General features: G+C 45.0%; 1 long non-coding RNA gene and 2 other non-coding genes across 3 annotated transcripts; 2 read left to right on the forward strand and 1 right to left on the reverse strand.

Moving 5' to 3' along the window:
- Positions 1–19,474: 19,474 nt before the first annotated feature.
- Positions 19,475–19,581, reverse strand: LOC120668188. The gene has a single exon (XR_005672287.1). It is a non-coding gene; the product is annotated as a small nucleolar RNA R71 (small nucleolar RNA).
- An 18,106-nt stretch (positions 19,582–37,687) lies between these two features.
- LOC120668319 lies at positions 37,688–37,794 on the forward strand. The gene has a single exon (XR_005672411.1). It is a non-coding gene; the product is annotated as a small nucleolar RNA R71 (small nucleolar RNA).
- Positions 37,795–40,209: 2,415 nt separating this feature from the next.
- Positions 40,210–42,647, forward strand: LOC120665940. Its single transcript, XR_005671458.1, has 2 exons — positions 40,210–41,084; positions 41,634–42,647. It is a non-coding gene; the product is annotated as an uncharacterized LOC120665940 (long non-coding RNA).
- Positions 42,648–72,089: the final 29,442 nt, after the last annotated feature.

Raw genomic sequence — 72,089 nt, forward strand, 5'->3', positions numbered from 1 at the left:
GCCAAATATCTTTGGCCTTACGTGGTTAGTTTCGGTGGCACAGATACGTCTCTCACTAGTCGATGGATCCTATCCGTTCTTAACCTATCGAACTATGGTTAGAATACCTGCAAAAGCACATAACATTTATAGCCACCTTATAAAACCCATAAAACCATCACCCTAGGGCTTTACGATCTAAGTACAATCCTTCACGAATCCAACACAGTTTTGTAAACACTTTGTCGAGCACATCTTTTACTCAAAATCTTTCTAAGATTTGTTTTACCATGCAGTGTATACTTGCCTTCTCTGATACCAGCTGTGGTAGAACCAATCTGAATTACACCAGATCAAGTGCCCTAATTATCTAAGCGCAACTTAATCGGTATAATCATTGGTCTGTCGGGTAATCCGGTAAAATCACTGAATATCCGATCGTAACACAAGTATACTTCCTGCACAAAGGCGAGTCAAAGATACAACAATTTCGCAATATTTTACATCACATAGATAAGAGGTGTAATTTACAACATAGTTTTGAAGCTAGCACATTAAAGTTCTAGCTTTTACAACTTATTCAAAAGAAAAGAGATGAAAGTAAGCGATGCTTACTTTAGTAGTTCTACAGCGGAAAAGAAACAAAACTATGTATAAACATCTAAGAGTAGATGCCATGATAAGCCCGATCATGACATCATTCTTCTGAGTCCTTGCTGGTCGAAGATGGTTCCCAATCCATAGACCAGCTAGAAGGAAGAATACTATGCCAAGTCAGACTAGCATTCGGGTCTTCCAAAGTCATTGCTGAAAACAAAGTCACCACAAGCCTAAGTATACTAATACTCAGCAAGACTGATCTGATTGAGGGTATACAGTAGCCCTTTATCTAGACATGCTAGCTTAGAAAGGCTCTGGGTTCACTTTTGCTGAAAAGCCACAAAGCTTAGGTCCTTAATTTCAAATTTTAGCTTTCAAATTCTAGTTCTATTAACCATTCTAAGTATGCATCTATCTATACAAACATGGTAGAGAAATAACTTCATCCAACTATATTTAGAATCAATCTTGTTCCTCTTCTTACTCTATGTAGCAAAGGGATTAAGCAGTCCCAATCATCGTGAGAAGCGGACGATTCCGAATCGAATTCAAACCTTGCAAGGATAAACCTAGCACATACGCTTGGAGTACTGTCAAGTCACTCCCAAGCAACCTTTGGCTTTTCATTCCAGTTCATGGATCAGTACCACTCTCTCCGACTACAGTGAACCACCACATCTTTGTAGTTGCGGTGTTGCAACATAATTTAATATATAATCCTATCTCTAAAATAGTAAGGTACTATACTTGAGTATAGTTTTCCTTCACAAAAGAGTTGTGAATTCACTCACTCAAGCAATCAATATGATCCATATCATGTGCCCTAACTACCCAAGATATCATGGAAAAGGGTTTTAAAAAGGACCACAGAAAAGATCTAATAAATATTTAAAGATACTAATATCATAGAGAGGAGAATTTTGAAAAGAACAAACTAGAATCCATTAATGGATCTAGAATTATTACTCAGAGTTAAACATATTTTATAAAGTACATGTGTCAAAGCTCATAAGAAAAGAAAATTTAGAACATGGTATTAAGCTAAAAGGAACTATTTCCTAACCCTATTTCTAAAACCATCTACACAAAGTTTCAAATTAAATTCATAGCATCATCAGATAGAGCTAAACACAAGGAAAATAACAAAACTAGTTTTGCATTTTTCTGATTTTTCTACCATTTTCTATGAATTTTCAAATTCAACTCAAAAAGGAAATATACTTTTGCAGAAAGGTCCTTAGAAAAGTTTGAATCCTAAGAAAAAGGCCCTTGGCCGGGGTTAAAGAAGACAGGGGAAGGGGAATGGCCAGATTTCGGCGAGGGGAGTCACCGGCGACGAGGGCTGAGGGGCCAAAGAGCAAGAGTAAATCATGGCGCACCTGCTAGATGGTTTGGATGGGGCGCGGGATGGCCAGAGGGTGCTCGTCGGCGATGGCGCAGAGCACGGTGGCGGTGGTAAACGGCGACGAGGGTGGTCCGGCAGAGGAATGGCAATGAGAGGTGGTGGATTAGCTTCGCGAGCTCAAGGCTAAGTTAACCAGGGGGTTGAGAAGGTCGGGGAAGGACTATGGCGGCTGGTCGACGGCGGTCAGGGGTTACCGAAATTGGAAGAGAGGGCGGCAGTGGTGGATGGCCGACACTGGGAACCGGTCAGGGCTATTTATAGCCTGGAAATGAGCAAGATTAGCTTGAGAAGGAGTAGATGAGCTCGCCAGGAGCTATGGGCGAAGTCCGGCGGCGGCAAAGGTTGTTCCAGCGGCGGCCGGCGAGATGGCGCAAAGGGAATTGCCCTGGGTGGCGTGGCGCAACGCTTGGAGGCCAGCAGAGGCGGTTTGCAAGAGGGAGAAGGGCGCCCACAAGTAGAGAAGTGGGACCAGGGAGAGCCAGAGAAGCTCATCGGCATGCTATCCGGCGGCATGGGCAACTGGTGGGCCGGACAACTAGCGCAGGGGCGGCGCCGCCAGTACTCCAAGAGAGCTGGAGGTAGGGGAAGACTGGTGGACTAATTTGCAATTTGTGGAAACTTCAGGGGCTTAACTATTAACTAAAAATTCCCACTGATCTAGGGCTCAAATGAAAAAGTGCCCAACATGAAAGTTGTTCAATTTTTCAAGATCTACAGCTTTCATGTTATGCAAATGTTCACTAGATCAAAGGATTTGAAGATATTTTCAAAAATGCAAAAGAACTTTATTCCATTAAGGAAAAATACTTTTCATTGTAAAATTATAATATTTTTTGGGCTTAAATACATTATAGTTGCCAAAATAATGATTACCAGCATATTTGCACTAAAGCCCAAAACAAAGTTGAAATTACTTCCTGGGTCAGAACTTTTGCACAGAAGGATTTATAATTTTTCAAAATTACCAAAATACCCCTACTTTGCACTGCAAAGTTTTATCTATCAAACAAAAATTCACACATTATTCACACATTACACTATAATTTAATAGGTAGACACCTGAAGTGTCACAGTAACTTCAACACAAATCCAGAAAGAATTGGGAGAATCGTGAGACGCCCGCGTCGTCTCACCACAGAAGAGACTCACTTAGCCTCAAGGTTCCTCGTCCCCTTCAGCCTCCTCATCCATGGATCAGAAGACTCTTCGTCAGTTCTCTGCCCCGTCCAGTAGCCACATTCCTACAGGATTGAACCAAAACCAAGCCGGTGATGACAGTTTTGAGCTGAAGACTGGATTAGTGAACATGGTTGTTGACATTTTTAAGCGGAATAACTAGGAACGGGGTTGTTAAGCTCGTCCCCGACAACGGCGCCAGAAATGCTTGTTGGCATTTCTTAGCATGACCACTAGGAGGGGTTAGTTCCTAGCAACGCAGCCAAGGGAATGCCGTGTTGGTATGTCTTAACGTTTACAAAAAAATCCGCCAGTGCATGGATATATCGTTGTAGCATTTCACCCGGAAGTATTCAGGGTATCATTATTTATATTTTCTCAAGGGATGGCTAGGTTGTGTAAAGATATTTACTAGTTCCATAACCATGACACTTATGAAGTAAGGTGCAGACTACTGACTACACTGGGGTAAGTGATAAATAATGGATAATCAGGGGTAATGTGACACACAGAACAACCAACTCTCATGAATAAAGAATAAACAAGCAATCCTAAGGTTACTGGGAGCATAGGCACATATTCCTAGTATACTATTTATGTCAGCAGATAAGTTATGTTAGCTACATGCTTAGAGCTGCAGGTGCCAGAAAATTAGGGACATTGGGGAGAATGACCCGCACTGGAGAACATCCAGTCCCGTTTCATCTTTGCATGAATTCCTACACGATACCCGAACATCAGGGAGTACGCTAACCGAGAAGCAGCTTCCCGGTGGATCGACAGGGCTGTCATCACCTGCGGTCTACCCCAGTCACATCGTGGAACACTGTCATATCTGAAGGATCTCGCATACCCGGGCACCATGCCCGCATATGAGGTCACTACCCTAGCAACCCCGGATCCCCCACCCTTCGGATGGACCGGTAAGATGCTAAGGTAAGCCCGATCAAGCACTGGTCTAAGCAAGCAACTAATATAACTTGATGAAGCACTGATCAAGGCTAAGCAAGCAACGAACATAGCAAGATAACCAAGAATGAACTCAGTATGAATAGCATAACGAAAGTCGGAATACAAAGCCATACCAGATGCCGAGGATTACTCGCTGACCCCGAGGACGACTGGATTCACTAAGGAGATGAAGTACTAGCCTAGCTCCACTACCCTAAGGAGTAAAAGTCACAAGAGAGTGTGAGAGAGAGGCCTTCAAGTGGTGTGTGTGTGGTGAGAGTGGTGGGAGGCCCCTTTTATAGCTTGAGAGGTCGGTTCCCGCCATCTCCTAGTATGGAAACATGCCAAACCGCCTTTAGGAGGATAAGATCAGCCTTCCCGCCAAAATTCACCGTGTTTGCCTTCCAGGTGGTGTCGTCCGACCCCCTGTGCCGCCTCTGGCCACCGCCTTTCTCTGGTACACTGCCTGGTGGATCCTGATATCAGATGGTCCTCCTTTGCATGTGTTACACAGGATGCTATTGTTTGGGACTTTGTCTGTGTATTCATCATGTTTTCTTCTTATTCCGGACTTGTGCTCCTGAAATCATAGATCTTTGAAAACAACTGTAGAGCTAGGATAGTGATGCAAATATGTGAGTAAGAGGTATAATTTTTCTTCTTTTATGAGTATAGTTGATGGTCATATTTCGCACTTAACAACCGTCAACAACACCCCCAAGCTAGCCTTTTGCTCGTCCCGAGCAAAACAAGGTGCTCGTTGTTGATCAGGAGTTGCTACAATGTTGAATTTCCAACTCATACTTAGGCACAACCAAATGCTTCTTACCTTGATTTCGAATAAGTTGGCCTTTGCTCTTACCTCTTACCTTACTCCTGTGGAGCTTATAGCTTCACCTCATCTTTGGCGGTTGAGAGTCAGAACGGTATCATACAGTGCTCATATTTCTTTCTCTTTTAGTTCAACCGTCCATCCGGAGGTTTTGTAAAGTTTTTCAAAAGAAATTTATAAAGTTCCTCGAATAATGTCTCGGATCGCTCAATATGTATAATTCATCACCAAGGCTTTTTATTATGCCTTTCTTCCTCGACCTATCTCTAATGGCTATTTTTGTGGAGCTGTAGGTATGGAGGATTTGAAGGCATACCTGCTTCTCATATTTTGCTAAGTCAAAGACCGGATCCAAAGGAGAAACAAGTCATAAACCTTGATCAAGATGTGCAAGTGTGTGGATATTTTTGGTGGATGGTGTATGAACTCCTTTGTATGCACCATCTCCCTCTTTTTCTTTCTTTTTGGATAAGGGGCTATCTTTTCTTTTCTCTTTCTCTTTTTTTTTTGACATGCCTAAGCATGTGGCATACCTTCTTTGGATATGCATCTTTTATTTTTTTTGATATGTGTTGGCGCTCCTTAAGTATCCATTTTATCCCCTGTTTAACTTTGATAATGGCATGAATTTAATATCAAAATCACTAACCATCCTAACCTCGGCCCAATTATTGGTCATTTTCGCATTTGCACATATATTTTGGAGGTACTTCATTTTTGCAGGTTTTTGACCAATTTTGGAGCATGAAATGACGAGGCCCATGATCACGCAATAACACGAAGAAAGACGAAGGCCAAAGCCCAAACAAAGGACCAAAGGCCATGACGACTAGAAGCCCGTTCATGCACATCCACCCTCCAATGAAGCCCAAAGGACAAAGCCCACAAGATGAGATCGAGTTACTTCGGGGCTAAGCAAAGCAAATAGAGATTTAAGGAAGGATTCTCCGTCGTATCCTTTCCCTCGAAGAAATCTAGAAGATAACGACGTCCAACGGGGTGCAATCGTGAAAAGGTATAAACTCCAGAAGACTTGGGGAGAAAGAAGGACGCGAGGCGGCGAGAAAATGGGCCAGGCCGGCCGGCCAGGGCCCATTGAGCCAGCCGGCCCAGGGCCTTTTCAGGGAGTCTCGGCCTCCCCTTCGACCTAGGGTTTCCTGAGGCTATTTAAAGACCCCTCCCCCAGGCTCACGCAGAAGATCATTCGGGAGACGACACCAAGGAGCAGAGAAGATAGAGGGACATCTCTCGGATAGCCGAGGGTCGTGCTAGTTGTCTAAGGGCTTCCCTAGCTGACGTGGTAACCTTGCAAGGAAGACCACATCAGAGTTCTGGAGCTTGGATCATCAAGATCAAGGTAGGGCCCCGGTTGTAATGTTGTGATGTACAATCATTCATGGTGAAGTTACTTGTGATTCCAAATTTTTAGCGACCATGTTCTCTCTTTCGATTTCGTTCTTTTCTTTGGGTTTGCTTCATCCTAAATCTATTACCAAGATAGATCGCTTAGCATGATCTTGTAGTCATGGTGGCTAGAGGTTCATGGCGGAAATACCAAAGGGGGTTCGACTTGCTTCAGGGTGCTTTCGTCCAAAGGGGGGCGTTGTGACAGGGTGTTGCTTTAGTAGATGGGGTATCGAAGGATCGGATTGGAGATTTTGGGTTTAAAGATGCTTTTCATTGAGATTCACATCTGTTTTGCTTCACTACATCTAGCTTGAACTACAACATATGCATGATCTAGGTGATCTAGATTGGTTATCTCTAACTTTCTCTTGCTACCTTCGGTGTTTGCTGTTTTTAGTAGATTATATTTGTTTTACACCACCTCAACACAAAGGATTCTCTATGTTAGTAGATTATTTCTTGTATCTTTGGTTCCGTGGATTGATAAACCTTGGGGGAATACTCTAAGGGAAAAGCTACACGATCCCGTGCGCTTGCGGTATATAAATTGGGGCGCTAAGGAGCGTCAACAGCATGCCGAAGCATGTGGCATACCTTCTTTGGGTATGCATCTTTTATTTTCTTTTTGCATAGCCCCATATCCTTGGTATATTTTTGAGAGAGAGGTGTCATACATGGACATGGAGTTTTTATTTTGTGGATGGATGGATGTTTGCTTTCTTCTAGTGTAGAAGCATAGCATGTAGTGGAAACGTGTACGTGATCTTGATCATGAGAGTATGAAATGAATCTCACTAAGGGTCACAACAATTTGACAAAGCTCAATGAGATAGCAAGTTGCATATGTGGAAGGTTTTGTAATGAAAACAACATATGGCTTTGGATAGGAATTTCATATCATCGAGAAACTATATTATATTTTTGTATTTTCAAAATTAAATATTCCGGATATCAAGCATCACATAAGAGAAGATCATAGCCACTCTACTTAACCATATCATAGCTCGCAACAACTTAGATTTGGATCATGCTTTTCGCTACCCACAAGTTTCAAGTTTAAGGTTTGAACTTTTTAAGCCAACGAACCCAAAACTAGGTAGAGCATAAAGTTGTAACTAAGCATATGAAGGGAATTAACAGAGCAACTATTCATCATCTCAACCAAGAAAACTTACACCATGCTTACTACACATATTAAAAGAAATATTTTTGGTGTTTTCTAAGTTTTGCAAATTTTTATTTGTTTTTAGTTATGCAAATTTTTATGGATTTTCTGATTTTGCAAATTTTTATGGGTTTCATGTAAGGTTATGAAAGTAGTAAAGATAAGTGATACAAGTTACCTCTCGTGGGGGTCCTCCCCCAAGCTAGCTTCGGGCTCACTATGGCTGGTTGGGGTTGAAACCCGTCCAGCGGCAGTATGCCCGCCACTCCTCCTATCGCTGTAACTGCAACTGCTCCATGTCGTGGATTCTCTCGCCAGTGTGATGCTGCCATGCTTGGGTAGTATCGATGTGTTGGTTCAGCGTCTCTTGTATGTTGTCGTCCTGCACCCACAGCTCACCTAGCTGCTGGGTGATGGCACCAAAACCTCGGGACGAGGACGTCCGTCTGATGAGGTTCGGGGCTCCACTGGAGCTGGAACTAGTAGACCGGCTGTCGGTGTTTATCGCCAAGCCTGCTCAGGGATACCCTTAGCAGTAAGGTTTGTAGGTGGGGATCGACTGCTCTAGAACTCGATGGTGCAAGAAACACAAAAATTTAGATAGGTTCGGGCCGCGAGTTGCGTAATACCCGATGTCCTGTGTGGTTGTTTGTATTGCCTTAGGTAGTTACAAGAGAAGTAAGGTACATCCATGAGCTATCCCTTACTCTAGAACATTCTATGCCTATAAGCAGTCCCGCTGCCCCGGGTCTGACAAGCCCCCGAGCTCTTCGTAGCCGAGTCTTGCGGGCGTCGAGTACTTAGCTGGGCGTCTTCGAGTACTTCAAGTAGTCAAAGCATCCTTCTAGTTGCTTCTGGACCTTCCTTCAGATACATCGAGCAGTCCTTCAAGTGCTTCCGGTTGCTTCGAGGCTGTGAGGTGCTCAAGCCCCGAAATCTTGATCATATATGGTGCGCAAAGTACTCGTGCTTCATATGGAGTAGCCCCCGAGCCTTAGGTTGAATCGCAGAATCAGGTTGAGGGTCACTTCAGTCTTTTGCCTTTATTATTTTCCAAAAAATTGAAAAATAAATCTCTGTTGCACATATCCCGCAGCCCCCGAGCCTTAAATCAAAATCCCTTATTCTGCGGGTAGCCCCCGAGCAAAGATTTGGAATTAAGGATCTAAGACGTGGCATTAGATTTTATTCGTCAGGATATCTGTAGGTTTAATCAGTCCCGGTATCCGAAAAGACCCCTTTTCCAGGTAAAAAATCCCTGAAAAATGATTCGATTGGATACGCCACACTGATTGCACCCGGAATATCCTTAGAAATAAAACCTGGGATGTATATCTTTTTACTGTGTGCTCACATGGGACTGTACTGCATGGAGAATCTTCATTACTACACTCGTGAATGCTGCCACTGTAGCATCATGGGTTGTCCTCCAGTAAGGTCCCTTGTGGCTATAAAAGGTGAGTGAGAGGCATTTGGCAAAAGCACCAGCATTCAGAAGCTATGGCTTGCATTTGGTGTTCTAGCTCTCGCCCTCCTAAAATTTGTGTAGTCCTTTCTAGCAAAAGATGCTAGAAGAGAACTTGCGAGTGACAAGAGAAGTCCCTGCTACCTCATCCTGCAACCCCAATGCTCTCATCGGATCCATTTTGGACATCATGTCCTTGCATTTTCCAATGAGGCAGGTTCGCTGTTGATGGGTTGAGTCTTGTTGTGTCACATCCTTGGGGTTGCCTATTTTTGGGTGCCCAAGAACTGACATCTCTGGTAAGGAGACTTAATCTTGTCACAATGTATTCAGGGAGAAGGAGAAATTTCTCCGCAAGATGCTACAAGAGATCTTGCGAGGCGATTACTGTAATCTGCCTCCAAACTCTTGAAACTTTTCTCCCAGAATACGAGTATCATTATTCCCTTGATGGGAATAACAAGTTTATACTTTGTCATGGCCTCGGGCCGATCTAGCTGCAGCAGACTTCGACTAGAAGCTCCAGGAGATCCAGGTAGTGTGCATGCAGGTCCAAGTCATTCTAAAGCTAGTTAGGAAGAAGTACTCGAGTTGTAATATCGAGTAGTTGTACTGTGTCGAGTACTTTTCCTTTATTCTAGAATGTAATCCTAGTAAAAGAAAGTAAAGTCGAGTAGTTGGCAAGAGATGTGAGTTTTTTCTTTTACCAGAATGTAATCTTAGAAAAAAAATGTCTCAGAAAATCCCATTTTTTCCAAAATTGGTAACTGACCGTTGGCCTTTTGGGTGTTTTACCGTATTGCCACCGCCATTATAAAATAGAACGGTAACTAGGTTTTACCCCACCGGCCGCCATTCTCCTTTACTATTTAGATCTGTTCTTGCTCTCAAGCCCCGAGATCCAAAATTCCTTGCTTCCTCTTGCTTCCCAATCCTCTTAGGATTTAGCCAGTGTATGCGCGTGAAGCGCTCTGTTGATTTTCGGATGGCCCCCAAGAAGTCAAGCAAGGGCAAGAGTGCGGCTGCTGAACCATCCCCCGATGAAGGATGGATCGCAAGTAAGTGCTCTGAATCTTACCTAGAAACCCTAGTTTCTGCTGGTCTTTTGCCGGAGAAATCCGTCATCCAGTGGCATCCTGCCTTGGGTGAGGATCGTTCGTATGAGAATACGGGCGAAATTGTCACTTTCGTACCTTATTTGGAACGGGGATTGGGGCTTCCTTGTTCTTTTTTCTTTTCTGGACTCCTGCGCTACTACAGGATCCAGCTTCATCACTTAACCCCCAATTCCTTTGTTCAAATTTCTATCTTCGTGCATTTGTGTGAAGCTTTTCTGGGCATCGAGCCCCATTTTGAACTCTTTCGATTCCTTTTCCATCTTAAACCACAGCCAGATTCCTACGTTTTAGATGTAGTAGGAGGTGCGTGTCAGACCCAGGGCAGCAGGACTGCTTATAGGCATAGAATATTCTAAAGTAAGGGATAGATGATGTATGTACCTTATCTCTTTTGTAACTACCCGAATAGGCGTAGAACTAGCTGCAGTACAAAGGAAACTACCCGATCTTATTGTAGTAGGACTCCAACTGTACTCGGCTAGGACTTTCCATGTAACCCTGTCCCTCCGCATATATAAGGGTGGGCAGGGACCCCCTCCAAATGATCAACACCTAAGGCAATACAAACAACCACACAGGACGTAGGGTATTACGCAACTCGCGGCCCGAACCTGTCTAAATCTTTGTGTTCCTTGTACCATCGAGTTCCAGAGCAGTCGATCCCTACCTACAAACCTTACTGCTAAGGGTATCCCTGAGCAGGCTTGGCGGTAAACACCGACAGCTGGTGCGCCAGGTAGGGGATTCGGCGAGTTCATCGGCGAATTCGATGGCTGGATCAAGCGACGGCAACAACGTGCTTGAGGGCACAACTCTCGTTTTCGGTTCCTGGGCATGCACGGCTGACGGATCAGGCAGCTTCTCCAGCCACCTCGTCACCACCCAACTCGCCGACATCTGCAAGACAGTGGATCTCGACAAAAAAAAGAGTTCTACTCGAACTCGGTTCGGATAATGCAGAAAACGTGTCGACTCCAACTCGAGCCCTCGAGTTAGCCGAGTCCGATACAAATTCTGATACCGAAAAAACTCACTTTTCTGAAACCTTCGGAAAATACTTGACCTATCTCAAGTCGATCAAATGCCCCAAGATCATCAACAACTCAGAACAACTCGAAGGAGTAGACCGAGTTTCACGATCCGTAGAGGGCAGCATCAAACTTGCAGAATCTGCCATGGGCTCATCCACATCACAGAAGAACCCGGAAGTATGTGACCCACCAAAGGAACGGTCAGGTAACATACATCAGGGATCGATCGAGTGGATCTCAAGCTCGCCCACTGCATTAAGATAGCCGAAGGCACACCGCAAAACATGAAGCAGAAATCGGGAGGAGGAATCTGCGGGGGATCTGGTGAGATAAACCCCCGGCTTATTCGGATGGGACCGTCTATTTCTAGGATACCTCAGAGCCCTTCACCGAAACCTGCTCACATTCGGACTCCTGAACTAGCCGAGTCCTAGCTTAATCAGGACTTTAATCAATTCATGAACAGTCTCGACAACTTTGAACCATTCGATAATCTCGAAGACTGGTCCGACAATGTCGACTTGTTCATGGACACTATGGCCAATCCGGCCGAACATGCTGACGCTCTTTGGGAACTGGCCAAGCATAAAAAGGGAAAGGCCAAAGCTCCGGAACAATCCAGTAAGTCGATCTTCGATAAACCCTGGATTAAAGAGCCTGAGGGACTGACTCCCACTCATTCATGGCTACATTGGATGAACGAGAATGCCCTCCGCGTGGAGATGGGCATCCCGCTTCTCGCTCACCCAAAACACACATATTCTAAAATCGGTGGACTAACCGACTTCGAATCCGAGTACTCTTCCAACTCGGAGCACGAACTGGATAATCTAATCCAGTAAAAAAATAAGTCGAGTGCAACCCGACTAAGAACTCCAAGTCCGACCAGGACTCCCTCCCTAACTTGGTCATATATGCAACGCCGCAAGGACAGACTGTGCACCTAAAAAAGACACAAGATCCCAACACTTCTGGATCGCAGCCAACGGATCTGCCCGTCCAGCAGAGCACTCCTCTAGATCCGTCCTCAAGCAAACAAGACCAAGAAATTCAAGATCTTTGCCATGAAATCCTTATGGTTCGCATCTTCGAAGTCTAGGAACCTGAGGGTGATCCCACGGAGCGTCTCAACCTCGGCGACTACAACTCTGATGATTTTGACGAGTACCTTTTCAACAACATGGAAACTACTCCTCCCACAATCACAGAAGCCCAAGCTACTATCAAGCAAGATCTGCCTACACCTCCTCCAGCAGTGACAGTCACTGTGCAATTGGAAGAGCAGCACCCAGCAGAAGATCTTTATGTGCGTCGTCGTTTGCTAAACCAGAAGAGGGCATTCAGGCGCCAGTGCCTCGCCAACAGCTAGCAGGAACAACAAGGCAACAACTACGACTACTCCAATTGCAACCTCCGCAACGTGATCAATGTTGGCCGTGACACACACAACATCATCATCTCAAGGAGAAAGGAGCATGAGGAAATTGAGGCTTACAGCCTTTCTTCCAACTATCGCATCCCAGCACAGGCTTCTTCCTTCAAGAAGTACAAGCCGGCAAGTACCCGTCCTCAGAGTAAACCGCACACCCAATATCAAGGAGAATCATCTCACGATGGAAATAGGATCAACAAGACCCTACTACGCAAGTGCTTCATTCACCCGAAGAGCTCTCACACTATCTTCGAGGGCGATTCACTCCGCAAAGCCCTTGGGGCATCACCCTGAAGGAAACTTTACCAAAAATCTAGTCGACCACTGTATCGACTAGTTTTTACCTTCGAATAATTTTATTCAGTCATGTAAGCCATTGCTCACGTCTAACGAGCAAGGGGTAGGTCTAAAGAGTCAGAGTCTGTCATTTTACAATTATTGTAATTTTGACAAATCCAAAATAAAAAGTTGATTTCCTCCATAAATTGACTACTTGGCTCTCGCTCGCATGGCAAGTACCCCACCATAAACAGTACCCTGGAAAGTTGCATTGGAGCAACAATCGAGTAGTCTTCACGGTTTACTTCGAGTGATCTTACGACATTTTTGTCTTGGGTAACCCGACGGGGTTCATCCTAACAGACCTGTCCTAAGAATCACTCGTCCTCGGTTGAGGGCACCTTACTTGCCTCGCTCGAGTAAGTTTTGGATATCCTTTTGACATTTTCGTCTTGGATAACCTGACAGGGTTCATACCTAACAGACTTGTCTTAAGGATTACTCCAATCCTGTGTTAAAGGACACCCTACTCGCTGGCTCGGGTAGGTATTGGATACTCTTTTGGCATTTTCGTCTTGAATAACCCGACGGGGTTCATACCTAACAGACTTTCCCTAAGAGTTACTCCAGTCCTGTGTTAAAGGACACCCCACTCGCTGGCTCGGGTAGGTATTGGATACTCTTTTGGCATTTTCGTCTTGGATAACCCGACGGGGTTCATACCTAACAGACTTGCCCTAAGAGTTACTCCAGTCCTCGTTTGAGGACACCTTACTCGTCTCGCTCGAGTAAGTTTTGGATATCCTTTTGGCATTTTCGTCTTGGATAACCCGACGGGGTTCATACCTAACAGACTTGCCTTACGGATTACTCCAGTCCTGTGTTAAAGGACACCATACTCACTGGCTCGGGTAGGTTGTGGATACTCTTTCGCCATTTTCATCTTGGATAACCCGACGGGGTTCATACCTAACAGACTTGCCCTAAGAGTTACTCCAGTCCTTGGTTAGGACACCCTACTCGCTCGCTCGAGTAGGTTTTGGATATCCTTTCGACATTTTCATCTTGGATAACTCGATGGGGTTCATACCTAACAGACTTGTCTTAAGGATTACTCCAGTCCTTGGTTAAGGACACCCTCCTCGCTAGCTCAAGTAGGTTTTGGATACTCTTTCGACATTTTCGTCTTGGATAACTCGATGGCGTTCATACCTAACAGACTTGTCTTAAGAGTTACTCCAGTCCTCAGGTAGGACACCTTACTCGCCTTGCTCGAGTAAGTTTTAGATATTTCTAAAATATTTACGTCTTGGCTAACTCGACGGAGTTCACCCTAACAGTTCTATTTTAGAAACCAATCCAGTCCTGGTATAGGACATGCTACTCATCGGATCGAGTAGTCTGGGACATTTTCATAAAAAGTTGAATGCTACCTGGATGACCAAGCGGGGTCTATCCTAACTGGTCAACTGTGAAAATCCCTCAAGGAGCACGAATAAGTTCTTGATACTCTAAAATAAGTGGACACGAGTCTCCTGCTTGCTTAGATTACCAAGGAAATTTTCAACTACGGAACCCCTTTTGCCTCGAGTACTTGACAGATGTTACTCGCTTGCTTGGGATACAAAAAGAGTTCTGTTTTCCTTAGTACTCTGAGTAGTTGTCGAGAGTCTCATGTTCACCTATCTATCAAAGAACATCTTAAGCTCCTAAACTTTACGAATACTCGATAAGAGTCCCCCCTCATCGGACAATCAAGACCATATGAGCTCTGCTCTAACAAAGCATTTCCTTTGAAAAGGAAATCTGCTTTAAGCTATGGCTTTTGACACACTTTTAGTGCTTTTCCCACTTGGTTAATCCTGCGGGATTCCATCCTAACCGGTCAGTACTAGAGTTTTGATTAGAACCTCATAACTCGATCCTATTCGACAATACCTTGCCTCTTAAGGCACCTACGGATACAATTCTTCGTATCTACTATCACGATTGAGTAGGCGCGATGCTGCCAAAACTCATAGCATTCGAGTACAATTACTCGACACATCAAAAGGATTCTACAATCCTACAATAGAACAAGTACTTAAACATTACACAAACATTCAACATTTGTTCAAAAGTATTTGCGGCCCACACGGCAAACAAATATTACAGACAAAAGTTCAAGGGGACTCAGGCTTACTTAGAGACTCCACTATCTGGTCTGCGACCACGGAGGTCTCTCGCAAGTATTGACTGAACTGATCATCAGTACAATCAGACTTTGCGCCTTTCCTGAGTGCATCAAGTGGAGTAGTTGGCCAGTAAGATTTCACCAACCCGAGTACATGACTCACGTACTGACAGGTGGTTGGGGAGACGTACCTTTCAAAGGCCTCGGGTACTTTACGAAGTTTTCCTGCCAACGAGAGCGGTTCGCCTTCATTCCCCTTGGGATATCCATAATCTCTGCAATTTCTTGGGCAGCATCCCTCACACTCCTCAGCTCTACAAGTTCCTGCTGCATCTTATCCCAAGATGCTGACAGGTCCTTGAGTTGCTGAAGAACTGTCACCGCCTCCCAGTCAAAGTCCTCCTTGATCATCTTAAGCTTCTCTATTTCATCTGCATTTCGGTACATAAGTATCTTTAGATCCAGTACCAAGGTTTTCAGAATCTTTAAAGATTTTGTACAAGCTGTGTACTCGATTGAAAGAAAATCTTATAAACACCAGGCAGAATAACTAGTCGAACGCATAGTATATGCTAAAGACTAACTGTTGACGGCCATTATTTCCTATTTTGACCATCAACTTCTCAGGAATAACATGAGATTTACACCATGTTCCATACATATTTTGCTTATTTCTAACAAGTGCAACAAGTTTTGGATTAGTTGTGGTCGCAGGAACTAGTGTACCAAAAATCAAGAAAATTGGACAAAATACGAGGCCGACCGGCCTACCCTAGGCCGGCCGGCCTGGCACCTCAACATACCATACCACGAAACTTTGCCAGAGTGATCATGAGCACAAATCCAAGCCAATCCAATTTGGTTCCGTCCAAAATTCACAAACAAAGACCGAAAGGCTGGAGCAATGGAAGGTTGGGTCCACTTTCAGTGTCCAAACGCAGTTTCAAGACCTAAACCGCCTTGAGCAAGAATGTGCAACCGTTGATTGATGCATCGGTGGAACGAAGGGCCGAGAGGAACCAAACCCAGGCCGGCCGGTCTAAGGGAGGCCGGCCGGCCTAACGATCACGTGCTTTGGACCCAATCCTCTTCCACCGACTTCCAAGAGACAATCCAAGCCGTCCACAAAAAGTCGGTGGCCAGATGGTGGGATCCCCAGGCCGGCCGGCCTAGGGGAGGCCGGCCGGCCCCACTTTGTAGTGTATCAAGCTTAGATTTGGCGTGGAAGTTAAGCAAAACTGCCACAACTTCGTGCAACTGACGCTAGCCCAAATACCGACCTTGGAGCACTATAAATAGAGAGCAACACCCTCACTCTCAACACACACCAAAAGGAGCTTTCTTCTCTCATTGTTAGTTTCTAGAGTAGGTTAGGTAGTATGGGAGTTAGAGTCGAGTCGAGCTTGTCTCGGGATTCCGGAGTTGTCATTGGAAGTCGGGTATAAGCTCTTGTATCTTTTCCTTTGATATTTATCAATATTAGTTATCTTCTTTATCTTTTCGAGTCATCTTTACTTTCCGCATTTATTTATCTTTCCAAGTTATCTTACTTGTGTGCGGAAATAATTCTCTAGCTTAGGCTTTGTACCTATCTTGTTTACCGGGATCTTACCTTACGGGTTTTCTCGCCCGGACTAGAGTATCTCAAGTTAGTGCTCAAGGTTGAGGGGGATTTCTCTTGTTCGCGACAAGAGAAATCCTAACACTGAGTACGGACGTGGTGTCTGGGCTTAGTGTTAGCTAGAAAGTGTGTTCCACCCCACGGAACTGTTGTGGTAGTCGGTAGGTAGTGACAGCCCTATCCGTCCTTTGTAGTCCACCACGTTCGGGTGTTTTCATAGCAGTAGTTGCATGTTGCCATTGGACTCCCATCTCATCCCTTTCTGAAGTCCTTCCTCTTCCAGCTGCCGAAGTAAGCTCTAGGTTCCTGATAACTAGTTAGAAGCAAGGTTTAGTCTAGAGAGGCTAGCTCGATAGTTTAGAAGTGTTTTAGGAGTCTTTCTTGCTCATTGTCCTCCCGTCTGCTTACCTCTCTAAGGATTAGAGTCTCCTGTATCAAACGGTCATCGTTGGCCATTATCTTATCCTATCATATCAGGCTTACCCCCTACTAAGTTAGTCGGTTGATATCTCTAGTAAAGTTTGTCATTCGACTCTTTAACCATAGTGCTTCCCTGAGGAAATATACGATACCCTGGAATACTCCAAGGTGAAGTGCTACAACGGTGATTCTGTGCGCTTGCGGAATCCATATTCTATTGAGCGTAAGAAATGCCAACAAGCATTTCTGGCTGTTGGCGCCTACCAACGTCACCTGGCGATGACGCCTGCAGATGCCAAGTTTGGAGTGGCAGTATTTCATGAACTACGAATAAATCCGCAAGCGCACGGAATACCGCTGTAGTATTTTACCCGGGAGTATACCGGGGTGTCATTTATATTTCCGCAGGGAACGCGATGAGTGGGAGAGTATATAGATTAGTTCGTGAGCTCTATCTAGATTGGATATTCTCATGCATAAACAGGGGTAAGATAATAACATGGTAGGAGGTAGTGTGACACACACACAAACTACCCTCTTGGATAAATAAAAGATAAAGATTGCTTTAGGCCGGGAGCAAGGTAAAAGTCAGAGCTCGAGTCAGCTGTGCTAGGCTAGCTATATCTACACTTTCTCATTAGTTAGCTTGTCAGAGATTAAACTACACAACAGGGAGATCGCTATCGAAGTAACAGGAGGAGCCCGTACACCCCGGTGACTTTATGTACCTCCTACCCCCCATACCGAACGTGGAGGATTACTAAAAGGCTCGGACAGGGCTGTCACCACCTGCCGGCTACCTCTACAAACCGTGGGTATAGTTGACATCCAGCAACTCTTAGCTAATCTAGACACCATGTCTACACTAGTAAGGGATACTCTAGTGACCCGCGCGGAGCCCCCACCCTCCGGATGGACAGACATCACACTAGAGCAATCATATAAATACTAGAACAGTTGATAGAGTTCTAGGAACAAAAGACTAACTATCTCCAGCACAGGGCAATTATGCAATGAGATCATTGAATAATAATGCAACCATGACAAGAAGCATATACTCGATAACTCAGAATATACTTCAAGCAGATATCGGTAACCATATTATAATTCTATTACAAACGACCGAATATTACAAGAGAGCTAGAGATGAACCCATACCAGACTCTCGAGCAACTCCGGCGACTCGAAGACTCCTAGACTTCTCCTAAACTCCACTAAGCCTAAAGACTATGCAAGAAGGAACTTGAGAGGTGAGTGAAGTGAGGGGGTGTGTGTGTGTGTGTGTCCTATTCTCTACCCCCCTTGTATTTATAGGAGGGAGCCACCAGCCGCAGCACCCCAAACCGACCTAAAGGAGCAATAGGGAGGTGCCACGTGGCAAAGTTGAGGCGGTGGGGCCCATGGGCCTGGTCGGCCGACCTACCTGTAGGTCGGCCGGCTTGCCCTGACCGCCAACCGCCCCCAACTGCTAGGGGTTGGGCTTGTCTGGGCCTCCTTGTCTGATCCACGCTGGGGTTGGCCGGTCTTGACTTGTTTTGCTTTGGTTCTTGGGCTACACTTGGTCCATTTGAGCCTGAATCGGTACTCTGATATTTTTTGTGATTTTCTACTGGACCAAAGTGTGCTTGCAACCTGCATATTAGCTCAAAAACACAATTTGCATATTCTAGAAGGTAAAGTGTTGTCTAGGGAATTTATTGAATATAAGTACGTGTAAGAAATGCAAACTCTCATGATTTTCTGATCAAGTTGACGCTTGGAAATGGTCGTTAGTGAGCGTTAACACTGGCGCCGTTGCCGGGGAAGCAATTGGCTAAAGATTTTGTTAAATAGTTTGATAAAATTTACTAGTTTGTCACCGCTAATTTTAGTGGGATTACCATTGCTCTCGGTACCTTTGTGATTTTTGCAGAGCAGTGCAGGACCAAATTCGATCTACCATATCACTTCAACTCAGATCCAGAAAGAATTGGGTGAATTTTCTTTTTTGTACCAGAAGAATTTTTCTTAGGATCAAGGTTTGACAACCCCAGCTTCAATACCCATGGCTCAGAAGACACTCCGTTAATTCTCAGCCCCATCCAATAGCCATATCCCTACTGGACTGAACAATGACCAAGGAACATATGGCTTTGAGATAAAGACTGGGCTTGTCAACATGGTCCGAGCAAGTCCCTTCTGCAGAAAGGCATCAGAGGATGCCCACGCTCATCTACAGAATTTTCTGGAAGTGAGCAGCATAATCGACCCAAGAGGCACTACGATGGATAATGTTCATCTTCGACTGTTCCCATTCTCTTTGCTTGGGAAAGCAAAGACGTGGGTCTACACCTACAAGGACGCGTTCGACACATGGGATGCGTGCTCCAATGCTTTTCTAGTCAAGTACTTTCCGGTGGGCAAAACCAATGCCCTTCGGTGCCCTTCGGAACAGGATTTCCAGTTTTGAACAACTCCAGGACGAGACAGTCCAGGAAGCCTGGGAACGTCTTCAGGAATACATTGCAGCATGCCCACACCACGGCATGGGAGAATGGCTTATCATTTACAACTTCTTCCAAGGCCTGAACCAGCGATCGCAAGATCACATGGACGCAGCAGCGGGAGGAGCATTCCTCTCTCCTGATGTTGCAGGAGCTAAAGTGCTCATCGAAAAGGTTGCTTCCAACCAAAGTTGGAAGGAAGTTAGGCAGTCGGCCCATGCAAAAGAAATACATGAAATCGACAGTGTCAATATGCTGGCAGCCAAGATGGATCTTCTCATGGAAAAGCTGGAATCTCCACACCAGGAAGTTAACCAAACTATGGAGCCTCTGATGACATGTGAGAAATGTGGCAATACTAGACACTCGGGCAAATCATGCCCATTCACTCAAGAGGACGAAAACTCCATTGGGAACAACACTCTCAATGACTCAGACTGTCGTCCTCAGCAAGGTTGGAATTCTAAGCCCGACCTCCCCTTCGGCCAACAGCAAGGTATCAATTTTAATAATAGTTTTCAGCCCTCGCTTAAAGACTTCATGAACGGCCAAAAACAAATGAATGACAACATTAGTGAAAAATTTCTTGCTAATGATAAAATTCTTGAGTCTTTAGCTATGCAACTAAATGGGTTTAACTCTGTTATTAATCATCAGTTGAGTGTCAACGAATTGTCAGAAACTAAAGTAACTCAGCTGGCCTCATCCTGCCTTAACCATGACACGGGGAAGCTATCCTTGCAACCGGAAGTGACCCCAAAACAAATTGTGAGTGCGGTAGCTGTGCGGGCAAAACAATCCGCACAGAAACCACATCATCCGCAGGATGCAGGTACACCATCCTGCCTTAACCATGACATGAGGAAGCTATTCGGGCAACTGGAAGTGACCCAAAAGAAAGTGTGAATGCAGTAGTTGTGCGGGCAACACAATCCGCACAGAAACCACATCTTCCGCAGGATGCAAGTACACGGTGGAAGACCATTACCGCCAGGAATACCGATACTGTAGATGGAGTGCTGGAGGAGGCCGAAGAATCCAACACCTTTGCTACCCAGGAAGACCCCGTGGAACCCCCTAGAACTTCACGGGACTGTCACGATACAACCGCCTTACCGTTTCTAGAGCGGAGAAGGAGGTCGGTGGCCGACGAGCAATTCGGCGTGTTCGTCGAGGTAACTAAGAAGTTTTATGGCAACATACCACTTCTTGATACTATGCAGGTTCCCACGTACGCCAAGTATCTCAAGGATATCCTTGGCAATAAGAGGGTCCTGCCGACCACCGAGGTCGTGCAGCTTACGGATGAGTGTAGCACAACTATACTCAATCCTCTCCTAGAGAAGAAGAAGAAACCAGGATGCCCCACCATCACATGTTCCATCGGAGCTCAACACTTTAAGCACGCTCTTTGCGATCTGCGAGCAAGCATCAGCGGTATGCCAAAGGTAATTTATGATAAACTTAACCATCAGTTCGTCATCTCGCGGGGATCGTCAAGGATATTCTCATGAAAATACGGAATTACCTTGTCCCCATTGATTTTGTCATTCTCGACATGGAAGTCGACACTAAGATCCCTCTCATATTGGGGAGGTCATTCTTGAGCATGACAACTGCACACATTGATGCGGGAGTTGGAGTAATCCAACTCAACATCAATGGGCAGAAGGAGAGATTCAGTTTCAGACCGAAGAATGAACAATGATCAGAGATCAAAAGTTTCAACCGGAAGGAATCCGTGAAAGAGCTGGAGAAGTCGTATTCCCTCATCGAATTCGTGGAGATTCTTTGAACTCGAGAGGAGATTAAGGTGTATAACCAACGGAACGCAAAGCAGAATTTCCAACATAAAAATTTTCTAGAATTTGGGAAGAAAGAGATCGAAGTAACTCTACCTACAAGGAAGGTGTAGCGGAAGAAAGCATCGCCACCAATGTCTCCATCAGGTGATGACGACAAAACCCAAAGTATGGATAGTCCTGCTCAGGACGAGAAACTCGAGCCCTTGCCATGAGGTAAGTGGTAGTTATCCATTCCTGCATTTGCATATAGGATAGTTTATATTCTTGCATAATCTTCCCTTTCTCAACATGGCATGTTTAAATTCTCGCAAATGCATTCTTTCGATTTTACACTGCATACGAAAAAAAAATCGACCAAGATGGCAGACCTACTGAGCTTCATTCAAGCTTGGGGGGTGCCCATGTATCCAGGTAAGTCATCCGACCTATCCTTTCATCTTATGTCCAAAAAAATTATAGTTAGTTTAAATTATTCAAAAACTCAAAAAAAAGTAATAGTAAAAGTATAAAATAACATAAAAACGAAAACAAAATAAATTAATTAAAGCACAAAAAATGTGTTTCATACTTTGAATAAAACTCCCAGCTTTTATGTGTGGAAATCCGTGTAAGCTCTTATCATGGAAATGATGAATAGTTGCTCTGTCCATGCTTTGCAAGTGCCTCGTATACAATTGTTTACTCTCCTAGTACTTGAACTAGTTGGCACATAAGTAGTTCCACTAAAATCTGGTTTGAGTGGGAGCCTGAGCTTGATTTCCTAGTCTAAGTTGTTGTGAGATTTGAGATGGCCCGAATCGGGATGAAACTGCTTTCTCTAGTAGGGAACCTCTCAAAATTTCTTTAAAATAAAACATGATAAAGAATTCCCGTTTAGTTTGCATGTCCTAACTAGAGCCATAATGTTTTATCATATTAACCTAGATAAGCTATCTTGAGTTATTTTGAGCTTTGCCGAATGGTGAGTTCGTTCAAGGAAGGTTTGTCATCTACCGATCTTTGTCCTTTGTGTACCCATTGTTTTGCTAGCCTCAAAATGTCTGGCATGTCAATTACCTACTCCGAGTATTGATATCCTCCTTCGCCAGACAATTCCTTCACAACAAAACCCAAAATCTCCACAGTGAACCTATCCATCTCGAATGCTCTACCCAAGCAATGCTCCCTTCCAATAACTCTATCCTCATACAGTATGGGTCATCTTCTTTTCAAAAAAAAACTGGAGCAGAAGCAATGAAAAAAAATAAGAGAGACAAGACCCATACCTCCACTCAAAAGAGTTGAAATAAGGGGCTCAAATAAAAAGACCAAAATTCTCTAAGTGTGAGTCCATTTCCGCCCTCTCCCCTGAACATTTTACCTTCCATAAGATCGGGATTTGATCAAGTACCAACCTCTTGCGAACCACTCTTTGGCTCGGCAAAACAGGTAACCAAGGTATGCTACACTCTCCCTACCTAAAAACTCCACAAATCAGCCTTGGAGTAGGAAGAAGATGATCAAATTGTCCGACCATGGTGAGGATCATACACCTTGAGCGACTTGAGAGTACCATCGGAGTATCTTAAACCACTTTTGAAGAACTGGCAAAACTCCGAGTTAGGAACCTGAACAGGAGGCAGGAAATATTCTGGTGAAGGTTGTTCAATCTCTCAACCGCCTAAGACGAGGGATGAAATGCGAGTAAGCCCCATCTCCAGAAACCAAGGTATGAGCCAACTTATTCAAACTACATATGTTAGAGTATTATGTTGTGTATAAGGTTTCTGCAGGGTATGAGCATTGATGCAACTCCTGATCCACCGAGCCTCAGCTTTAGCTTTGCTCGAGGACAAGCAAAAGTTTACGCTTGGGGGGTGTTGATGGCCATTATTTTCTATTTTGACCGTCAACTTCTCGGGAATAACATGAGCTTTACACCATGTTCCATACATATTTTTGCTTATTTCTAACAAGTGCAACAAGTTTTGGATGAGTTGTGGTCGCAGGAACTAGTGTACCAAAAATTAGGAAAATTGGACAAAATACCAGGCCGACCGGCCTACCCTAGGCCGGCCGGCCTGGCACCTCAACATACCATGCCACGAAACTTTACCAGAGTGATCATGAGCACAAATCCAAGCCAATCCAATTTGGTTCCGTCCAAAATTCACAAACAAAGACCGAAAGGCTTGAGCAATGGAAGGTTGGGTCCACTTTCTGTGTCCAAACGCAGTTTCAAGACCTAAACCGCCTTGAGTAAGAATGTGCAACCATTGATTGATGCGTCGGTGGAACGGAGGGCCGAGAGGAGCCAAATCTAGGCCGGCCGGTCTAAGGGAGGCCGGCCGGCCTAGCAATCACGTGCTTTGGACCCAATCCTCTTCCACCGACTTCCAGGAGACAATCCAAGCCGGCCACAAAAAGTCGGTGGCCAAATGGTGGGATCCCCAGGCCAGCCGGCCGGCCACGCTTTGTGGTGTCTCAAGCTCAGACAACCGCCACAACTGCGTGCAACTGACGCTAGCCCAAATATCAACCTTGGAACACTATAAATAGAGAGCAACACCCTCACTCTCAACACACACCAAAAGGAGCTCTTTTCTCTCATTCTTAGTTTCTAGAGTAGGTTAGGTAGTCTAGGAGTTAGAGTCGAGTCGAGCTTGTCTCGGGATTCCGGAGTCATCATCGGAAGTCGGGTATAAGCTCTTGTATCTTTTCCTTTGACATTTATCAATATCAGTTATCTTCTTTATCTTTTCGAGTCAGCTTTACTTTCCGCATTTATTTATCTTTCCAAGTTATCTTACTTGTGTGCGGAAATAATTCTCTAGCTTAGGCTTTGTACCTATCTTCTTTATCGGGATCTTACCTTACGGGTTTTCTCGCCCGGACTAGAGTATCTTAAGTTAGTGCTCTAGGTTGAGGGGAATTTCTCTTGTTCACGACAAGAGAAATCCTAACATCGAGTACAGACGTGGTGTCTGGGCTTAGTGTTAGCTAGAAAGTGTGTTCCACCCCACGGAACCGTTGTGGTAGTCGGTAGGTGGTGACAGCCCTATCTATCCTTTATAGTCCACAATGTTCGGGTGTTTTCATAGCAGTAGTTGCAGGTTGCCGTTGGACTCCCCTCTCATCCCTTTCTGAAGTCCTTCCTCTTCCAGCTGCCGAAGTAAGCTCTAGGTTCCCGATAACTAGTTAGAAGTGAGGTTTAGTCTAGAGAGGCTATCTCGATAGTTTAGTAGTGTTTTAGGAGTCTTTCTCGCTCGTTGTCCTCCCAGCTGCTTACTTCTCTAAGGATTAGAGTCTCCTATGTCAAACGGTCATCGTTGGCCATTATCTTATCCTATCATATTAGGCTTACCCCCACTAAGTTAGTCAGTTGATATCTCTAGTAAAGTTTGTCATTCGATTCTTCGATACTTTTTAACCATAGTGCTTCCCTGAGAAAATATAAGATACCCTGGAATACTCAAAGGTGAAGTGCTACAATGTTGATTCTGTGCGCTTGTGGAATCAATATTCTATTGAGTGTAAGAAACGCCAACACTAACCTTTCTTGGATTGGGAAAGCTTCTTAAGCTTCCCCTGGAGAGCAGCCTTCTCGGATGAGAGCGTCTTCACCTGCTCTCTCAGAGCATTCAGCTCTGTATCATCCTGGGCTTGGCCACCCTCCTGCCCTAGTGCCTCCTTCACAAAATAAAATGATAAGTACACTGCTCGATCTATACTCAAGTACTCGAAGTGTTCGACTACTTACCCTCATCAGGTTGAATGCAAGTTTCAACTTGTCTTGCGGCAAGACACTTCCCGATGAAGTACTCGCCCGCACCTCGGAGATGGCCTTCTCCGGCACATCTTGAATCATCCCCACAGTATGCCCTGGATTTTGGGAATCTAACAGAAAAATACGCTACTTACTTAAGTTAAGAGCAAGGAAAAGTACTTCCTCAGTACAAGGTGATACAAGTTTACCTGCAGGAGCCTTATCAGACAGTTTCTTGTCGCCTCCTTTAGGAAGTTTCTCGCCATCCTCCTCCAAAAGCTTGTCGATTCCACCATCCTCCGGGAGCCTTTCATCGCTCCTCTCGGTATCAGGCAATGGAGAATCCCGAAGCATGGAATTCACCATGTCTTTAGTCTCATGGGCACTCATCTCTAGAGCACCCGGGGGCTTCTCCACTACTGATTTGGGAGCTGAGATGTCCTCAGCATCTTTCCCCAAGATTGTGTCACTGAAAAGACGAATTAGCTACTCAGCACAAAAGCTAATCCCACAACTACAAGTTTTCAATAAACTTACGTAGGAGCCCTCTTGATGGCAAGTGCCTTGACGCCAAATTTATGGGTAGGCCTCACAATCACAGCCTGTTTACCCACATCGCCAGCTTTATCTACATTGGAACTGCTCGCTGGAAGAGTAGTTCCATTCCCCTTTGACGGGTCCACTGTGGTGGAAGGGACGGTTTGTCCCACCACAGCATCATCCCCAGATGCTAAGGTCCACGGCACTTTAGCCACCGGACTTAAAAAGGAAAAACTCAAGTCAAAACTAGCGAATCGAAGACAGAAGTACTCGATTGTAAAATAACTAGCTACTTACCTATTGCTAGTAGTCTGCGAGGAGCTGCTTCGCTTCCTCACAGTCGAGCGAGTACTTGTTGGATGACCCACATGGGTATCCTCGCTTCGATTGGGACGATGTGCCCTGTCACCATCAATGGCTGATTCCCCAGCTTCTGCATCAGTAATTTCATCATCAGAACTAAAGCCTTCAATTTCTGACGAATCTTCAGAATCAGGCAAAAGTTTGGCATGAGCACTCGGAACAAGATGGGATGGGCGAAATATGCCTGGAAGAGGAGGACTACTCCTATATACATTCACATCATCCTACAAAAGGAATGAAAAATTATCAGTGGCAAAAACAAGTACTCGATATTACAAATCGACTACTTATCACTTACCTCCTTATGAGGATTCAACACTAAGTAGGTGTTGAGGAGGTGCGGAACATGTTCCACCTTCTCGAATAGTCGTTGTACTCGATGAAGAGCTTCTCCGTTGGAGATCTCTTCCTCTGAACACCGTGACAGATCATTTTTCCCCCGATATTCGAAACCAAAAGTTACTCGAGCTTGGAGAGGTTGAATTATATGCTTCATCCAGTGAAAAGCCACAGCCTCTCTACTTATTCCTTTTTGCTTCGGACTTGCAATCATTTCCAGAAGTTTTGGAATTTGACTCATATCAAGAGGCTTCTTCAGCCATTTAGCTCGCTATACAGGAGGGCCAGCTAGGATGGGTGGAAGGTTGTTTCCATGATTTTCGACATAAAACCATCTTGGTTTCCAGTCGATTACCTTTTGTGACAATTTATAGGGGATGTAAACCCTATCCATCCTCTGTCACAGTTAAATCCCTGCCCCACCAACTACATCTAATCTAGATGAACTTGGCTAGGGCTTAAGATGAAAAAGGTGGCGAAAAAGGTCGAAATGGGGCTCGATGCCCAGAAAAGCTTCGCACAAATGTACGAAGACAGATATATGAATTGGGGGTCAGATGATGAAGCTGGATCCCATAATAATATAGGTGTCCAGAAAAGAAGTTAGAGCAGGGAAGACCCAACCCTCGCTCAAAATATGGATGAAATCCAATAATCTCGCACGTATTTTCATACGGACGGGCATCACCAAGTGCTGGACGCCATTGGATTAGTGATTTCGACGGCAGAAAGCCCCGCTTAACTAAGAATTTCAAGTCAGATCTGGAACACTTAATTGATTCCCAGCCTTCTTCCCGGGTTGGCTCTGCAGCCGCACCCTTCCCCTTGCTTGCTTTCTTGGGGGCCATTCGGAAATCTACGGAGCGCTTCACGCGCATACACTGGCTAAACCCTAAGACGGAGTTCGGAAGAAAGGAGGAGCAAGAACTTTAGATCTGGGGGCTTGGAGGCAAGAACAGATCTAAGCAGTAAAAGTGAATGGCAGCCGGTGGGGTTAAACCTAGTTACTGTTTCATTTTATAATGGCGGTGGCAATATGGTAAAACACCCCAAAAGCCAATAGTCTGTTGCCAATCACGGAAAATATGGGATTTTCTGAGACATTTCCTTTCTAAGATTACATTCTGGAAAAAGAAAACACTCACTCTCGACTCTTCTTTTCTCGACTGAGATTACATTCCAGAATAAGGAAAAGTACTCGACACAATACAACTACTCGATATTACAACTCGAGTACTTTTTTCCTAACTACTTTTCAATGACTCGGGTCTGCACGCACATTTCTTGGCTTCCTGAGCAGCTAGATCGGCCCGAAGCCGTGACAAAGTACAAACTTTTTATTCCCATCAAGGGAATAATGATACTCGTATTCTGGGAGAAAAGTTTTAAGAGTTTAGAGGCAGATTACAGTAATCACCTCTCAAGGTCTCTTGTAGCATCTTACAGAGAAATTTCTCCTTCTCCCTGAATATGTTGTGACAAGATTAAGTCTCCTTACCAGAGATGTCAGTTCTTGGGCACCCAGAGACAGGCAACCCTAAGGATGTGACACAACAAGACTCAACCAATACACAAAGAACCCGCTTCATTGGAATATGCAAGGATATGATGTCCAGAAGGGATCTAATGAGAGCATGGGAGTGGCAGGATGAGGTAGCAGGGACTTTTCTTGTCACTCGCAAGTTCTCTTCTAGCATCTTTTGCTGGAAAGGACTACAAAAACTTCAGGAGGACGAAAGCAAAAACACCAAAGATAAGGCATGGCTTCTACACATTGGTGCTTCTGGCAAAGGCCCCTCTCCCACCTTTTATAGCCACAAGCGACCTTACTGGAGGACAACCCGTGATGCTACAGTTACAGCATTCATGGACGCATTGAAGGACTCAATAATGCAGATTCTCCACACAGTAAAGTCTCATGTGAGCACACAGTAAAGAGCCGTACATCCTGGGTTTTATTTCTAAAGTTATTTCGGGTGCAATCAGTGTGGCGTTTCCAATTGTATCATTTTTTGGGATTTTTTACCCGAAAAAGAGGTCTTTTCGGATACCGGATCTGATGAATCCTGCAAATATTCTAAAGAATAAAATCTGATGCCACGTCTTAAATCCTTAATTCTAAATCTTTGCTCGGGGGCTACTCGCAGTATAAGGGATTTTGATTTAAGGCTCGGGGGCTGCGGGATATGTGCATCAGAGATTTATTTTTCAAATTTTTTGGAAAATAATGAAGGAAAAAGACTGAAGTGACCCTCAGCCTGATTCTGCGATTCAACCTAAGGCTCGGGGGCTACTCCATATGGAGCGCGAGTACTTCGCGCACCATATATGATCAAGATTTCGGGGCTTGAGCACCTCACAGCCTCGAAGCGACCGGAAGTACTTGGAGGACTACTCGACGTACCCGAAGGAAGGACCGGAAGCAACCAGAAGGATGAGCTGACTACTTGAAGTACTCAAAGACGCTCAGCTAAGTACTCGACGCCTGCAGGACTCGGCTATGATGAGCTTGGGGGCTTGTCAGACCCGGGGCAGCGGAACTGCTTATAGGCATAGAATGTTCTAGAGTAAAGGATAGATCATGTATGTACCTTACCTCTTTTGTAACTACCCGAATAGGCGTAGAACTAGCTGCAGTACAAAGGAAACTACCCGATTATGTTGTAGTAGGACTCCAACTGTACTTGGCTAGGACTTTCCATGTAACCCTGTCCCCCCGGATATCTAAGGGCGGGCAGGGACCCCCTCCAAACGATCAACACCTAAGGCAATACAAACAACCACACAAGCATAGGGTATTACGCAACTCGCGGCCCGAACCTGTCTAAATCTTTGTGTTCTTTGTACCATCGAGTTCCAGAGCAGTCGATCCCTACCTACAAACCTTACTGCTAAGGGTATCCCTGAGTAAGCTTGGCAGTAAACACCGATAGTGCGGGTTTACAACTTAGATAGAAAAAGGATAAGGTTTATATCCCCTATAAGCTTAGCAACAAGGTATTCGACTGGAAACTCAAATGGTTTTATGTAGAGAACCAATGGGAGAGCATACCAGAGATTAGCCCAGGCCCTCCAATTCAATGGCCGGAGTGGAATAAGAAACCAGTCGACGAGAGTCAGATCTCTGAGCTACTCGCACGGATTGCCGATCTTAGGCAAAATAATTTGACTGGAGAGGCTGTCATGTTCGATTGGATAAAAAGAAGGATCCAGCTACTGCAGGCCCGCGGAACATTTGGTTTCTAGTATCAGGGAATAACCAATTCATCAAGATACTCAGAGGAAGAGATCTCGGATGAAGAAGTATTCAGTCGAGTGCAACAACTGCTAAGGGATGTAAAGAAAATATCTGTTGTTCCTAATACTTTTTCTGCTACGAATCCTCTGAAGCAGGTACTGATAAGAGTAGTCGATTTGTAGTAATTGAGTACTTTACCTTAGTGTGATTTTGATAGAATTTTGCTTCTGTAGGAGGACGTGGAGCATTTTAAAAGTAGTCCTCCACTGCCAGGCACTTGTTCGTTCTTTTTATTTCTCCATGCGCTCTTATACTGTCAACCAAGTCCCAGCGTGTTCATATGAAATCTTATATAAATAGTACTGATTTCTAACCTTAATTGTGCAGATGAGGAGGCGGCTAGAGAGAGGAGTGATGGGGAGCGCAGCCCCACTCCTAGTGCAGATACCGCGGCCGGTCATCCGAAGGGTGTGCGGTCTGTGGCGAGGAAGCGTAGTAGCTCTTCTCAAGCCACTCGCGATAGGTAAGTAACTAGTCGATTTTAATCGAGTACTTTCTGTCTTCAATTTGCTGGTTTTGACTTGAATTTTTGCTTTTTTAAGTCCGGCGGCTAAAATGCCACAGACTTCAGCATCTGGGGATGATGCTGTGGTGAGACAAACCGTCCCTTCCACGATAGTGGACCCATCAAAGGTGACTGGGACTACTCTACCGGCAAGTAGTTCCAATGTAGATAATGCCAGAAATACGGGTAGCCAGGCTGTCATTGTGAAGCCTACCCGAAAGTTTGGCATCAAGAAACTTGCCGTGAAGAGGGCATCTACGTAAGTTCTTTTCAAACTTGTCTATAGATTTGGCTAAGTATCAAGTATAATTCAATTGCTTTGTGTTGACAGTGATGTACTTCTGGGGGCAAGAGGGGAAATTGAGGATAACTCAGCCCCCAAATCGGCAGTGGAGAAGCCCCCGAGTACTCCAGAGATGAGTGCTCGTGAGGCTGAGAACATGGCGGATGCCATGCTTCAAGATTCTCCACTTCCGGATGCCGAGAGGAGCGATGAAGGGCTCCCGCAAGGTAGTGGAAGCGACAAGCTTCTAGAAGAGGAGGATGGCGAGAAGCTTCCTAAGGTAGGCGACGAGAAGCAGCCTGAAAACACCCCTACAGGTAAACTTATAATGCCTTGTTCTGATAGAGTACTTCCTTCTCTTTTAGCTTTGTGAGCCAAGTTTTTCCTCTAAATTCCCGAAATATAGGAGATATTGCAGAGATTGCTAATGTGCCAGAGAAGGCCATCTCTGAGGTGCGGGCAAGTGCATCCTAGGTTTCATCGGGAAGCATCGTGCCACAGGAAAGCTAAAGCTTGAATTTAGGCTGCTGGGGATAAGTGATAGAATATGTCGAGTACTTTGTTTGTAGATCGAGTAATATCTACTGATCTTTTTGTTTTTATATCTTGGCATGAGGTGTTGGGAGAGGGGAGTAGCTAGCCCCCGGACAACTCGGAGCTAGATGGTCTGAGAGAGTGGGTGAAAACGCTTCGTCCGAGAAGGCTGCCCTTCAGGAGAAAATCAAGAAACTCTCTAGGGCCAAGAAAGGTTAGTCTTTAGCATATATGAAGCAATCAACTAGATTATTCTGCCAGGTGTTTATAAGGTTTTTCTTTTTAATCGAGTATAACTTGCTCAAAATCATTAAAGATTGAGGAAAACTTGGTGCTGGATCTAAAGATTCTTATGTACCGAACACAGATGAAATTGAGAAGCTCAAGAAGATCCGGATTCTGACCAAGAGGTGGCGACTTGCCTTCAACAGCTTAAAACTTTGTCAGAATCCAGGGACTTGATGCAGCAATAGCTTGAAGAACTCAGAGATGCTGCTCAAGATGTGGCAGGACTTGTGGAGATCCCGGAGGGGAATGAGGACGAATTGCTTATGCTAGCAAGGAGGCTTCGAAAAGTACCCGAGAGCTTCGAAAGATACGTCTCACAACCACCCGACAACACGTGGGACATGTACTCGGGTTGGTGAAGTCCTACTGACCACTTACTCCACTTGATGCACTTGGGAAGGGCGCAAAGGCTGACTGTACTGATGAAAAAATCAATCAGTACCTACAAGAAACCTCCCCGGTGGCAGATCAGATAGTGGAGGCCCTAAACAAGCCTGAATCCCCTTGAGTTTGCTTGTAAAACTGTTTGGCATGTGGGCCATAGGTACTTTGAACAAATGTTGAATATTTGTGTAATATCAAGTACTTGTTTTATGATAGGATTATGCAATCCTTTGATGTGTCAAGTAATTGTACTCGAAAGGTATGAGTATTGGCAGCATCATGCCAACTCAATTTTGGTAATGGATATGAAGAATTGTATCCATAGGTGCCTTAAGAGGCAGAGTATTCTCAAATAAGGTCAAGTTGGTGGCTTGCGCTTCTTGAAGGATGAAGAAGCCTGTGGTGGGGATGCGATAGTTGCAAGAAGGGCTGTAAGCCTCAATTTCCTAGTGCTCCTTTCTCCTTGAGATGATGACGTTGCGCGCGTCGCGACCAACGTTGATCACGTTGCGGAGGTCGCAATTGGAGTAGTCGTAATTGTCGCCTTGCTGTTCCTGCTGGCGGTTGGAGAGGCACTGGCACCTGAACGCCCTCTTCTGGTGAAGCAGGCGACGACGCTCGTAAAGATCTTCTGCTAGGTGTTGCTCTTCCAATTGCACAGTTACTGTTACTGCTGGAGGAGGTGCAGGAGGATCTTGCTTGGTAGTAGCTTGGCTTCTGTGATCGTGGGAGGAGTAGTTTCCATGTTGTCGGAAAGATACTCGTCGAAATCATTAGAATTGTAGTTGTCGAGGTTGAGACGCTCCGTGGAGTCATCCTCAGGTTCATGGACTTCGGAGATGCGAACCATGAGTATTTCACGGCAAAGGTCTTGAATGTCTTGGTCTTGTTTGCTTGAGGGTAGATCTAGTGGAGTGCTCTACTGGAAGGGAAGATCTGTTGGCTGAGAGCCGGAGGCGTTAGGATCTTGTGTCTCCTTTAGGCGCACTGTCCGTTCTTGCGGTGTTGCATATATGACCAAGTTTGGGAGGGAGTCCTGATCGGACTTGGAATTCTTAGTCGAGTTAGACTCGACTTCCTTGCTGTACTGGATTAGGTCATCCAGGTCGTTTTCCGAGTTGGAAGAGTACCCGGAGTTGGAATTAGTTAGTCCACCGATTTTAGTATATGTGTGCTTTGTGTGAGCGAGAAGCGGAATGCCCATCTCTACGCGGAGGGCGTTCTCGTTCATCCAATGTAGCCATGATTGCGTGGGAGTTAGTCCTTCAAGCTCCTTAATCCATGGTTTGTCAAAGATTGAATTGGTTGGCTTTTCTGGAGCTTTGGATTTTCCCTTTTTGAGCTTAGCCAGTTCCCAGAGGGCGTCAGCATTCTGGGGTGGATGGGCCATAGCTTCCATGAACAAGTCGACGTTGTCGGACCAGTCTTCGGGGTCATCGAATGGTTCAAAGTTGTCGAGGCTGTTCATGAATTCATCAAAGTCCTGGTCGAACAAGGACTCAGAGGTGTCAGTTGGTTCAGGAATCTGACTATGAGCTGGTTTTGGTGAAGGGTTCTGAGGTTTCCTGGAGAAAGACGGTCCCATCCGAACAAGCCGGGGGTTTGTCTTTTCAGATCTCCCGTAGATTCCTCCTCCCGATTTCTTCTTTCCGCTTTGCAAAGTACCTTCAGCCATCTTAACGCAGTTGGCGAGCTTGGAATCTAATCAATCTATCCCAGAGAATAAATCACCCCACCATTCCTGCGGTGGGTTCAATACTTCTGGGTTCTGCTATGATTTAGATGAGCCAAGGGCAGAAGTTTGATGCATCCCTCTATTGATCGTGAAACTTGATCTACTCCATCGAGTAGTTCCGAGTTGTCGAACTTAGGGCATTTGATTGATTTGAGATAAGTCACGTATTTTCCGAGGGCTTTGGAAAAGTGAGGTTTTTCGGAGTCAGAGCTTGTGTCGAACTCGACTGACCCGAGAATTCGAGTTGGAGTTGGCACATTTTCTGTAGCATCCGAACTGAGCTCGAGTAGAGCTCTTTTCCCGTCGAGATCAGCGATCTCGCAGACGCCGGTGGGTTGGATGATGGTTTTCGGTTTAGGTGAGTTGGGCGTGACAAGGTGGCTGGAGAAGCCGCCCGATCCGTTAGCCGTGCAGACCCAGGAACCGAAAACAAGGGTTGTGCCCTCATGCACGTTGTTGGCGTCGCTTGATCCTGCCATCAAATTCGCCGATGAACTCACCAAACCCCCTACCTGGCGCGCCAGCTGTTGGTGTTTACCGCCAAGCCTGCTCAGGGATACCCATAGCAGTAAGGTTTGTAGGTGGGGATCGACTGCTCTGGAACTCGATGGTGCAAGGAACACAAAGATTTAGACAGGTTCGGGCTGCGAGTTGCGTAATACCTATGCCCTGTGTGGTTGTTTGTATTGCCTTAGGTGTTGATAATGTTTTGAGGGGGTCCCTGCCCGCCCTTATATATCCGGGGGGACAGGATTACATGGAAAGTCCTAGCCGAGTATAGATGGAGTCTTACTACAACACAATCGGGTAGTTTCTTTTGTACTGTAGGTAGTTCTATTCTATTCGGGTAGTTACAAGAGAAGTAAGGTACATCCATGAGCTATCCCTTACTCTAGAACATTCTATGCCTATAAGCAGTCCCGCTGCCCCGGGTCTGACACAGACGACAGTCCTTAGTGCTGGCACTGTGCCATGAAGAACCACCGGCCTCATGCTGATGTGAGTGCTGTGGCTGTTGAGGCGGTGGTGTCGGCTCTGTCTCTCTTCTGGTCCTGCTTCTTGTCATCCTGCCAGGCAAACCAGAAGATCTATGCCTACGACCTCCTTCTCGTGGAACGAGAGGGATGGTTAGCGAATGGCAATTATACAAATGGAACTCCGCATTGGGCAGCGGAATCTCATTTGTAAAGCCCATGTAGAAGAAAATCAAAGTCATTCGGGCCTTTCTTTAGTGTGTGACCTTGAATCAAATAAGCCTCGTCGATATACGTACGATCGCCCTCAATGAAAGGAATGGAATTCCCCTCTAAGGCACCGATACGTGTAGCGATATGAGTAATCAAAGAAGTGCACTCAATAGGACCCGTCATCTTGAAATTCAAAGGCCATTGCTTAACCAAAGCTTGCGCGGGGGACATTTTGATCTTGTTGACCATGGCATAAAGAATGAGCAACTCATCGTTGCGCACGGGTCGGACATCATCTCTTGGAAAGAGAGTGATGGTTAACCACCTGTGCATCAACTGAAGAGTTTGATTATGAATATCGCCGCACCGAGGTGCGAACTTTCCATGAACAACTTGACCTGAAATCTGGCCCCAAAAGTCATGACGATTAAAACCGCGGCAAGCTTGATCGAGAGAAATCGGCCAGTGTTTGTTGAAATCGAGGTGGCCGGCAAAAGTTTTCCAAGAAAGCAAATACTCTTTCCTGAAAAGTCGAAAATAAACCCAGTTTTCCACCTCCCGAAGAGTGCAAAGAAATTGGATGGTGAGGAGTCGAGAACCGTACTCCTCAACGGGAACGAAGTTATCCTATCCAATTGGATGCCAAATGTTAGAGAAGTCTTTGTACATACCTGTTTTAATGAGGAGGTCCAGATCAAATGCTCGGGTGTGGACGAAGCTTCAGTTCTTGAGGATGGCGTAGCCTTGTCGTTCACGATCATCTCGCAAGTTGAGGTACGGTGCATCTTCCGCATCAATCTCTATGACCCCGGCTTGTGGTTCGGCTTGCATCTCTTCATATTGTTCTTCTTCCTCGTAGTCCATCGTGCTTGGTGTAGGCGTAGGTTCGGGTGTGTACGAGCTTGAGCCACCCCGAGAACGGGATGAACTTCCACCCGTCATCTTCTTGAATGCGCCGGAAACCTTTCGCCCTATGCCTATCATGATGGAACAAAAACATATGCAACTCGAAAATGGGTTACGTTAGTGAAACCAAAATGAATGTTCTTACCCGCGAGTTGTTCCTTCTTTCTTGCAGCAAAGAAATGAGAGAGAGAGGTCTCTTGAAACCAAATTTTGAGCAAAAAAAATCCAATGGAAACCCAAGAGCAAAGTTTGAGAGAGTTTGAGAGGGAGTGAGTGAATGAGAGTTGAGTGTGAGAGCTCAACACCCACCCTCGGCCTCTATTTAAAGAGAGAATGCCCGGGCACAACGGCTAGGAGCTGAGCACAATGATCACTAGCCGTTGGAAAAAGATGGCAGGGAGCCGTTGCCAGGTGGGGTCGGCCGACCCTAGGGTTCGCCGGCCCCCCTGTGGGCCCACTGGCTGACAGCCAGGGCCCAGGGGCTCCCTAACGGCTATAAGTTTTGAAATTTTGGGTGCCCGGCCAAACTTTGTTTCGAAAAGATGTTCAAATTTATTTTCCAAAGGATTTTCATGCTCGGAAATATTTTTGGATTTTTGTGGAAAATAGAAAAGGTGCTAGAAAAGTTTCTAGCATGCATGAGTGTTTTGAAAATTCAAATATGCAGTGGGAAAAATTGAAAAAGTAAAATCGAGAAAAGCAAAATGGTGAAATGTAAATATGAGATACGTACCGATTTACTTTCGGCAAGGGCTCGTCGTTTTGAGTCTGACGAGCGGGACCTTTCTCCTGCTGTGATTACCACTGCTCGGCTCGTCCTGGAGAATTGGACAAGGACGAGCTTGCGACCTTACGCCACACCTTCCTTGCACGTCTTCTCTTTGATCGTGTGGTCGTAGGTCTTGATGGTGGGGATTTTGGTGCATCCCAAAGTGCCTGCCCTTCGTCATCCTGTTGGTTCAGGATGCGCTGCTCTTCCCTTTGGTTGAATCTGAAGAACATGTTCTCCTTTCCAACGTGGAAGCGGATTTCTCCTCTTCCTACGTCGATCCTTGCTCTGGCGGCCCTCAGGAATGGTCGCCCAAGGATGAGCTCGATTCCGAGGTCGCCTTCTATATCCATCACTACAAAGTCTGCAAGGACGAAGGAGTCTCGCACACGGACCAAAACGTTCTTGGCTATCCCTTCCGGATATCGGATTGTAGAGTCTGCGAGCTGCACACACATATATGTTGGGGAGAGAGCAGGGTATAAGAGTTTCTCGTATATTGCCATGGGCATAATATTGACGCTGGCCCCCAGGTCGCAGAGTGCATGCTCATAGTATTGATCGAAGATTGAGCAGCTGATCATGGGGACCCCTGGATCTTCTTGAATTGCTGCTACGAGGCCATCCCAAGTGTCATTCTTTGGAGGATTGTACCTGCCTGCATGGTTAGTGCGAGAAGTCTGCCGGGGAAAGTTGCCCCACTCGGTAGACACCATATTTGCAGTTTCAACAGGAGATTCAGGTTGCCCCGGAATCTTCCCGGACTCAGAAATAGGAATAATAGCAGCGATTTGAGCCAGTTGTGTTTCTATCATTTTGTTGAAACTTAGTTGATTTTTAAGCGCAGAAGAAAGAGTTTCAGCTTCGGCATTTATACTTTCCAAAATTTTATCATTGGCATCAAGCTTTTTGTTTAGAGATTCGTTTATTTTAGCTTGGCCAAAAATAAGATCTCTCAAGGAGGGTTGGTTCGAATTGTATTTCGAATTGAAATTTGAGTTAAAGTTGTTACCTCCTCCTTGGAATGGTGGGCGTGCTTGACCCCACCCTTGGCCTCCTTGTGGACGAAACCCGGTGTTTTGTTGTTGATGTAGGCTGTGTCTTCACGGGTCTCGGGGCAGTCATTCCCCGAGTGTCCACAGTCACCACAAACCTCGCATGTAAAGTACGAGTTCATGTCATGGACGCGAACAGGCATCTGTGGCCAGTTCCCTTCATCTAGTTTCTTTAGTAGGAGGTCCAGCTTAGCGGTGAGCATGTCCGTCTCCTTGACAGTATGCATTCCGCCCTTGGTTTTGGGCTGGGAACGCTCCTCGTTCCAGCCCTGGTTGGAGACCATCTTTTCAATTAAGGCCGTAGCCTTGGCAATTGTTAGATCGAGATAGGCTCCTCTAGCAGCAGCATCAAGGTGGGCTCTGGATGTTTGCGTTAGCCCATTGTAGAAGCTTTGAAGCACGAGCCACTCGTCCATCCCATGATGAGGACAGGTGAGTATGTATTCTTGGAGTCTCTCCCAAGCCTCTGGGATGGATTCCATCACTGTCTGCTGGAAACTTGAAATTCTTCCGCGTAGGACATTTGTTTTGCTCAACGGGAAGAATTTAGAGAGGAATGTCGTGGAACACTTGTCCCACGTGCTGACGGCTTCCTTGTTTTGATAAAACCACTATTTTGCCTTCCCCAGGAGGGAGAAAGGAAATAGGCGGAGCCTGATGGCGTCAGCCGTAATGCCCCGTATAGTGACAGTCTTGCAAAGTTCCAGAAAGTCCTGGAGATGGGCGTTGGCGTCCTCATTTGGCTTGCCACAGAATGGGCTAGCCTGCACCATGTTAATGAGGCTGGACTTCAGCTCAAAGTTCATGTCCCCAACATCAACATTGGGTCCAGTTGCCACATTGGCAGCTGAGGGGACGGAGAAGTCGCGGAGAGTCTTCTCAGCCATAGGTTCAGTGATTGTTGATGGTGCTTGGGAAGCTGGTTCACTTGTCGACTGCGAGAGCGGAGGAGGGACGACGTGAGGTCAGACCCTTCTCACGAGCTTCTTGGGATTTTCAACGAAATTTATCGGCAAGGAGAAACCAGACATACACTACCCTATTTTCATCCAATCAGGAGAAAACAAAAAGATAAACACATTAGCCTGTATAAGCAGTAGCCACCTCTTACTCATATTGCCATGTTTATGTTCTTAGTAAAATCTTTACACCTAGTGCCATCCCCCGGCAACGGCGCTAGAAATGCTTGTTGATATTTCTAAGCGCAATCACTAGGAACAGGGTTGTTAAGCTCGTCCCCGGCAATGGCGCCAGAAATGCTTGTTGGCATTTCTTAGCATCGCCACTAGCAGGGGTTAGTTCCTAGCAACGCCGCCAAGGGAATGCCGTGTTGGTATGTCTTAACGTTTACAGAAAGATCCGCAAGCGCATGGAAGTATTCAGGGTATCGTTATTTATATTTTCCCAAGGGATGGCTAGGTTGTGTAAAGATATTTACTAGTTCCATAACCATGACACTTATGAAGTAAGGTGCAGACTACTAACTACACAGGGGTAAGTGATAAATAATGGATAATGAGGAGTAATGTGACACACACAGAACAACCAACTCTCATGAATAAAGAATAAACAAGCAATCCTAAGGTTAGTGGGAGCATAGGCATAGATTCCTAGTATACTATTTATGTCAGCAGATAAGTTACATTAGCTACATGCTTAGAGCTGCAGGTGCCGGGAAATTAGGGACATCGGGGAGAATGACCCGCACTGGAGAACATCCAGTCCCGTTTCATCTTTGCATGTACTCCTGCACGATACCCGAACGTCGAGGAATACGCTAACCGTGAAGCAGCTTCCCGGCGGACCGACAGGGCTGTCACCACCTGCAGTCTACCCCAGTCACACCGTGGAGCACCATCATATCCGAAGGATCCTGCATATCCGGGCACCATGCCTGCATATGAGGTCACTACCCTAGCACCCCCGGGCCCCCCACCTTTCGGATGGACAGGTAAGATGCTAAGGTAAGCCCGAAAGCACAATGAACCGATATCCTTACTCAAATCATCGGGTCTAAGCAAGCAACTAATATAACTTGATGAAGCACTGATCAAGGCTAAGCAAGCTACGAACATAGCAAGATAACCAAGAACGAACTCAGTATGAATAGCATAATGAAAGTCGGAATACAAAGCCATACTAGAGGCCAAGGATTGCTCGCCGACCTCGAGGACGACTGGATTCGCTAAGGAGATGAAGTACTAGCCTAGCTCCCACTTCAACAAATATGACCTTTTGTGACGAATACCTCGTGACATCGGGGCTATTCGTCGTTATGGCAGTTTGCTTTGTGACGTTTCTATTGGGCAGTATTGTTTAGTGATAAAAATGGATTGTCCGTCACTAAGATCAATCCGAAATCGTCACAAACGATTACTATTCTAAACTATGACAAACTTTATGTCATCATGAAAGCTAATTGACAGACATCAAACATTTATGACAAATTGACAACATTGTTTCGTCATAAAATCTGAAAACCCAAAATACTCTCTTCTCCCCTTCTTTCCATGCGTGGCCTGCATGGCCCAATCTGCGTCTCAGCGTGGGCAGTGACGGCCCCAGCAATGTGGGCACAGCGGCGGCGGCTCCGATGAGGCGGACAGTCTGCCTAAGAGGTGCGGACTGTCCACGAGTTCGGATGTCCGAACCTTCTGCACAAGGTCCGATCACGCGGACCTATTCAAAGATTCTTGAAACTCGTACATAACAACTTATGTATAGTGTATTATATATAAAAAAATATATTAGTGTATATAAGATAATTATTTTTATGTACTACTTTACAATGGTGTATTAAAAAAGGAAAAAGAAAAAGAAAAACATTAAATAGAGAAGGAATGAGACAAGGCCCGTTTCACCCTAAACGGCCCAACTATTTACGACCGTCGATCGCCGATCCAATAGCTCTCATCCACTTCAGAAACCCTATTCCGCTCCCCGCCACCGCCTCCCCGCCCGTTCTCCTCTCTGCGTGCTTCCGTTGCCCCTCTTCGCCGCCGCTCCTCCTGCTCTCCGCTGCTGCCGCCCCCGTTTGCTTCTCCTTCCTGTGCGCCGCCTACCAAACGCCGTCAGCCCGCCACCCTCCTCCCTCATTCGGTCCTCCCTCACCGGATCCATGCCACCCACACTCTCCTTTCCCTCTCACGTCCCGATCTGAATCCTCCATCACCCAATTCCTCTTCTCGATTCGCATGCGGGAGGCCATGGCGAGGCCACGCGCCGGCGGCGGTTCCGGCTGCGAGCGGATGAGGTTGTAGGCGCAGGCGGTGGCTGGGTTGTGCCACAACCCAACCCAAATGGGCTGCGCCTCGCTCCTCCCACTCCCGATTCCTCCCAATCGCCCCAAACCCACCTCGCCGGGAAGCGCAGAGAGCCTGAACCATTGCCATGGCGAGCACATCGGCGGCGGCCGGGCCCTCCTCCTCTTCTTCCCCGCAGGCCGGCGGGGGCGGGGACGCGCCGCGGCAGCGTCGGTCCCCGCGCGCCGGCTCCGACCCGCTCCCCATCGTCCGCGGCTGCTTCAGCGACGTCACGCCACCACCTCTTTCTCTCTCTCTGAATTTGTTGCTGTGTTGCGCAATATGTTTCTCTCAGCCTTTCTGATGGGGAATCTAAAACTACTAGCGTTGTAGGCATTCAGTGATGACTCATGATTCAGTTTTTGCCTTACTAGTGGTAGAATGTTTTCTTCGTTGTGCCATTTTACAAGGTAACCGTCGGTTGATTCATGAACTTAACCTACTTTTTCCCTGCAAGCACTATGGATTCACCTGGCAATCACATCAAGTTGTCAAGAAAAATCACATAGGTAATTTTCTCCAACTATCTATTCTTTCTGCAATTTATCCTAGCTAATCCTATGAGATTGTTGATAATTAACATGTGTAGATGCACTCTGTTCTGAACTTTTGATTTAGTGGTACACTGATATAGTGATATGTGCCATTTCTTGTTATGTTCTAGCAAAAAAAAAATCTCTCTTAGGGGCCTGATTCCCATGTTTCAGATCACTAATTACACATGATTTCTAGACTATAATGGTTCCATCAGAAATAAAAAAGATTATTTGGCCCAAGGTGTTAATCTTAGTGTTTCCGTTGTATGTGTTTGTACAATTTATTTAATCTTTCCCTAAGTTCTATTTCTTACCAAAATTTGTTAGCTACGTACTTAATGATTTGTTCCACTGCAAGAAACTATAGATTTAGCTTGACCTCTGGAGGAATGGATGGTATACTGGTATCTTCCTATTGGTTAGAGAGTTCTATCTATATGAATGGTTCTCTCAATTGCATCACCATTTCTTCTTCTTTGAATCTCGTTGCCAATGCTGAAGCATGTATTCTCGTGGGTTCAGGCATCTGCTTGGCTTCTTGCTGTTCTTCGGCCTCACCCTATTGCATCTCGGCAAGTACTTCCCCCAGGTTGCTGATTTGATTGGGCGCCTTTCCTGGTAAGCTTCTCTTCAGGTTCTGCTACTTTATGTTAGTGCAAATTGGTTAATTTTGTTCAATGCTTGGTCGGAATTCGTAGAGCAATTAATCTGATGTTACAGTGACACTAGGGAGACTCCATAAATTATCTTTGGCATTTTGACAAAGGGTATCTGTTTTTTCACAACAAGGTGTATGTATTGTTCAGAATAGCACTGATTATCTGTTTGATTAGTGCTTTTTCAAAAGAAAGGTAAATATTAGCAGGTACGTAGAACTGATGTAGTGTTAGTAATTAATAAAAATGCCTCATTATTTCAGAATATTGTATCCTACATATTCTGTCTATTACATTCTAGTACTAATGTTGAAATCTATTTTTTTATAGGGTATTGTGTACTACCTCCGTCCCAAAATATAGTCATTTGTTGACTTCTGCTAATCATATTTGATCATTCGTCTTATTCAAGAAATTTGTGAAAATATTATTTATTTTGTTATGATATGTTTTATCATCGTATATATTTGAAGTATATCTTAATTATTTTTATTTTTTCTCAAATTTTTTGAATAAGACGAATGATCAAACATGATCAGCAAAAGTCAACAAATACTTATATTTTGGGGCGGAGGTAGTAGCAGGTAGTAAGTGATCGATGATAACTTCTATAAATATTCTGAAGAAGGTAGGAGAATCAGCGGAAGGTACAAGCAGTTGGCATGATTGAAAGTTTGACCAAGCAATAGCCATTGAGATGAGTAGGCAATTTATTCATCTCATGCTATTTTCTAGATTCATGATGAAATGGTACATTGTTTAGTGATTTGGACATGTGACTTAGCTATCTTGTTGGGTACTGTATTTTCCTTAAGACTATGTGATTGTGCTACTGTATCTGTGCCACTAGAATTAATAAATGATATATCTTGTGTGAATCTATCTTCTATTTTGATTGGGCTCCGGGCTGCAATGTTTGTAATGGGTTGAATGAGGAATGGGCTGTAATATGTGTAAATGGGCTGGACTAATATAAAAATAGTCGACATGTGTAAAATGTAATGGGCCAGCAATTTAGCCCACAATATATTGCTCTCCAAATGGGGTTTGTCGGCCCATTCATTGTTTTGTGACGAATCAAATCGTCACAAAGAGCCTGCCAAGTCATATCCTAATCATGGCCACATCAGCAGAAGACAATTTTTTGTGATGTTTTTTGTCCTACGTGGCATTTGCATAGTTAGCCATGGTATAGATTTCGTGACGTTTTTTGAGATAGTGACGAAAAGCAAGCGTCACAAATTTGTGACATTGCAAGGATCGTCACAAAATTTGTGACAAAAAAATATATTTTCGTCACAGAATACATTTTATGACCCACATTAGGCGACGATCGTATTTTTGTCACCCGAATGTCACAAAATGTAAAATATAATGAAAATAACCATTTCTGTGACAAATAGAATGTCACCTAATGTCAAATCTCTTGTAGTGTCCACTACCCTAAGGAGTACAAGTCACAAGAGTGTGAGAGAGAGGCCTTCAAGTGGTGGGAGGCCCCTTTTATAGCTTGAGAGGCCGGTTCCCGCCATCTCCTTGTATGGAAACATGCCAAATCGCCTTTAGGAGGATAAGATCAGCCTTCCTGTCAAAATTCACAGTGTTTGGCTTCCAGGTGGGGTCGGCTGACCCTCTGTGCCGCCTCTGGCCACCGCCTTTCTCTGGTACACTGCCTGATGGGTCCTGATGTCAGATGGTCGGTGCCGGGGCTTGGTTGGTCGGTTTGGTCTGGTTTGTGGGCCTCCTTTGCATGTGTTAATGTTGGCATTTCTTATGCCCGATGAGAATAGATATTCTGCAAGCGCACAAAATCACCGCTGTAGCACTTCACCTTGGAGTATTCCAGGATAGGGAAGCACTATGGTAAAGAGTATCGTAAACTGAATGATAACCGTACTAGCTTTATTGACTGACTGACTAGACGGGGGTGAGCCAGATAGATAAGTAAGATAAGTGGCCAAGCAATGACCGAGTGACACACGGAGATTCTAATCCTTAGAAAGGTAGCGTCTGGGAGGACAACGAGCGAGATAAGACACCTGATACACTTCTGAACTATCGAGCTAGCCTCTCTAGATCAGACTAAACACCTAACTAGTTCTCGGGAAAGCAGAGCTTACTTCAGCAGCTGGAAGAGGAAGGACTTCAGAAAGGAATGAGAGGGGAGTCCAACGGCAACCTGCACTACTACTATGAAAACACCCGAACGTGGTGGACTACAAAAGACGGATAGGGCTGTCACCACCTACCGACTACCACAACGGTTCCGTGGGGTGGAACACACTTTCTAGCTAACACTAAGGTCAGACACCACGTCTGCACTCGGTGTTAGGATTTCTCTCGAGGCCTTCGAGAGAAATCCCCCTCAACCTAGAGCACTAACTTGAGATACTCTAGCTCGGGCGAGAAAACCCATAAGATAAGTTCCCGATCACTAAGAGAAATAATTTAGCCTAAGCTAAAGGACAACTTTCGTGCTCAAGCTGAACCACAGACTTGAGTAAATGAAAGACTACGGAAAGTAAAGCTGACTCAGAAAAGTAAAGAAGATAACTTATATTAAAAATGTCAAAAGAAAGATATAAGAGCTATACCAGACTTCCGACGACTCCGGAATCCTGAGCAAGCTCGACTCGACTCTAACTCCCAAGCTACTAACCTACTCTAGAAAGCACAAGTGAAAGAGAAGAGCTCTAATGGTGTGTGTCTTGAGTGATGGATGGTGCTTTTATTTATAGCCCTCCCAAGGTCGGTTCTGGCAGTTACTGCAGGTAGCGTCGGTTGAAAGCAGGTAATACCGTTGTGCTTAACTTCCACGCCAAACCCCAGCTTGAGGGGCTTCCATGTGGGGCTGACCGGCCTCCCCTAGGCCGGCCGTCCTAGGGATGCCACCACGTGTCCACCGCCTTTCGGACAATGGCTCTGATCCTCTCCTGGAGTCGTTGGCAGTTGGTTTCGCTTGACGGTTGCAGTTGCTAGGCCGGGCGGCCTAGGGGAGGCCGGCCGGCCTCCCTCTGGCCCATCTCGGCCTCTGGTTTTGCCGATGCTTCACTCTACCTTCGTGCATCCTCCAGGGAAGTGGGTTGCTAGATTACTTTGGAGTTTGGGCTGCCTTGTGAGTCTTTGGACCAAAGTTGATGTCTTTCGGTGTATCCAATTAAACCAAAGCCCAACTCTTGACTCAGAACCTCATGAGTGTGTCTCATGGCCACTGGATCGAAGCCGAGGCCGTGCTCTTGAAGGTGCCAGGCCGGCCGGCCTAGGAGAGGCCGGTCGGCCTGGGTTTCTGCCCGATTTTGTCCAATTTTGGTACACCTGCTCCTGCAATCAAAACTCATCCAAAACTTGTGGAACTCGTTAGAATTAAACAAAATATGAATGGAACATAGTGTAAAGCTCATGTTATTTTCGAGAGGTTGGCGGCTTAGAATGCGAAATTATGGCCGTCAACACCCCCCAAGCTTAAACTTTTGCTCATCCTCGAGCAAAGATAAACTGAGGCTCGGTGGATCAGGAGTTGCGTCAATGTTTACCCCCTTGCAGGTACCTTGTACACAGGATATTAATCTTTCTGTATGTACTTATGAAAAGTTGGCTCATACCTAAGGTTCTAGAAGATGGGGCGTATTCGTTTTTCATCCCTCGGTCTTGGGCAGTTGTTGGACTGAACAACCTTCACCGGAATGTTCCCTGCTACCTGTTTAGGTTCCCAACTCGGATATTTGCAAGAATTTTTCAAAAGAGGTTCAGGTTCCCCAATGGTACTCTCGAGTCGCTCAAAGTGTATGATCCTCACCTATGGTCGAGAAATCTGACCATCTTCTTCCTATCTCTAAAGCTGATATGTGGAGTTTATGGGTAGGAAGATGTATGCAAACCTTGGTTACCTATATTGCTTAGCCGAAGGGTGATCCAAGCCGAGGTCGGTACTTAGCCAAATTCAGGTCTCATGGAACATGGGGTATTTTAGAGGGTATGAAGTGGATAGAGTGGATGGCTTCCCATTTATTTTGAACTCCATAATTTGCAACTTGGAATGGAGAGTGAGCTTCTCTTTTTTCTTTTTTTTTAAAGATAACTCCACTCTCCTTTGCTAAAATATCTTGAATTCTTTGGAGTTTTGAATGGGAGACTTTGTGGAATAAACTATGGTATATGAGATGGTGATTGTGGGGGAGCATAGCTGGCAAAAGTGGATGTCAATACCCGGAGTGGGCGACTGACAGGCCAGCTATGTTTAGGCTAGCAAATGGTGGATTTTTTTGTGGGATGAAAACCTGTAGGTGGCAAGTACCATTCCCGAAGTGGATGCACCATTCGACAAAGCTCAAAGTAACTTCAGATAGCTCAAAATGGTTTATGCAATATAAGGCTCTGGATGGGTCATTTTTACCATGGGAAACTTTCACCAAGATTTTAATTTTAAAAGAATTTCGAGGGGTTCCCTACTAGAGCAAGCAGTTTAAATTCTGGTTTGGGCTATCTCGAATCCCGCAACAACTTAGACTTTAGAAATTAAACTCATGCCTGATGGTGTGACTCCCCCCCAAGCTTCGATGAAGCTCCGTCCTCCTCATCGGAATCCTGCTCTCCCTCGTCGGGGTCCTTCTCATCGTCATCCTTGTCCTCCTCGTCGTTGTTGTTGTTCTCCTCCTCGTTGTCGTTGTTATCCGTGGACGGTCCTGGCTGTGCCGAAGCATGAACCAGGGGTGCCCGTCGTGAAGGACCTGCTTCGGCTTGTCCGCGCCGGGTCCTGCTCCTCGTCTGTGGACCTGCAACACTCCGTCGTGCGGGTTCTCTTTTCTCCATCTGCAATGTTAGACTTTTCATCGAGTAGAGAGACAGAGTCTCGGGCATGGAAGCTCGATCTCCTTATCGTACCCGGGGTAACACATAAAGATAGAATTTCCTGGGCCTTCCCGCATCATGTGCCGTTGCACAAAATGCTCAAGACCGACCTCGTATCTGTATGCCTCCGTTTCAGGCAAGAAGGTGACTTCGGCACCATCCATCGCTTTGACATACCTCGCCACACGGGTGACCAGTGGGGTTATGTCGATGGGGCTTTTTCCCGTAATCATCTTCTGCCAATGAGCAAGCATGCTCCAGACGGGTGAGAAGCGAATCTTGTTCGCCATAGCGTACAGACACTGCAGCTCAGGCAAGTTATAGAGGCGGAGGTCTGTGTGAGAATGCACAACCATGGCGAGCCACTTGGCGAGAAACCTCAGAGTAGGATTATGAATTGAAACTATTCTTACTACTCACGGGTTCATTAGAAATTTCACTCCACCAAGAGCTACGATCATACTGATAGCGCTCAACAAGTGCATTGGGTCTAAAATGCATCTTCTATTAAAGCCCAAAGCAACACTAAATTGATGGAGAGTCATTTCAAATTGTTCGTTAAAGAACCGAAAGTAAACTTTAGTTTCGGTGCTAGTTTCTTCAACGGTGAGAGAGACATAAGAAACTCCATGGTCAAGAGATGCAAACCTGGCTCGACGATGTCGGCGAAGTTCTCCCATCCGACGGCAGTGAAGGCTTGGTTCATGTCTTGCAAGAGTCCCGTCGTGATGAGGAAGTGGGTTTTGAACCTCTTGGCATGGGCATAAGTTTGCCTCTTCAACAGCTCGAGTGCTTGCCGCTCGTAGTCGTTCTTGTAGACGATCTGCTCGACCATCGTCAAGATCCTGATGCGGAAGCGGCTTCTTGGGACTGCAGGAATTTCTTCTTCTTCCCGGGATGCATGTGAGCGGTGACCTGAGTCGACCGACATATTATCCCAAGAAGAGGACGAACTCCGCGAGCTTCTCGATCTTCTCGAGAACGCCTTCTTGACCTTCTCCTTGGCTCGAGTTATCGTGGTGCCTGCAAAAGGTCAGCACGAGCAATACCCGAAGGAAACAAGAAGTTAAGAGGAGGGTTAGCGTTAGTCGTTAGTCATTCTTGCGTGGCGTTAAACCACCACAAACGTTCAACGTTCAGCGAGCCATGAATTTATTTAGAAGGGAAATATTTTTGTGTTTTCGGGTTTATGAACTTCACTAATTACTACTCAAATTTTGTTTTTAGGCGAGCTAGCACTTGAGTTCTTCTCCTAATCAACTCAAAAGAGCTTAATTAGGCAAAGAAACTCAAGGAAGGGAGAAGAGATTGAAGAGCTCGGGCTAAGGCATGTGTACCTGAGCTTCTGCTGCACCGAGGGACATCGGGCTCGCTGGCTTTTATAGCCAAGCGCCAGGGCCAGGCCGGCCGACCTGGGGTAGGCCGGGTGGCTCTTGTGCGGCGGCCGTTGAGCCACGTCTTTGGTCTATGCTCCTAGATGCAGGTGATAATGCCTCCGGTCGGTAGTGATGGGACTCGAGTGGATGGTAGAGGCCGGTCGGCCCTGATGAGGCCACTCGGCGTGCCTCTGCACGTTCCCGTGCTCCCCCCTTCGTCCTTTTCTTAATCTTCACTCCATGATCCCACTCCCGGTTGTCCCCTGTGAGAGGAGAAAATCTGGGGCTGGCCGGCCTAGGTGGGACCGGCCGGCCTACAACTCGGCCAAAATTTTTCGAATTTTTTTGTGAAGTTCTACTGATGCAAAACTTTCAAATTTTAAACATGGGTTGGTTAAAATTCAAAACATGGTTATGCAAGATAGAAAGAAAATTTATGCAAGGAAAAATTAAACTATCCTATATGCAATGCAAATGATGGATACGTGCCATGTACCTTATGGCGAGGACTTGGGTTTTGAGTCTGGAGCCGGACTCTCCATTCCTTCAGTTCGATTGTCGTCGCCGGATGGAGTCTTGGGCGATGACACTTTCTTCCGCCACACTTTCTTGGGTGTGGGTTGTGTTTCGACCTTCACTTTCTATGATTCCAGAAATTTCTTACGCTAGATTCGACGTTTGGCATTCCTCTGATTGTGAAGCTTGATTTGCTTGGCTTCCTCTTGAAGTCGTAGCTCCTCCTGAATCCATAGATTTTCCACGAACGCAATGAGGGCTTCAATGTTCGGAAGCGACGGTTTCTTCGTCTCTTGCTTGGGTTTCTTCTTCCGACGGACCTCTTTGACTTTGTTGCATTGTTCAACCTTCGGTTTGAAGGCGAACCTCTCCTGCTGGCCATTGATGTTGAGCTGGATCTCTCCGACCCCGACATCGATGTGGGCGTTTGCTGTGCTCAAGAACGGCCTGCCCAAGATGAGCGGTGTCTTGCATCGACTTCCATGTCGTGTACGACGAAGTCGATGGGAATAAAGAAATTCCAGATTTTCACCAGGGTCTTCTCTGCTATTCCCGCGGGATAGCGGACCATTTGGTCCGCTAGCTGCAAACACATGGCAGTAGGGGCAAGTGCATTATGGTTAAGTTTATCATAAACTAACTTGGGCATGATATTGACGCTTGCTCTCAAGTCGCAGAGGGCGTTAGAGAAATGTTGAGCCCCGATCGAACAAGTGATGGTGGGGCAGCCTGGGTCTTTCTTCTTCACCAGGAGAGGATCGAGTATAGCAGCGCTACACTCTTCCGTTAACTGCACGACCTCAGTGGTGGGCAGTGTCCGCTTGTTTCCAAGAATATCCTTGATATACTTGGCATACGTGGGTACCTGCATTGCGTCAAGAAGTGGTATATTCACATATAACTTCTTGATTACCTCGATGAATTTGCCGAATTGTTCGTCGGCCACTGGCTTCCTTATCCGCTCCGGAAACGGTAAGGCAGTTGTGTCGTGATAGTCCCGTGATGTTGTCGGGGGTTCCACGGGGTTTTCCTGGGTAGCAGGTGTGTTGGAATCGTCAGCCTCCTCCTGCTCTTCGTCTTCAACTTCGGTACGGCTAGCGGTTACGGTCTTCCGCTGCTTTCCTGCATCCTTTGGGAATGGTGGCTCTTGCGTGGTCTTACCATCACGCGTGGTCACCGCACTAACATTTTCCTTCGAGGGCACTTCCGGTTGCCCGGGTAGTTTCCCCGCATTAACGTTAGGACATGAGGATGCAAGCTGAGCTACTTGAGTTTTTATCATTTTATTAAAGCTCATTTGATTTTTAATAATAGAATTGAATCCCTCTAGTTGTGCAGCCATAGATTCTAGGATCTTGTCATTAGCAAGGAATTTCCTACTAATGTTATCATTGATTTGTTTCTGGCCGTACACTAGGTCTTTTAATATGGGCTGAAAACTATTATTAAAATTCATACCTTGTGACCGAAGGGGAGGTTGGGCTTGGAGTTCCAACCCTGCTGAGGACGAAACCCTGAGTTGGGATTGTTATTGCTCCCAACGAAGTTTGCGTCCGCTTGAGTTAAGGGGCACGAGGTGGCCGAGTGCCCAGTCTCGCCACATGTTTCACATGTCATACGAGACTCCGAAACTTGATTAACCTCCTGATGTGGAGATTCCAGCTTCTTCATCAGAAGTTCCAACTTGGCAGCTAACATGTCGACCATGTCGATTTGATGTAAGCCCCTGGGACAGGCTGGCTGGCTTTCTCCTTTCCAACTTTGGTTGGAAGCTATCTTGTCAATCAGTGCCTTCGCTCCCGCAACGTCGAGAGAAAGGAAGGAACCACCCGCTGCTGCGTCAACGTGGTCCTGGGCTTGCTAATTCAGGCCATGGAATAATTTCTGAATGATCAGTCACTCTTCTGTGCCGTCGTGTGGGCATGCTTGTATGTACTCCTGGAGACGTTCCCAGACTTCTGGGATAGTCTCATCCGGTAATTGCTGAATCCCGGTAATCCTGTTAAGGAGGGCATTGGTCTTGCCCATTGCGACTACTCGTTTACGGCGACTCTCTACTTGTCGTCCAGCAAGTAAATAAAGAATGGGACATCAACAAGGATACAATGGATGCATACGTTGAAGAAATCAGGAAGCTCGAAAACAAGTTCTCAGGATTGGAAATCCACCACGTTGATCGTGAAAACAATGTGGGAGCCGATGTCCTATCCAAACTTGGATCTACTTGAGTAGCCGTTCCACCTGGAGTCTTTGTTCATGAACTTCATCATCCATCAGTTAAGGTTCAAAGCCAACAAGCCACTGACTCGGAGGCCCCGTCCATAGTCAGAGAAGTACTGATGATCAAAGAAGACTGGCGGATCCAGTTTATCGAATTCATCAAGGAGTTCAAGCTTCCACCACATGTCGACCCCAGAAGCACTGAAGCTGCCCATGTCATCAGGCGTAGCAGGGGTTTCGTCCTCGTCGGCGACAACCTATACAAGCGCTCTGCTTCGGGCATCCTCATGAAGTGCGTTACCCTTGAAGAAGGCAAAGACATCCTCAGGGAGATACACGAAGGAGTTTGCGGCAACCATACCGCGTCAAGGACACTAGACAGCAAAGCTTACAGGTCAGGATTCTTCTGGCCAATAGCTGTTTTAGATGCAGAAGACCTTGTCAGACGATGCCCTAGCTGCCAATTCTTCAGCAAGAAGACTCACGTCCCGGCACACAACCTGATAACAATCCCTCCATCATGGCCGTTCGCCGGTTGGAGTTTGGACATGATCGGACTGTGACACCCTAGGTGTCTGCACAGTAGTTGTGTATCTATTTTATGCATCATGTGCTTGATTTGCTTGAAAAAGGACCTTTTTGTAAATATAAAGGTTATATGTGTAATTATGATTTTATGCAAGGTCCTTTCTTCAGTTATATTTGAATAGGTTGTTGAATTATAGCTTTTGTGGAGGGTGTTTTTGCAAATTGTAGTGCAATCATTGCTTGTTTGGAAAACTTTCATTTTAGCCTAAGTTTAAAGTGAATTTACCTTGAAAAAGACAAAAATCCTTTGAATTCAAAATCCCTTCTATGTTTTCAAAAATAGCTCTTTATACTTTGGTCAAATCAATTTTTGCACAACATCAAAGTTGTAGATCATAAAAAGTTGAACAACTTTCATGTTGGGCACTTTTTCATTTGAGCTTTAGTTAAAAAGTTATTGCTGTTTTACAGTTGGGTCCCTGGAATTTTTGGAAATTGCAAATCGGTCCCTTTTCCCCTTCCTCCTGCCTGCTTGCTTGCTCTGCACCTCGCCGCCGCTTTTCAGCGCCAACGTCGCCGTGGAGGGCCAGCCCGTCCATCTCCTGCTTCGCGCTGGCGCCCACGCGTCGCTCCCGACCTCCTCCACTGCTTCTTGCCCACGCGCTGGAGCTCTCCAACCCGTGCCACACAGCAGTAGCGCACCGCGCGGCCGCCACCTCGCCGCCGCCGTGGAGAGCCCAACTCAGAGGCCCAGCTCTCGATCTTTCGCGTGCATGAGCACCACAAAAACCTCAGCAAGCTTTCCCCTCACTCTTTCGCCTTTTCCTCACTCTGACGCCTCAGAACGCCGCCGCCGCTCCACCCCGAACGTCGGCGAGCTCAAGCCGCCGTTGACCCGCCATTCCAGAGCAGCTCCGCCCACGCCAACCCCACCAACAGCTCCGCCTCACCCTCGCGCACCTTCCCGACCACTTCTCGTCGACCAATTCCCATCGGAGTAGCCCCGCCGACGAGCCTCCTCCGCCACCGACCGCCCTCCTCCGTCGATCCGCCTCCTCCGGCCCTCTCCTGTTGCGCCAAGGGTACCTAGGGGTCCGCCTCGACCTCCTCTTCATTTTCCCCAAGATCCCTATCGCCGCCGGCGTGCCTAGCCACCGAGAATCCGGCCGATTGCTTCCTCTGTTCCTTTACTATGGCCAGGGACTTGGTTGTTAGAATTCGAGAAACGCCAGGGGGCTATCTGCTTAGTCAGTGACTCAAGTGAATAGTGTTACTAGGGACTTATTTGTTATTTCTAGCTGTAAACTTTGAAATTCAATAGACATTCGTCGAAAATTCGTAAAATAGCAAATCCAGTTGTTCTGGAATCCTTGTGTACAGATCTATGCAGTAGAATCAAAATATGATGGATGTTTGTTGAAAGTTTTTGCTGTACAAATTGATTTGTGTCACTAGGTATATAAAGACTAGTTGTTTTATCTTTTTCTTAACTATTGCTTGAAGCCATGTCTTGCAGTGAAATTTTTATGGTGAATTACTCATGTGAATATAGTATTGCTATAAAACTTCCGTGGTCAGTTCTCATGTGTAGCTATTTCTTTCATTTAATGCTTGTTTAGTAGACTTTAATTATGATAAATAGTTTGTTTTGATAATAAATCATGAAAATATTTATGAGTGTTCTTTTTTAATAGTTTAGCTTGTAAATGAAGTTTGAGCCCCAGTTCATGACTAGAAAAGAAGCTAAAAATGAATCTTGTTAAATTGATGTCTGTTTTGTTTATTTTCTCATAATTAGTTCTGTCCAGAATAAATTCCGAACAATTTATGAGGTGTTCATAATCATATGAAGCCTTTTCTGAAAAATTTTGAGCTTCATAAGTGTTGTGTTTTGTTCTGTAGAATTTAATCTTGCTCTAGGTGTTATCTGAGGAAATGAATTGTTCTGATTAAATGGATGCATGAAATGACATGATTTTTACAGAGTAGATTTCTCTCTGTACCTTATGTTTATAGTAATTTTTTTTGAAATTGTTGCTGTTTATGTACTGAGTTGTTTATTTATTAGCAAACCATAGTTTACTTGTTATAGGAAACCACTACAACTTACTTTATGAAGTTAGTAAGCTTCTTTTGTGCCGTTGATCATGATGCCTTGTGTAGTTAGATATGTTGAGTTACTACTCTATAAATGATTGCCCATGTGTGTATTAATTTTATTTGCTTAGCTTCACCACATCGTGAGCGTGTTTATAATTTCATCTCTTGCATCACATATAGATACGTCTGCTCTATCGGACGGGACATACGAGCTGATCCCAGATTCCGAAGGAGGTGATCTCGAAGCTCAATTGAACACAGCTGTACTAACTGAAGCCCCGTACCAAAGTTCGGAAGAGCCCAGGGCTGAAATAGTTAGTAACTACCGAGAAGGCAAGCCCCGGACATAATCTATATTTCAAATTATTACCATTTACTGTTATTACTTACTTGTGCATTTACAGTTCTTAGGATTTGAATTGAAACCCTAGATGCATGATCCTTGGAACCTATGTACTAAATACTAGACCTGAGTTCGAATAATTGCTAAGCTTATAGGACCGGTAAAAGTCGAGTGATTGCCTGTCACTCGCGAGCTCTATAGGAATTGTTTGCTTACTTTCTGTTATCAATATAAGGACGACGGACGGGGTTGTGTTCGATATCATGACCTTGTGTGAGACCCCGTTTGTGTTGATGAACTTGCTAAGGTCGCGGTGTGTGGTAGCGGTGGTTAAGTTTTTGAACGTACTAGCCACATGCCGTAAATATGATACGCGGTAAGCCTAGTCGCCGATTGGACCGGGGAGTGGATATACCTTTCACTCTCTCTTAGGGATAGGTTTTATTTTTATGTTGCGCAACACTGCGACTTCGAGGGACAAAGTTGGACCTTGGAGCCCTGTAGTCGGGGAGAGTGACCCTATCCACAAGCCGGAAAGAAAGGTAAACAGTTGTTTGGGAACGACCCGACGGTGTTCCAAATGTGTGTGTTAGGTCTGCCTGGCCAGGTTAACAAATTCGATTCGAACCGTCTGCTTCTCACAGTTTGGGACTGCTTGATCCCTTTGCCACACAGAGTAATAAGGGCAACATTATGATATTCAATTTTGATGTTTGCTTAAAGATCTACCATGATTGGATAGTAGTTGCTTACATAGAATGGTTAATCAACTAGAATCTTGGAAACTAAAACTTGAAAGTAAGGACCTACTCTTTATTGCTTTTCAGCAAAAGGAAAACCAGAGCCTCACAGAACCTTGCATAGTCTAGTTAGGTGGGCTACGTATACCCATTGACGGTTAAGTCTTGCTGAGTATTAGAATACTCAGCCTTGCTGTTGAAACCCTTTTTCAGGTATGAGTTTTGAGGATCAGATCGCTAGCTTGACCTATCCCTGCTCTTTGCCTCCTGGCTGGTCCGTAGAGTGGGATACGTCTTCGGCCGGCAATGACCCTGACGAGTGATACCATGCTTGGGCTAGCTGGTATACTTTTGCGACGTGTTGTAGCCGTCGTGTGTTACCTTCCGCTGTTTAAACTCTAAAGCTTTACACTTATGGCTTGTATAACTGTTTTACTAAATCTTGGTTTTGTAATAATGGTTTGAACTGGTTTATAATCACTACTTTGCCTGTGTTGTAAAATTGTGGTTGTAATATCTCTGGACTCGCCTTCGTGCGGGGTATGCTTGTTCGATCCGAGAACCGGTGGTTGTATCGGGACGTTATCCGACAGACCAAGAATTGTTCCGTTTGAAGTGCGTTTGAGCCGGTGTTGCCTTTATGGTGATGGCCTACGCACTTGAGCCGGGATAATTCAGGTGGTTCTGCCACAGCTGGTATCAGAGCTGCAAACGTACACCAGAGGTGTTGGAACCCTAAAAATCGCTTTCCGTATAAAATTGGAACAACAAAGAATTTCGGAAAACAACGTTGGATTCGTTAAGGGTTGTGCATAGAACGTAAAGTCCTAGGGAATTTACGGGAGTTACTAGGTGGCTATCTTTGTATGGGTTTTGTTATCTGACTTCCAGCACTTTACATTTTGTCAAACCATACTCACAAGCAACCCTTAATTTTTGTAACGATGCATCTACGTTAAGGTAAGAAGGTAAGGATCCTCAGTCAGCTGAGACCTTCCCGTCGGTGATGCGAGCCAAACGCTGCCCTCAAGTAGTGGCTTACTTGAGGTGCTCCCAATATACCAACTATTAGTTGACTATATTGGAAGTAAAGTGTACTCAGTCAGCTGAGGGAGTCTGACCTTCCCGTCGGCGATGCGAACCGAACGCTGCGCTCCAGCAGTGGCCTACTTGAGCTGCTGCTAATATACCAACCTCGGTCGACTATATTGGGAGTAAAGGAACTTGTGAATACGCCTCCGAGCAGCGTATGTTAACGTTGGCCATATGGCGGAAATTGTATGGCTGCCGCTTATATAGTGAGCGGTAATGTATGGGGACGCTTTCATGAGTGCTGACATGAAAGGTTCAATGGATATATATATATGTTCTGTCAATCTTCTGTAGGTACACTAACCGCGATTCGATAAGTTAAGAACAGTTAGAATTTATCGACTAGCTATATAGGGAGAGCCGTATCTATGTTATGCCACCGTGCTAACCACGCATGCATATTGGTTGATGTTTGCTTTGATTCCTAGAATTAGAAAATGTTACATGATTTTTCTTAAGGAATCTCTAGAGTTTGTTTTCATGAATATGTTTAGTGTGGTTAAACAAAGGGTTGAATGAAAACTTGGTTTGAGAGAGGGAGTTTGAGTTATGTCTTTACCCATAGTTCCATCTTGATGTCTTGATGATCTTTTCATTCCATAGAATCTCAAATGATGAACCAGTACCAATTGTGGTTTGTTTACCTCTTGAGCCTTGGAAACTTTTAAATTAGAATCACATTTTTCCGCAGTCTTCTTAAAATTATATTTGAGAAGTCTTGAGATAATCATATTACTCACATTTGAATCCTTTTTGATTCAGATGGCGGGCTGTCACCATATCTTTTGGGATGAGGAGGGATTGCTCAAACTGATTGCTTATACTGGGAGGGCTTTCCGAGAATTCTGTGGGATACACTCCGTATTTTTCACTACCCAGACCCGCCCCGGTACAAGGGACGCCAGTTTTCTGAGGATGGATTTCAGAAGAACAGAGTTACCATGACCATTCCTCAGCACCCCACCTTGGAGTGGCCACCTATTGAGATTGAGGTGATTGGGTACCGTCTTGTGGATGCTTTTGAGACAGCAGCTCTCAAAGCTATTACTACTTTTTGTGAGCACCATCCCGAGGAGGTAGCTGCGTATCCTATTGGTTTGTTTCCAGCAGTCAATGGTGGCAATGCAGAGTGGCTTTTCAGGATCACACACTTCGGGCACTTAGTTGGAGATGTAGCGGATGAGACTATTCAGGCTGTGACCAGATATATGAATGCTCAGTCCCACTACCAGATTCTTCAGCAGCGACACATGGAGTAGGTGATAGACTTGGCCCAGACTTTTCAGCGAGGTCTTCGTTTGAGAGATACTCAGATTCAGGGGCTTCAGGATGCTGTTGCTGGGAGGGATCATGCCATTGCACAGTTTGAGCATCAGGCTATGGAGCATGGTGCTGAGATAGTGCAGCGTAATACAGTGATTGGTTTTCTTCAGGGGCAGGTGCATGAGCTTCAAGCAGATCTGGATGATGCTATGGCCCATATTGGTATGCTCCAGGAGCAACCAGTTGTTCTAGCCGAGCGTGCAGCAGTAGAAGAGGACCCAGAGGAGATTGAGGGAGTTTCTGATTTAGATTCAGAGCACGCACTTGCTGAGCCTAACCCTCAGCCGGACGACTCTTCTTCTGACAGTGCTTCCTCTGTGGGCAACCTCAACGACTTCTAGGCACCTTAGGCTTGTCCTAGATAGCTTGTGTTTTTCCTGTTGTAGCATATGTACATAGAGAAGACAATGTTGTAAAATAGCCCTAGGGAGTAGTACCACTTGTTGTATTATATGTGGTAAGGGTGTGTGATGCTAGATTGTAAGAAAAAGGCTACTTTGGATGTAATATAAGTAGCGACTACCAGTTTGGAAATCATGATCTTCCTACTTGCCAAATCTCTTCATTTGTGCATTTCTAGACCGTTTGATGAATACTAAAGATGTTACAAATTTTGTGGCATGTGTGCTCATCAAATTTTAGCCTATTGAGTCTGTGAGACTATATTTTTAGTCCAATCACTTCTATGATTTCTGTTGATTAGCAGCGCAGCATAGAACGATGAAGAGTGAATTGCTAGATTATCTTCTTTACCCTTTTGCTCTCAGCGTTGAGTATCAATACGATGGAGCATGAAGCCATCTAACAGCTGACCAATTCTGAGTTTTGTGGATTGCACAGATATGTGTTGTGCATATTGTGTTACACCGCATCTAGCTAAATTCTACTGTTTTTGTTTTGATATCCAATGTATGATCATTGTACGTACCATTGATTTTGGGAGCAAGAAAAATGTATCTAATGGATGTCTTCCATAATTACAGATGGTTGGTCATACTCGTGGATCGCCGGAAGGCTTTGGCCGTGAGACTGGTAGTGGATCTCAGCAGCCACCGCCACCACCGCCGAATCTGGCCGAATTAATGGCCATGCAAACTGAATTGCTTCACCAGCTGGTCCACGGGCAACAAAATCAGCCACGCCAACAGCATGGAGGACGGGAGGCACAACCCGTGGGTTACCAGGAATTCTTTGGTACCCAACCTCCACTTTTCAGCCGAACGGAGGAACCTTTGGATGCTGATGCTTGGCTCCGTATGATTGATTCGAAGTTTGTTCTGCTAGCGGTACCTTGTACTGATGCAAACAAGGCCCACTTTGCCGCCCAGCAACTTCGTGGTCCTGCACGTATATGGTGGGATCATTATTGTGCGATGCAGCCTGCTGGACATGTCATCTCTTGGGAGGAATTCAGAAATGCCTTCAGATCACATCATATTCCTAAGGGACTGATTGAAAGAAAGTTAAATGAGTTCTTGGCTCTGAATCAAGGAACCCGCACTGTTCTACAATATGCACAGGTCTTCAATCACTTGTGCCAGTATGCGGGCCATCATGCTGATACTGATGCAAAGAAGCGTGACCGATTTTGTCGTGGCCTCAATACCAAGCTCAAGGAACGCCTGATCCTTATTCAGCCAAATACCTACAATGAGCTGGTCAACCTGGCCATTACTCAAGAGGACTGTATTGCTGCACATCGCGCAGAGAAGAAGCAGAAGGCACCAACAGGACCCTCGAGTGCTCAGCCACCGAGGTATCATCTGGTGCAGAACACTCCACCCAGACCTCCACAGAGAAATGCCCCAACGGGCAGGCTTGTTTTTAGGCCGCCTCAGCAGCAAGGAGGATTCGGACCTCCAGTACTGAAAGGATCTTAAGATGCCTAGAGGGGGGGTGAATAGGCAATCTACAATTTAAAAACACTTAACAAAAGAGTCAGACACAGACTAGCCCGGATACTTCGGGTATATGCCCGGATACTCCGGGTTTGGTGGTCTGGAGTATCCGGAGCTATATCCGTAGTCTCCGGGTTTGAACAACCTGAAACGAAAGAGCAAGTATCTCTGCAAGAAAAGTAGATCGAGCTAGATAAAGAGTACCAGGGGTTTCTTAAGGTTGATATCCAACAAACGAAGTTCACTAGAAACTCGTGAGTGAGTAGATCGAGCTCAAACCCTAGAAAAGAAGTCTCACAAGCAAATGATAATGAAATCAAGTAAACTAAGACAAAGGAGACAAGTATTTGTTTCCCGAAGTTCACACCCGAAGGTGCTACGTCTCCGTTGAGGAAGAATTCGAGAGACGGTGCTCAAGAACCCCTATGCTCCTCTCCCAAGGGCGAGATCACCTCTCAAGCCCAAGGTTACTTACTATGGATTCCTCGGTGAGGAATGAAGATTACAAACTTCTTGTGCAGCTCACAATCTTGGTTGAGCAATCACAAGCACGCTTAGCCGTCTAGGAGCACAAGGCTCCAAGAGTAACAAACTTGAATCCGCGGGCTTGACCAAAACCAAGTGCTCAAGAGATGGAGATGGGGCTCACTAGCACTAATCCTTGCTCTTGCTTGCTTCTCACTCAAATCCCTCAAGGGAATCACTCAAGAATGAAGAAGGGAGAGTGAGGGAGCTCTTTTTGGCTTAGGTATGAGTTCTGTTCGTCCAAAGTGGCAAGAGGAGCAGCTGAAGGGTATGGAGGGGGGTATTTATAGTCTTCAGCCCAAAATAGCCGTTGGGTGAAAGGGTACCCGGAGACTCCGGGTATATGCCCGGAGACTCCGGGCAACCCTGATTTTTCAGCCCGGAAACAGCACCCGGACACTCCGGGCAATGGGGTCCGGAGTATCCGGCCCTATACCCGGAGTATCCGGGTAAGGCAGGGATAAACTTTCAGTTTATGGTTCCTTTGAGGTGTTTTGTGGCACACAAGTGTTTGTATAGGTTCTCTTGAGCACAAGATCTAAATCGAAACCCTTGAACCAAGTCCCTCTTGATAGTACGGTGTTCCTATACTCAAATTTCAAATTCAAAATCAAATTTCTTGAGTAAACTTGAGCTCTGCTTTTTCATTTCCTTTTTGAGGGTCGTATATCGTCACTTGATTCACCTATACATGTTCACCACCTGCACACATGCTCAATTACACGATTAAATGCACATGTGTTTTGTCATTAACCACCAAAACCCACTTAGGGGCCTAGATCACTTTCAAGTACCTCAGCAGCAGCAGTCGCAACAGTTTGGCCCAAGGCCGAATGCCCCACAGTTCAATAGTGGGAATGGTAACAATCGGTGTTATAACTGCGGCAGTACTGATCATTTCACCAGAAATTGTCCGCGACCCAAGAGGTCTGATCCAGGGCAGAACTCCAACCAGAACAACAACAAGGGCAAGGGCAAAAGGCAAATGGTGAAAGTCTGACAGGGGCGAGTTAACTTCACTACTCTTGCAGAGCTTCCCGAAGGAGCACCAGTCATGACAGGTACTTTCTCTATTCACAATAAACCCGCAGTAATATTATTTGATTCTGGTGCAACTCATAGTTTTATAAGTGCCAAATTTGGAGCAAGAATAGGATTGGACTTTTGTCATACTAAGGTATTTTTTATGATAGCAACCCTTGGTGGGAAGATAGCTTCCAATCAAATCACTAGACATGTGCCAATTAAGCTGGGTAGCAATTTGATCAAGACAGATTTGATCTTGTTAAATTTAGAAGGCATGGATGTTATTTTGGGCATGGATTGGATGACTAAACATAAAGTACTGTTAGATATCTCTTCCCGAGCTATCGAGATAGATTCACGACATCAAGGAGCCACCATACTCTATCTACCACAACAAGAGTGCTGCAACTCTTGTGCCTATGCTATAAAAGAAGTTAAGATTGAAGATATCCCTATTGTGTGTGAATATGTGGACATATTTCCAGATGATTTACCTGGAATGCCCCCTGATAGAGATATCGAGTTCATTATTGAGCTTCAACCTGGTACCGCCCCTATTTCTAAGAGGTCGTACCGAATGCCTCCAAATGAGTTAGCAGAATTGAAAATCCAACTTCAAGACCTTCTTGACAAAGGCTTTATACGTCCAAGTTCTTCACCCTGGGGATGTCCAGCCCTATTTGTGAAGAAGGACAATAGTTTGAGGCTATGTGTTGATTATCGACCACTCAATGCGGTCACTATTAAAAACAAGTATCCTCTTCCTCGCATTGATATACTGTTTGATCAGTTAGCTGGAGCCAATGTTTTCTCTAAGATTGATCTTCGTTCTGGCTACCATCAAATAAAGATCAAGCCATGTGATATTCCAAAGACTGCTTTCTCAACCAGATAAGGACTCTATGAGTATCTGGTTATGTCTTTTGGTCCTACCAATGCCCCAGCATATTTTATGTACTTGATGAATTCAGTCTTCATGCCGGAGCTGGATAAATTCATCGTGGTATTCATTGACGATATTTTGATCTACTCCAAGAATGAAGAAGATCATGCTGAACATTTACGTATCGTTCTTCAGCGATTACGAGATCATCATCTTTATGCCAAATTCTCCAAGTGTGAATTCTGGCTGGATAGTGTGAAATTTTTAGGCCATACTATATCCAGTGATGGTATATCAGTTGATCCAACTAAAGTACAAGAAGTGATGGATTGGGAATCTCCTACTTCAGTTCAACAAATTCACAGTTTTTTTGGTTTAGCTGGATACTATCGTCGATTCATTCCTGACTTCTCCAGAATAGCCAAGCCTATGATGGAGTTATTAAAGAAGGGAGTGAAGTTTGTTTGGAATGATAAATGTGAAGAAGCCTTCCAAACTCTCAAAGCACGACTCACTACTACTCCAGTGTTGGCTACACCAGACAGTACCAAACCTTTTGATGTCTATTGTGATGCTTCTGGTACGGGACTTGGTTGTGTGCTTATGCAAGACAACCGAGTTATTGCTTATGCATCAAGAGCTCTCCGGAATCATGAGAAGAATTATCCAACACATGATCTGGAGTTAGCAGCTGTTATACACGCTCTTAAGCTTTGGAGACATCATCTTATGGGAACTCATTGTAATATTTACACTGACCATAAGAGCCTCAAATATATCTTCACCCAAGCTGATCTCAACATGAGGCAGAGACGCTGGCTAGAGTTGATAAAGGATTAAGATCTAGAAGTGCACTATCATCCAGGAAAGGCTAATGTGGTTGCGGATGCACTCAGCCGCAAGTCACAATGCCATTGTCTATCCGTAGAGCCATTCAATGGAACTCTATGCCAGGAAATGATGAAATTGAACCTAGAAATGGTACCTCAAGGAAGTTTGAACCATATATCTATTGAGCCTACACTTCATGATAGCATCATCATGGCACAATTACATGATGAAGGTATCAAAATCATCAAAGAAAAGTTATCCCAAGGTGAAGCAAAGTACAAATGTTTCCGAGTGGATCATAGAGGAGTTTTATGGTTTGAATCTCGACTTGTTGTACCCAAGGATCATCAGCTTAGAAAGCAAATCCTTGATGAAGCACATCTATCGAAGTTTTCCATTCATCCCGGTAGTACCAAGATGTACCAAGATCTTAAACAAAATTTCTGGTGGACTCGAATGAAAAGAGACATCGCCAAATATGTTTCTGAGTGTGATGTCTGTCAAAGAGTTAATGCCAGTCACTTGAAAGTAGCTGGTACTCTCCTACCTTTACCCATTCCATCCTGGAAATGGGAGGACATCAGTATGGATTTTATTGTTGGCTTACCCAACACTTCTCAGAAGCATGATTTCATTTGGGTAATCGTTGATAGACTCACCAAGACCGCCCATTTTATTCCGGTTCATACAACTTATTCTGCCAAGAGGTATGCAGAGATTTATCTCGATCAGATTGTCCGTTTGCATGGAGTTCCAAAGACGATCATTTCTGATCGTGGGGCTCAGTTTATTGCACGTTTCTGGGAGCAATTGCAAGAATCCCTTGGAACAAAATTGATTCGTAGTTCAGCTTATCATCCACAAACAGATGGGCAAACTGAACGAATCAATCAAATCCTTGAAGACATGTTGAGGGCATGTGCTATTCAATATGGCAAGAACTGGGATAAGTGCCTAGCACTGGCAGAGTTCTCATATAATAACAGTTATCAATCCAGCTTGCAAATGGCACCATTTGAAGCATTATACGGTCGAAGGTGTCGAACTCCTTTGAGTTGGTCACAAGCTGGAGAACGCAAAATTTTTGGGCCAGATTTAGTCTCTGAGGCAGAGGAGAAAGTCAAAGTTATCCAGACTAATCTTAAAGCAGCCCAATCAAGACAGAAAAGTTATGCAGACAAAAGAAGAGATCCTTTACAATTCAAGGTAGGGGATTTCGTATATTTGCGAGTATCTCCTACTAGAGGTGTTCAACACTTTGGCGTAAAAGGGAAATTAGCACCCCGATACATCGGACCATTTGAAATCATCGAAACTTGTGGACCCGTTGCCTACCGACTTCGTCTTCCTTCTCAGTTGGCCGCCATTCATGATGTCTTTCATGTATCACAACTCAGGAAGTGCATCAAGGTACCTACTAAGATCCTTGAACCACAAGATATCGAGATTGAATCCGATCTATCATATACGGAGTATCCAATCAAGATTCTTGACACCAAGGAAAGAAGTACTAGAAGGGAAAAAGTAAAAATGTACAAAATCTAATGGAATCATCATACTGAGGAAGAAGCCACTTGGGAGACCGAAAATTTTCTCCAAAGAAACTTTCCCAACTTTCTTAGAGCAAATTCAGGTATCCAACTTTACCATTCCATTTCTTCCTGTAATCTCGGGGCGAGATTCCTTTTAGGGGGGAGGTTGTGACACCCTAGGTGTCTGCACAGTAGTTGTGTATCTATTTTATGCATCATGTGCTTGATTTGCTTGAAAAAGGACCTTTTTGTAAATATAAAGGTTATATGTATAATTATGATTTTATGCAAGGTCCTTTCTATAGTTATATTTGAATAGGTTGTGGAATTATAGCTTTTATGGAGGGTGTTTTTGCAAATTGTAGTGCAATCACTGCTTGGCAGGAAAACTTTCATTTCAGCCTAAGTTTAAAGTGAATTTACCTTGAAAAAGACAAAAATCCTTTGAATTCAAAATCCCTTCTATGTTTTCAAAAATAGCTCTTTATACTTTGGTCAAATCAATTTTGCACAAAATCAAAGTTGTAGATCTTGAAAAGTTGAACAACTTTTATGTTGGGCACTTTTTAATTTGAGCTTTAGTTTAAAAGTTATTGCTATTTTACAGTTGGGTCCCTGGAATTTTTGGAAATTGCAAATCGGTCCCTTTTCCCCTTCCTCCTGCCTGCTTGCTTGCTCTGCACCTCACCGCCGCTGTTCAGCGCCGACGTCGCCGTGGAGGGCCAGCCCGTCCATCTCCTGCTTCGCGCTTCTTGCCCACGCGTCGCTCCCGACCTCCTCCACCGCTTCTTGCCCACGCGCTGGAGCTCTCCAACCCGTGCCACACAGCAGTAGCGCACAGTGCGGCCGCCACCTGGCCGCCACCGTGGAGAGCCCAACTCAGAGGCCCAGCTCTCGATCTTTCGCGCACACGAGCACCACAAAAACCTCAGCAAGCTTTTCCCCTCACTCTTTCGCCTTTTCCTCGCTCTGACGCCTCAGAACGCCGCCGCCGCTCCACCCCGAACGCCGGCGAGCTAAAGCCGCCGTCGACCCACCACTCCAGAGCAGCTCCGTCCACGCCAACCCCACCAAAAGCTCTGCCTCACCCTCGCGCACCTTCCCAACCACTTCTCGTCGACCAATTTCCATCGGAGTAGCCTCACCGACGAGCCTGCTCCACCACCGACCGCCCTCCTCCGTCGATCCGCCTCCTCCGGCCCTCTCCTGTTGCGCCAAGGGTACCCAGTGGTTCGCCTCGACCTCCTCTTCGTTTTCCCTAAGATCCCTATCGCCGCCGGCGAGCCTAGCTGCCGGGAATCCGGCCGATTGCTTCCTCTGTTCCTTTACTACGGCCAGGGACTTGGTTGTTAGAATTCGAGAAACGCCAGGGGGCTATCTGCTTAGTCAGTGACTCAAGTGAATAGTGTTACTAGGGACTTATTTGTTATTTCTAGCTGTGAACTTTGAAATTCAATAGACATTCGTAGAAAATTCGTAAAATAGTAAATCCAGTTGTTCTGGAATCCTTGTGTACAGCTCTATGCAGTAGAATCAAAATATGTTGGATGTTTGTTGAAAGTTTTTGCTGTACAAATTGATTTGTGTCACTAGGTATATAAAGACTAGTTATTTTATCTTTTTCTTAACTATTGCTTGAATCCATGTCTTGCAGTGAAATTTTTATGGTGAATTACTCATGTGAATATAGTATTTCTATAAAAATTTCGTGGTTAGTTCTCATGTGTATCTATTTCTTTTATTTAATGCTTGTTTAGTAGACTTTAATTATGATAAATAGTTTTTTTGATGATAAATCATGAAAATATTTATGAGTGTTCTTTTTTAATAGTTTAGCTTGTCCATTAAGTTTGAGCCCCAGTTCGTTACTAGAACAGAAGGTAAAAATGAATCTTGTTAAATTGATGTCTTTTTTGTTTATTTTCTCGTAATTAGTTCTGTCCAGAATAAATTCCGAAAAATTTATGAGGTGTTCATAATAATATGAAGTCTGTTCTGAAAATTTTTAAGATTCATAAGTGTTGTGTTTTGTTCTATAGAATTTAATCTTTGTCTTGGTGTTATCTGAGGAAATGAATTGTTCTGATTAAATGGATGCATGAAATGACATGATTTTTATATAGTAGATTTCTTTCTGTACCTTATGTTTATAGTAATTTTTGCTGAAATTGTTGCTGTTTATGTACTGATTTGTTTATTTATTAGCAAACCATAGTTTACTTGTTATAGGAAACCACTACAACTTACTTTATGAAGTTAGTAAGCTTCTTTTGTGCCGTTGATCATGATGCCTTGTGTAGTTAGATATGTTGAGTTACTACTCTATAAACAATTGCCCATGTGTGTATTAATTTTGTTTGCTTAGCTTTACCACATCGTGAGCGTGTTTATAATTTCATCTCTTGCATCACATATAGATACGTCTGCTCTATCGGACGGGAAGTACGAGCTGATCCCAGATTCCGAAGGAGGTGATCTTGAAGCTCAAGTGAACACTGCTGTACTAACTGAAGCCCCGTACCAAAGTTCGGAAGAGCCCAGGGCTGAAATAGTTAGTAACTACCGAGAAGGCAAGCCCCGGACATAACCTATATTTCAAATTATTACCATTTACTGTTGTTACTTACTTGTTCATTTACAGTTCTTAGGATTTGAATTGAAACCCTAGATGCATGATCCTAGGAACCTATGTATTGAATACTAGACCTGAGTTCGAATAATTGCTAAGCTTATAGGACCAGTAAAAGTCGAGTGATTGCCTGTCACTCGCGAGCTCTATAGGAATTGCTTGTTTACTTTCTGTTATCAATATAAGGATGACGGACGGGGTTGTGTTCGATATCATGACCTTGTGTGAGACCCCGTCTGTGTTGATGAACTTGCTAAGGTCACGGTGTGTGGTAGCGGTGGTTAAGTTTTTGATCCGAGAACCGGTGGTTGTATCAGGATGTTACCCGACAGACCAAGAATTGTTCCGTTTGAAGTGCGTTTGAGCCGGTGTTGCCTTTATGGTGATGGCCTACGCACTTGAGCCGGGATAATTCAGGTGGTTCTGCCACACGGACCATTAACTGTAGCTCCAGGAGGATTCAATCATGTGCTGGTAGCAGTCGACAAGTTCACCAAGTGGATCAAGTATAAGCCCATCGTCAAGATCTCATCAGACAGAGCAGTGGACTTCATCTCTGATATTATACATCGGTTTGAATTTCCTCACACCATCATTACGGATCTCTAACTTTACGTCACAATCATTTTGGGATTTCTGCGACAACTCTTGCATTGAGGTCAAATATGCTTCAGTGGCTCACCCACGAGCAAATGGTCAAGTAGAGCGCATCAATGGTTTAGTACTCCATGGCTTGAAGAAAAGACTCTATGATTCTAACACCAAGAAAGGTGGCAAGTGGATTCAAGAACTACCCCATGTGGTCTGGGGGCTGCGAACGCAGCCTAGCAAAGCAACTGGATAGTCTCCTTTCTTTCTCACCTATGGTTCAGAGGCTATACTACCCACAGATATCATGCGAAAATCTCCAAGAGTAGAAGCCTATCAAGAAGGAGAAGCAGATGAAGCTCGACAACTTGAGTTAGATTCAGTCGAAGAAGCCAGAATCAACACTTTGACCCAATCGGCTAGATATCTTCAAGGTGTCAGACGCTATCATGATCGCAACGTCCAGCAAAGATCTTATAATGTTGGAGACCTAGTTCTACGAAGGATACAAGATGAGACTGGTTTGCACAAGTTAAATTCCAGATGGGAGGGGCCTTTCATCATAACCAGGGTCACAAGACCCGGATCATACAGAATTACCGATGCAGATGGAAATGAGGTACCCAATTCCTGGAATATTGAGCACTTGCGCAGATTTTATCCTTGATCCAAGTAACATGGTGATGTCAGTTGATCTCTTTAATAAAGCTAAGGAATTCATCGGCTTTTCGACTACATTAAAGACAGTTGTCAATCTGGCAGCATCATCACTACTCTCCAATAAGGTTCATCCAACTAGGGTAATCTCCACAGATTTATACCGACCTGGATAACCTGTTCAGGATAGCTTACACAGTTTTCCATCGGAAAATTATACAAGCCACATCCCTGTCCTTAATATAAGGACATAACCTACTCGCTGGCACGAGAAGGTATATGGATACCTTTACTAGTTGTCCATCTTGGGTAACTCAACGGAGTTCATCCTAGCAGGTCAACTATAAGGAACTCCAGCCTTGCGCTAAAGGCAAAACTACTCGCTCGCTCGAGTATGTTATGGATACTACTAAATTTTGTCCTTCTGGGGTAACCCGATGGGGTTCACCCTAACCAGTCAAACTTAGTAGCTACTCAAGTCTACAAGTTAGACACCCTATTCGCCAGCTCGAACAGGTATTAGATATTTTAAGATGGTTTCATCTTGGATAACTCGACGGGGTTCATCCTAACAGATCTATCTTACAAATTACTCCAGTCTTCAGTCAAGACACCCTACTCTCTTGCTCGAGTAGTTTATGGATATCTTTATAGTTTTTTCTATCTGGATAATCCGACGGGATTCATCCTAACTGATCGACTATAGAGATTACTCTATGTGAACATTCTATTTGATTGATCAAGTAGTTTGTACTTATCCTATAGTATCAGATCATACTTCTGAAGACACACCAATAGGATAAAAGCAATATCTACAAAGGCAAGATCTTACAGAGATTACAAGAGTTGTTACAAGCAGATTACTCTGCCAAGTTCTTCAAAATGTTTTCAGCGATTACTTCTGACTCTTTACAATAGTCCTGGAATTTATCATCAGAACAATCAGGAGCTATTCCTTTGGCTATGAGAGATAAGTTATGCTGAGGCCAGAAAGACTTAACAACTGCTATCATATGGGTTAGATAATTCTTGGAGGTGGCCGTCATAATGTCAAAGAACTTCTTGGGAGCCTCTTCTAGATGCTCTACCAATGACTTGCTACTCGACAACTCCTCCTCAGAATCTACCATATCCACAATGACCTGAGCTGCTGCTACTAGTCGAGTATGATCACTTGAAGAGCCTAACAAAAGGATATTTCAATGATTATCATTAGAAAAGCAATATCAAGACAAAAGATCAAATACTCACAGGCTTGAGCAATCTGCAATTGTTTTTGGAGCTCTGACTTTTCTTCTTGGAGCTTCGACTTCTCTTCCTTAAGGCTCTTGATCTACCGCTTTATGTCACAAACTTCTAGATGATGCTTTCGGTTTGCTTCATACAGCTTGTTTCGTGCAGCAAGGGATTCATCTAGTCGTTTGGCAATCTGGGCATTCTGCTGCTCCAAGGTTTTTCGATTGTCAACAGTCTTATATAAAGCATGAGACTTCATGAAAGACCGATTGGCAATGTCCTGTAACATATAAGACAAGATTGTTCAGATATCACCAACTACTTGACATAGGCTAGCAGTAGGAAAAGAAGGTTTACCTTGGTATATTTAAAACACCATTGCATGGAATCTGCGAGCTTCTTCATATTGTCCATAGACAACAATGGATCGTCAAAAAGCTCCTTACCCAATTCCTCTTGGGTAGATTGTGGCATTGACTGAAAGGGTACTAGTCGAACAGTGGGATTCTTCAACCCTTCAGCTCTATTATCGCCAATTCCAGCAGCACTTGAAGCAACTCGAGTAGTTGCAGAAGGAGTAGGTACGGGTACCTCAAGAACCGGCTCCTTTGACGCCCTAGGCAAGTCCATATTTGGGGAAAGAGTAGTCGAGTTCTCAATCAACCCAATTATCAGAGACTCGGGGGTGGATCAAGTACTTGTATCTGGACTACTCTCCATCCAGTTACGGAAGTCCTGGATCTGGTCTTTCTCCTGCGCTGGAAGATATTGGATCCTAGCCAAGCAAAAACTCCAAATAAGAAAAGTTGAGCCAAACATGATGTAATCAAAGAAGTATCAGATTCTTACTGGCCAGCATCGAGACGGGGTATCTTTCTCTGCAACAAAGCTCCAGGAGTTGCCTTTCGCTTTTTGCTCTCATCAGGAGCAACATCTCCAGAAGTCGGAGGCATGCAATACCATGTCTTATAATTTTGCTGCAAAAGAGGCAAGGATTCGTCAGAAGGTTACAAACTTTATTTACAAGTACTCGATAGTATTTCTCAGCACTTATTCTGGTTTTCTCGGGAGGATTGGCTGCCCAAAAGAGTACTGGAAGCTTCAAGGATTTGTCAAAGTTGTCAAGTACTTTGCAACATCTTCTGATTACCTCAGACTGAGCCATCGCTTCAGGGGAGATTCTGGTAGGATCCTTTGTACCTTCATATCAGAAGGCAGGATGTTTTCGATGCTGGAGAGGCTAGACCCGACGGCTCACAAAGGAGAAGACCACATGGTCACCGGTAACTCCTTTGTTTTTCCAACTGGCAATGGCTTTAAGAATGCACTCGACTTGTTTTCCACGAGGTCCTATACTCGACCAGTTTTCTTGGACTTGGGGGGCGCCAGGAACTCTTCCTGGAAGTGGAGATTCAAAGTTCCCGACATGAAACCAGAATTTTTTTCCACTCAGTTCCTTTACCCGATGGATCATAAGCTAAGTACTCGTCCCGAGTTTCAGGGCGAAGTACTAGTACACATCCGCCAACAACGGAAGGTTTTTTGGCATTTGGAATGGGCACAAGGATGAAAAAGTCTTGGAAAAGATGGAAATGGGGAAAAATCCCAAGGAATGCTTCACAGAAATGAGTAAAAATAGAAAGATGCAAGATGGATTAGGGAGTTAGATGATGCAATTGGATTCCCCAAAATTGCAAAAGAGCATAGAAGAATTCTGATACAGGAACCGCAAGACCGCGTTCCACGATATCATGAAACACAACGGTTTCAAGAGTACCTTCCATAGGGTAATCTTCCCCCTCACCTGTGCGCCACTGGATCACAACATGACTTTGAAGAAGGCCCATATTCTCCAGTTCTTGTACTGCTGCTTGAGACATTTTGCTCTTACACCAGCCGGTTGAAAGGCTCACAACTGCTTCATCTTCAACCTTGGATTTGTCTTTCTTAGGAGCCATTTCAACATCACGAGTTTTGGCTCGGGGGCTATGAGAGGGGCTAATGGGTATCACAGGTAGTCGGGAAGTGTGAATCTGAATTTGACGGCGGCCAGGAGTCAAAACCCTAGGAATTAACGAACGGGTTTTATATGGTCTCTAATAGCAATTTTGTGAATATCTGAAAGAGCAACGGATAGGTTCTCTCTTCTAGAAAGGTTTTTGTTAAATATTTTGCCACGGGTTTTTGATTCTTAAATCTAAATTAAAAGATTTAAATTCAAGACTCCGGGGCTGTGGGATATGTGCATCAGAGATTTATTTTTTGAATTTTTGGAAAATGATGAAGGAAAAAGACTGAAGTGACCCTCAGCCTGATTCTACGATTCAACCTAAGGGTCGGGGGCTACTCCATATGGAGCGCGAGTACTTTGCGCACCAGATATGATCAAAATTTTGGGGCTTGAGCACCTCACAGCCTAGAAGCAACCAGAAGTACTTGAAGGACTAGTCAACGTATCTGAAGGAAGGTCTAGGAGCAACCAGAAGGACATTCTGACTACTTGAAGTACTCGAAGACACCCAGCCAAGTACTCGACACCTGCAGGACTCGGCTATGAAGAGCTTGGGGGCTTGTCAGACCCGGGGCAGCGGGACTGCTTATAGGCATATAATATTCTAGAGTAAGGGACAGCTCATGGATGTACCTTACCTCTCTTATAACTATCCGAATACGTGTAGAACTAGCTGCAGTACAAAGGAAACTACCCGATCTTATTGTAGTAGGACTCCAACTGTACTCGGCTAGGACTTTTCATGTAACCCTATCCCCCCGGATATATAAGGGCGGGCAGGGACCCCCTCCTGACGATGATCAACACCTAAGGCAATACAAACAACCACACAGGACATTGGGTATTACACAACTCGCGGCCCGAACATGTCTAGATCATTGTGTTCCTTGCACCATCGAGTTTTAGAGCAGTCGATCCCTACCAACAAACCTTACTGCTAAGGGTACCCCTGAGCAGGCTTGGTAGTAAACATCGACATAGGCGGAAGGTTTCCAACGCATTCAAGAAGATGACGGGTGGAAGTTCATCCTGTTCTCGGGGTGGCTCAAGCTTGTACACACCCGAACCTATGCCTACACCAAGCACGATGGACTATGAGGAATAAGAACAATATGAAGAGATGCAAGCCGAACCAAAAGCCAAGGACATAGAGATTGATGCGGAAGATGCACCGTACCTCGACTTGCGAGATGATCGTGAACAACAAGGCTACGCCATCCTCAAGAACCGAAGCTTCGTCCACACCAGAGCATTCGATCCGGACCTCCTCATCAAAACAGGTATGTATGAAGACTTCTGTAACATTTGGCATGCAATTGGATGGGATGACTTCGTTCCCGTTGAGGAGTATGGTTTGCGACTCCTCACCATCCAATTTCTTTGCACTCTTCGGGAGGTGAAAAATGGGGTTTATTTTCTA

Source organism: Panicum virgatum, chromosome 3N, assembly GCF_016808335.1.
Source record: "Panicum virgatum strain AP13 chromosome 3N, P.virgatum_v5, whole genome shotgun sequence".
In the NCBI taxonomy this organism is placed as follows: Eukaryota; Viridiplantae; Streptophyta; class Magnoliopsida; order Poales; family Poaceae; genus Panicum; species Panicum virgatum.